Source organism: Oryza brachyantha, chromosome 3 (genome assembly GCF_000231095.2).
Source record: "Oryza brachyantha chromosome 3, ObraRS2, whole genome shotgun sequence".
Classification (NCBI taxonomy): domain Eukaryota; kingdom Viridiplantae; phylum Streptophyta; class Magnoliopsida; order Poales; family Poaceae; genus Oryza; species Oryza brachyantha.
The window spans coordinates 23,282,150-23,343,097 of record NC_023165.2 but is presented as its reverse complement, the minus strand read 5'-3'; the positions used below and the strand labels follow the sequence as shown (position 1 = coordinate 23,343,097).

Sequence of the window (60,948 nt, the reverse complement as noted above, 5' to 3'; positions counted from 1 at the left end):
AATTGGGGAGATTTATATGTACATTAAAAAGAAGTCCACGTATAGAACGATATTGTCAGGTTTGACTGTGGTACTTCTGCGTCACGTAGTTCACAGCCTCACAGGTAATTTATAGAAACTTCTCCAGTTTACGGTAAACAAGGCTTGCATGATCAGTCAAATTAATCTATAATTAGCCTATGTGATGCTATAATAAATATGCACTAATTATGGATTATTAGGCTTAAAAAATTTATCACACGAATTAGCTCTTATTTCTGTAATTAGTTTATAATTAGTCTACGTTTAATATTTATAATAAGTGTCTAAACATTTAACGTGACATAAAGCTAAAAGTTTAGCCGCATCTAACCCCTCAGATAAATGCATGGGATCCATGCGCATAAGGCCATGTTTCTTTCAGTTTGGGGTTATTATAATCTAGATTATTAGAAGTAAGCTGAAAGAAACAAATATGAAATAGCTTATTATAATCTAGAGCTCAACTTATTATAATCTGATAAACTTATTTAGGTGAGCTTTTTCTAGCTTATTGGGTGAAAAATTACGCACAGAAACACGGCCTAAGAGCATCCTCAACCGCTCATCCACCCCATACTCCATCCTAGAAATGGAGGATGAAGAGTAAAAGTTAAGCTCCAACAGAACATCTATCTTATTATCTATTTTTGGATGTCATCCATATTAGAAGAGAGAAACTTTATATTTAGATATTCTCTCTCCAATCCTCCAAATAGATACGGAGGATGTTATATATAAATGATCAGCTGTAGTACAAAGGGATATAAATGATGAAAGTGTTTTAGATAATCATCCAAATAAAGATATAGATGACTAAATTTAGATAAGCGGTTGAGTATGCTCTAAGAGATCGTACATGTGCAGCAAAAGAAAAAGAAAAAAAAAGAGATAGGAAAAATCGGTGCCGGCGATGAATCCTAGGAAACCCACGTATATGGGCCCATTCACGGCCCAAATATAGATCACAGCCCAGACTCACTAGGTCGGTGCCGCCTCGACGACGGCCCAAGTCGACAAGCCATTCGGTGCCCCGGGGCCGGGCTGCGTCCCCTTCCCTAGAACGATCTGTTCGGCCATTCCGTCCGCCACGCAAACCCTCCCCTCCTCCACGAATCCCGCCGCCGCCGCCGCCGCCGCCGCCGCCATGAAGCGCTCGGTGGACGGCATGGAGAAGCCCAAGTTCCTCACGCGGGAGGAGCGGGAGAAGCTGGCCCTTGAGCGCCGCCAGGCCGCCGTCACCGACCAGCGCCGCTCGGCGCTCGACCTGCTCCAGTCGCTCCCCCGGCCCCCTCCGCCGCCGCCGCCTCCCCCGTCCAACCCCCCTCGCGACTCCTCCTCTTCGTCCCACCACCGGGACTCCTCAGACCGGGACCGGGACCGGGATAAGGAGAGGGAGAGGGATAGGGATAGGGACAGGGACAGGGAGCGTCGCCGCGACGACGACTCACGCCGCGACCGAGATCGGGATCGGGACCGCGACCGCCGGGACAGGGAGCGCCGCCGGGATGACGACCACAGAGAGCGGGACAGGGACAGGGACAGAGACAGAGACAGGGAGCGCGGGGACAGGGAGAGAGATCGGCTGGAGAAGATGGCGGAGCGGGAGCGGGAGAAGGAGCTGGATGCGATCAAGGAGCAGTACCTGGGTTCCAAAAAGCCCAAGAAGCGGGTCATCAAGCCCTCAGAGAAGTTCCGCTTCTCGTTCGACTGGGAGAACACGGAGGACACCAGCCGCGACATGAACTCGCTCTACCAGTCGCCGCACGAGGCCCGGCTGCTCTATGGCCGCGGTTTCCTGGCTGGCATTGACCGCCGTGAGCAGAAGAAGGCGGCTGCTGCGCATGAGAAGGAGACCCGCGCCGAGCAGCGGCGCAAGGCCGGTCTTGATGACCGCCCGGAGGACGATGCGGTTGATAAGAAGGAGGCAGATGCTGCAGCGAAGTATGATGCTTTTGACATGCGTGTGGACAGGCACTGGACTCAAAAGTCCCTTGATGAGATGACTGAGCGTGATTGGCGTATTTTTCGTGAGGATTTCAATATATCTTATAAGGGTTCTAAGGTACCCCGTCCCATGCGAAAGTGGTCTGAGAGCAAGCTTGGTACTGAGCTGCTTCGTGCTGTTGAGAAAGCTGGGTACAAGGAACCTTCGCCGATCCAGATGGCGTCCATTCCACTTGGTCTCCAGCAGCGTGATGTTATTGGTATTGCTGAGACGGGCTCTGGCAAGACTGCTGCTTTTGTTCTTCCTATGCTTTCGTACATTACCCGCCTCCCGCCTATAAGTGAGGAAAATGAGGCTGAGGGTCCTTATGCTGTTGTCATGGCACCTACTCGTGAGCTTGCTCAACAGATTGAGGAAGAGACTGTGAAATTTGCAACTTATCTTGGCATTAAGGTTGTATCCATTGTTGGTGGTCAATCGATTGAAGAGCAGGGTTTTAAGATTAGGCAGGGCTGTGAGGTTGTTATTGCAACACCTGGTCGGCTTCTTGATTGCTTGGAGAGGAGGTATGCTGTGCTCAACCAGTGCAACTATGTTGTTTTGGATGAGGCTGATAGGATGATTGATATGGGATTTGAGCCACAGGTTGTTGGAGTCCTTGATGCAATGCCATCAAGCAACTTGAAACCTGAGAATGAGGACGAGGAGCTTGATGCGAAAACGATCTATAGGACTACCTATATGTTCAGTGCCACTATGCCACCTGCTGTGGAGCGGCTCGCTAGGAAGTACCTGCGGAACCCAGTCGTTGTCACAATTGGTACAGCTGGCAAGGCCACAGATCTCATCACACAGAATGTGATCATGATGAAGGAGTCAGAGAAGATGTCAAGGCTCCAGAAGATACTCACGGATCTTGGGGATAAGCCAGCCATTGTGTTCTGCAACACAAAGAAATCAGCAGATGCCCGTGCGAAGGATCTAGACAAGGCAGGCTTCCGCGTCACAACCCTACATGGAGGGAAGTCACAGGAGCAGAGAGAGACAAGCCTTGATGGATTTAGAAACCGCCGGTTCACTGTTCTTGTGGCAACTGATGTTGCTGGACGTGGTATTGACATTCCTGATGTTGCTCATGTTATCAACTATGAGATGCCTGGCTCAATCGATACATACACACATCGTATTGGAAGAACTGGACGTGCAGGAAAGAAGGGACTGGCAACCTCATTTTTAACTCTGGAAAACACAGACATTTTCTTTGATCTGAAACAGATGCTTATACAGAGCAACAGTCCTGTGCCACCTGAACTTGCAAGGCATGAAGCGTCCAAATTTAAGCCAGGCTCAGTTCCTGATAGACCTCCAAGACGAAATGACACTGTATATGCAACTCACTGAACTATCTACTGCAGAGTGGGAAAAAGATCCTCCAGTACTAAGGAATCTTTTGGAAACAGAAGGATCTAGCATTCTAGATTAGTACTTCGAGGTACAAACATTATGATGATTACTCGTTTTTTATTTTATATCTGAAAACCACGTCCTATATTGTCATAAATTTAGGATATGTTCATGATGGTTTAGCTCTGGACTTATGTATCTTTCCTTATTGTTGTTGATAAATGCAAACTCTGTCATGTCCTAACATAGACTCATACATTTGGGGGCTGTTTGGATCCAGGGACTTTTTTGTAGTCTCTTGTCACATCGGATGTTTGGACGTCAATTAGGAGTATTAAATTTAGACTGATAACAAAACTAATTGCATAAATAAAGACTATTTCGTTAGACAAAATTTTTAAGCCTAATTAATCCACGATTAGCAAATGTTTACTGTAGCATCATATTCGCTAATTATGGACTAATTAGGCTCAATAGATTTGTCTCATGAAATAGTCCAGAATATGAGGTGGGTTTTATTAATAGTCTATATTTAATACTTCTAATTAGTGTCCAAAGATTCGATGTGACTGGGACTTAAAAAAAGCTAGGAGTATCCAAACACCCCCTTAGTTCATTACTTACCGCCTAAAACATGCATCCCACATTTGTTGTGTTTATTGTTTACAGTAGCGTATTGCTTCAGATTATTCTTCTATCATTTTTGCAGATGGCATATACTGTATCTGATTGTGGAGATTTTATGTGGTTCTAGCAGCTTTGAGTATTTGAGTCCAAAGAGGTGCTAATTTTCTTTCTTCCTTTATATGTACTTGTTACATGCTTTAATATTCTAAAAGGGGAAGTCTATTTCACCTCCACCTCCTAGATTATTAAACTTTTAAAATAACTCTCTGAACTATCTAAAATCGTCCCTGAACTATCTAAAACCGTCTCAATAACACAATAGGTAGTTTTGAAGGCTTGTTTTGTATGTGGAATGATGATAGTTACATGATTCACTTGGTTTCTTATCCAAAATATATCCTAATTAATATTCCGTATAACATATGAGAACAAACAAAAGGGCAGGTCTTAGACTCTTAGCTCTATTTTATACCTGAATGCTTGTCAATTGTGCATCAGAATCCACTAAGTGGATATAATAATTGTAGAAAGCTGATGAGGATCGAGTTCTAAGCTGATGAGGACCCTGACCATCCAAGTACTGGTCCTGTATCCCTCTGATTTGTGTTATCATCATTGTCTTAATACTTTTTACTGTTTGTGCCTGGTGTTAGATCTAATTTGTGTTATAATCATTCTCTTAGTACTTTTAACTTTTTGTACCTCCTACTAGATAGTCCTTGAGTTGGTCAAGTTTATAAATTAAAATTCGAACTATTACTTTGTTTTAACCTATCATAGTGGGTTACTCCTACATATCGGCTCTCATCATTTCGCTTTTTAGATGAACTTTTCGAAAACGCGTTTTTGCAAGCAAAAAATAATTTGTAGGTAAAATTTTTATATATGTGTCATAGCGATTCAAAAGCGAAATCCGTAAAACAAGCCACGATGAAAAACCACAAAATCAAGTCCAAAATTTATTTTTAAAATTTAAATTTTGGCTTATAAGCAGTTGTAACTGCGAAAAGATGAGGCCTATCGTTTTTTGCTATCCATAGTAAAATGTCAGTTAGAAGCATGTTCTGTTTGTACACAAATTTTGAAGGTCAGGATACTGCATTGGCATAAGTTTTGGGTGACAATACACGACCAGTTTTCAGATTGTAGTAGAAGCTCATCCATTTACACTGCTGCCGTAAATGCATCCTGTGTTATGCTGTTGTGTCCCCCCCCCCCCCCCCCCCCCTCTCTTTTTTTCTTTTTTCTTTTTTTGCTGTTGTGTGTTGATTGGCGATTCCTCTCCGTTTGAAGCTCAGTCTGGTCAACTGTATGTTAAGTTCTCTTTTTAATTTTAATATCAATTGTCTTCAAAGCTATACGTACTGATTTGACTTTTATCAGCTATTGAAATCTAGAACGCTGTTATTAAAAACTTAGTCAGCGGGACCGTGCTTGTTTAATAGTCCATCATTTCGCTTACGTGTATGCTTACAAGTCAATTTAAAATTCCAACCTTACATTTGAAGTAGATTTTAGGGTTTTTTCATTGTAATTTATTTTTTAGCTTTGGTTTTGAATCACTAAGAATGTGTATATAAAAGTTTTTTTCGTTTTTTTTTCATTTTCAAATATGGCTTATGGCGTTTGGCTTTTTCCATGCAAAGTCAAACAATCACCACCTAAGATGCTGGAAGATGACAATGGTAAGTTTATGAAGCTATTATTCATTCTCGTAGCCATCCTTTGCATTTACAAGTCACTGCACACGAATGGTTTATGAACTTGGTCGATGGAAATACCACAATACTCCGTCCACACTATACCCCAGATTATTAGACGGCGTGATGTGTGCCTGTGTGATATTTTACGAAACCACTTTAGTGGCGGTTTGCAACTGGAGCATCGTCCTTCCATGGCGAGCAGCGACGTCGTCTTGATCTTTTTGTAGGACTTGAAAAGATAATCTCCTAAGAGTTTTGAAACTCTATCGGCTGACGGTCGCTCGCCTTACCTCGCGCAATTTGTTACCGTCGCGACCTTGGGTTTATGGTATCCTTATGATCACGTATCATCAAGGAAAAAGTCCACTAGAGATCTCTAGACTTGAAGGCGGGTTTACTTTTCGTCACTTAACCGTGTACTCCTAAACTTATAAAATCCGTTCACAAAAGGTCTCTTGGTAGTACTAATCCATTTTTTTATTAGTTTTTTTGCTGACGTAGCGTCCTGTAGATCCCACGTGTCTTTTTTTTTTAATTTTTTACTCTCTCCTCTCCCTTCCTCTCCCCTCTCTCTCTCTTCTTCCTCTCTTCTCTGTTTCTCCGTAGCGCTGCCGACGGGGGTGGGGGCGAGCGGCAGCAGGAGCGGGCGAGCGCGTGCAGCGGTGGCCGGCGCGGGCGAGCACGGGCGGCGGTGGCGAGCGCGTGCAGCGTGCAGCGGTGGCACGAGCGAGTGGCGGCCGGCTCAGGCGAACGCGGTGGCGCGGGCAAGCGCGTGCAGCGGTGGCCGGCGCGGGCGAGCACGGGCGGCGGTGGCGAGCGCGTGCAGCGTGCAGCGGTGGCGCGAGCGAGTGGCGGCCGGCTTAGGCGAACGCGGTGGCGCGGGCAAGCGCGTGCAGCGGTGGCCGGCGCGGGCGAGCACGGGCGGCGGTGGCGAGCGCGTGCAGCGTGCAGCGGTGGCGCGAGCGAGTGGCGGCCGGCTCAGGCGAGCGCGGTGGCGCGGGCAAGCTCGTGCGGCAGGCAACCTCCAGAGGCCTTTCCAGCCAGGCTTGACGACGCATGACGCTGCATGTGCCATCACAAAATGCTTGGAACATTTGCATCATCAAGACAATGGCAAAGTATCGCGTGCGAGCAGTAACGTCCGCGAGTGGCCGGCCAGCCCTAATTGCTCTACGCCCATACCATACACATCCTAATTAACCACACGGTCGTACGATCGATGTCGACAATTCTCCCTCCCAGTGGCCATTAGCCCCGTGAAAAAAACTAAGATCAATTAAAGTAATGCCACCACCAGCAAGCTAACCCAGACAAAACCCTAACCCCGAACGTGCATGTATCATGTATGGTAGCTAGCTGCCATTAGTGCGCACTACTAAACATTTTATGCTAGCTATTAGCAATTAGCTTGCTAGTGATCAAGAAGAAGCAAGAAAACACCATGAATGGAGTAGCTAGCCAAGGTCGGTAGAGAGAGATCGATCGAGTCGCACTTGTCGCACTTCCACTTCTTCTCACCGTGTTTGCGGCAGCGTAGCGCTTGGAGTACTTGTCGCACTTCCACTTCTTCTCACCGTGCTTGCGGCAGAAGTGCTTCTTGATGCCGTTGAGGTCGCCGAGGGCGCGGGAGGGGTCATGGTGGACGCACGTCGGCTCCGGGCACATGTACACGTGGCGGCGCTGCGCCTGCGCCGGGTTCTTCTGCTTCAGCTTCCACGGCAGGTTGTGCCCGCGCCGGTGCAGCTGCAGATTCTGCGCCAGCTGGAAACCCTTGTTGCACACCTTGCACACGAACCGGTTCGTCGCCAGCAGCGTCTTCGGCGACAGCGCGATCACCTCCGCATCCGGGTCTGCATGCATGGATGACCACAGCTAGCATAGTTAAACTAATATGCACAGCGCCTGCTGCCGCTCGCCACCGCCGCCCGCGCTCGCCTGCGCCGGCCGCCGCTCGCTCGCGCCACTGCTGCACGCGCTCGCCCGCGCCGGCCGCCGCTCTCCCGCGCCTGCTGCTGCTCGCCCGTGCCTGTTGTCGCTCGCCCCCACCCCCGCCGGCAACGCTCTAGAGAAACAGGGAAGAGAGAGAGGGGGAGAGGAAGGGAGAGGCTAGAGTAAAAAATTAAAAAAACATGACATGTGGGACCCACCGGACGCCACGTCGGTAAAACCGATCAAAAAATAAGTCAACACTGCCGAGGGACCTCTTGTGAACAGATTCTATAAGTTTAGGGGTAAACATTTCTGGTATTACAGTTAAGGGACGAAAAACAAACTCGTCTTCAAGTTTAGGGACCTCTGGTAGACTTTTTTCTACCATCGATGACGGGAGCCGTCAGATGGGCTATCGGGCCTAGGCCTTCTCTTGCGTTTGGCTAGTGGTTACTGGAGTCATTGTCGTTTCCTGACCGATATGGATGCACATATTTACCCTCGCCTCGGGAAATACCACCAATAGAGTCTGCGGAAGGTGTCGTTCAGGAGAGATGCTGGGCTCTAGATATGCGAAAATTAGAGAAGTTACCCTATGGGATTACTGCGATAATTGTGAAGTAATAATAAGGCTCATTTGGAACAAAGTAATTTTAGAGGAATCCTGTAGGGTATGAATACTTTAGAAAAATTCCCTATATCAAAGAATGAACCCATCGTAATTCGTATGGAATAACCTAAAACATAGAAATTTTAGAGTAAATCTACCATTAGCTTGAACCTATTAAAAAAATTTCTCTGTGTCACTCTTTCTTTATCTTTGTATGATTTTTTGTGTGTGTGAAGCGACCGTAAGCAAACAAGAGCCATTTTTATGTTTTACTATTCCGTAACATACTAACATTCAACGAGCAGATAACGAAGAACAGATAAGCCTCGTGTCGCTTGTGTGGACACATTTCGCTCCAACAGGTGCAGCAGCAAAACGACGCCAAAAAAGCGAGAAAAATCACAAGAAAATGTTCGTCACATTAGATTAGCCTGCTCGCTCACTCATACTCACGACGCCAAGAACACGCCGTGCCACCGCCACAGCCATGGCAACCTTCCTGGGGAGCTCCCCGGCCTTCCTCGCCCGCCCCGTCGCCAAGCCGCACCTCTCCTGCGCGCAGTCGTCGCGCCCGCCCAGCGCCCAGCAGCCGCCGGAGCAGCAGCCGCCTCCGCAGGTGCAGCCACAGCAGCAGCCGCAGCAGCCCATGCAAGCCCAGTCGCAGCCTCCACCGCAGGCGAAGCCGAGGCGCGCGCCGGCGGCGGACTCGACGGACTGGGTCGCGTCGTCGCTGACGCGGCGGTTTGGCATCGGGGCCGGGCTCGCGTGGGTCGGCTTCCTGGCCTTCGGCGTCGTCTCCGAGCAGCTCAAGACCCGCTTCGAGGTCGCGCAGCAGCTGGCCAACACCAAGTCGGTCTCCTCCATTTTGATTCATCAGCTCAGCCCGCCTCCATTGATTCACCTTTGACCTCGCGCTTACACCCCTCGCCATGGCTTCCTCTTCTTCTCGTAGGGACGTGGAGCAAGAGCAGGAGGTCATTCTTCCTAACGGAATAAGGTGAGCAGAGCACGCATCGTGTCAGCTCGATCTCCGAGCGCTTTGATCGATGGAGCCCTGACATAAGATGGTGCTCGTGCAGGTACTACGAGATGCGAGTGGGCGGTGGCGACGTGCCGCGGCCGGGGGACCTGGTGGTGATCGACCTGCAGGGGCGGGTGGCCGGCGGCGAGACGTTCGTGGACACGTTCGGCGACGGCAAGCGGCCGCTGGCGCTGGTGATGGGGTCGAGGCCGTACACGAGGGGGATGTGCGAGGGCGTGGAGTACGTGCTGCGGTCCATGAGGGCCGGCGGCAAGCGGCGGGTGGTCGTCCCGCCGGCGCTCGGCTTCGGCGAGGACGGCGCCGACTTCGGCGCCGGCGCGCAGGTCCCGACCGGGGCGACGCTCGAGTACGTCGTGGAGGTGGACAAGGTGTCCATCGCGCCGGCGTGATCAACGACGCGGCGCGAGCGAATCGAACTCGCGTTGTCGGCGGCTCGGTGGTGCCGTCAGCCATAGCTTCTGTAGCTGCCTGGAGACAACTTTGCAACATAAATTTCACGAGCGTTTCGTATAAAAAGAGACTTCGTATTGTTTACTCGATTTGTTCGGATATAAACGAGAACATTTTGGTTTTGGCACTATTTTAAAACTTCAAATTCCATTCTCTTCATCTATTCAATTTGGCTGTGGTGTATCAAGTGATAGGTAGGATGACCAGTTTGCTCCATATTCAGTTATAGTTACACAAATATTTGTCAAAATCTGTAACTGAGCTGAGTGTTGTGGCCCACTGTCAGCATGTCAACATTGGGCTCTCAAGTGAAGTTCTTTACTTGCTTTAATCAGACAATATAATGACAGTCAATGGCTGTTAATATCCTGGAAATTTAAAACACGATCAAGAATATATATAACTTAGAAACTGCGCTGAGGAGAACGAAAAGTTCACATCCTGGGAGACGTGGATACATTTCACTGCCCTAAGGCCTAAGCTAAGAACCAAACGGGAAAAGAATGACTTATCCACAATAACACAGTATTTTAGACTCTACATATCGTACACAACAATAACTTGTGATAGGAGATCATCAGCTGATGGGATCACGTTGCGGTGCACGATTGTAGAGTGGGAGCTCGAAGAGGAAACCCATCTTGAACCATGCAGGCAGAGCTCCATATACAGCTGGTGGTAGCGGGATGAGAGGGCTGCAGACAAAAATCAATGCACAAGCTAGTCACCTTCTGCTGTTGCGACTTGCAGAGCATTGCTTGGATCCTTGGAGAGGGCTATGAAAAATGACATGTCCAAGGATGCTTCCTTACCTTGTGGTGTTCTTGTACATGCGGTATTCTTCGTTCTGTCCAAAACGCTTATCAGCAGAGACCTTCAAAACGGGACATAAAGAGTGTGACGTGTCAGCATTTTGCAGGTAAGAAAGAACAATGGGTTTTGGATGCACAAGGGTAGCTGTGATATCCCAACCTCAAGAAGTGGGATTCCACTAACGAAGAGAAGCAAGAGTGTCAGGAATATAGGTCCGAGGATTACGAGCCATTCAGCTCCTGAGAGAATAGGAGTAGATGCTACAAATATTCCCCACCAAAGGAATATCTGTCAAATTAAATTTCAAACAATATCAGTATTTGTTCAAAACTCTGTAGACAGTAGAAATATTAGTATATCATAAAGTGTATGCAAAATATGATGTATTGTGCTTGGAATTCATAATGAATTAGGATATAACCAGAAATACTGCATTTATACTTGATTTCTGATATCGGCAAGGTATTAGTTGTTGATAAAAAAAAATAGTAATAATCAACGCCTGTTCATGCAAAGTGAACTGACTAACCTCACCAAAGTAATTTGGATGGCGGGAATAACTCCAAAGACCCACGTCACACCACTTTCCGCGATTGCTCAGAGAATTCTTGAACGTAAGCTTCTGCTGATCAGCTATTGCTTCTGCACCTGCTCCGATCAGCCACATTATCCAACCAATGATGTCACGGGCTTCAATTGAGGGATTTCTGTCACTTGCATTCACAACTGTAACGGGCAAGCTGACAGTCCAAACCCAAACAGCCTGTCCAAATCAGGAGAGAAGGCCTTATTATAGGGTGTCTCAAGACAAGATCAGGTTAAGCAGATCTAGTTGCAGAACAAATGTTGCAAAAGCTACCTGGAAAATCCAGAATACTGCTAATTTTCCCAAGTTATTGCGCATATCATCAAACCGTTTGTCCTCACCCCATTGCAGGATTCTAGACATAATTAGGCAAAACAAGCATTAGTGACTCATTTTGGATACCATTAGATGTTCTGGCTCAAGTTAAAGATCATCAGTCTAGCATGGAAGGTACATTCAGTATATATATAATATCCATGTAACAACTACAAGTGCAACATCATAGTCATGAACAACATCCAAAAAAAGTCACTCCTTGAAAAATCAGGTTTGTTTCCTGATAAATGAGAAACTGCTAAAGTTCTTAACACACCAAAATCAGTCCTGGATTCAACTAGTAGATTGTTCAACTAGGAATAAGCATATTTCTAAATTAAAAGTAAGCAATTAGAAACTCAGCTGAAGCTATATCTTTCTTTTCAATGAAAAACTCCTCTTCAAAATACCCATCTGCAACCGTGCGATGGTGGTTGAATATTCTACATGCTTATTGTTCAAATTCATTAACCAGTTTGCAAAGTGAATTAAATTATGTGATGGGAGCAGGAGAGCAGAGATAGCACCACAGTGAAATCCCATAATGAAACTAAACACAAACCTTTGGTTGTTCATTAAAATTAGAACAAACAACCTACATGTCAGACCAACTACACAAAATGTACACATGAAGGCATGAAGAATTTAAGATGGAAGAATGTTTAGTGATGCATTTCATATTTGAACAAAGTTTGCTGTTTTAGGATAAAATACCTCATTAATAAAAACAGTCCTAAGCGAAGGCCCCAGATCACAACGAGCACAGTCAATACAATCTGATAAAGGGATGGAAGTTAAGAAATCCACAAAATTAAAGAGAAGGATATATTGGTACAATTAGAAAAGAATATACAAACAGATGAATTATAGAGTTAGTAACACAGACTAATATCACTATCCTTCATAGATTACCTCGTAAAATGAAACAAGGTTATCCTTAACTCTTCAATGTAACATCGCTCGATAAAAATCACTTCAAAGGGTTTTTTGTAGGTTACTTTGCAGTATCTTTCAGACTCACAACTGGGGAATTTTAGATTTTATCCAAACACATGCCATATATTTTCCTACTAATCTACTCATCTTCCTGTCATCCTTTCTTTTATAGGCATGCTACCATTTGCAGGATTCTAACTTTGATGTAAGTGGAGTATTCAACAATAGACACTGAAGAGATGTGCAGGTACTACAATGCTGCAACTGATACAGTATCTGCCACAAATTTTATACCCACTCCCAAGCTAATTGAACTGCATACTAGTAATATGATGTCATATCTGAACTAACCATGCAATGAAAATATAAAATCATGGCATGTCAGTCCAAATATCAAATAAACCGAGGCATAATGAAAGTTAATTTTCAAATGAACTTCCTGGCATTCTGCGGTGACTGAGAAGACATCGACCATGTTTACAACAAGAGAGTGGCAACGAGAGCATGTTTTACTCCATATAATTATTTACCTGACGGAAATGCCATGCTCCCTTCAACGCAAGTGTTAGGATCGCGAGGATGATAAAATTCGTACTCCCTGCAAGAAAGAGCACAATAAAATAAAAGGTTCGGTAATAATACTACCACACAAAGCTATTTCCTGGTTGAAACATTATCCAAGAAATCAAGAATAATACATGCTCGTATACACAGAAGTGAGCAATCCTTACTGTGAACAATTTATCAACGAAAACTTGACAAGTACATACAGCAACAATATATTCTAACCACACAGCGGATTATCAAGATTCTGGAAGAAACAACCGAAGCCTATTACCTGCGAAATCCGTCACCTTATCGAACCGCAGGAGCGCAGTGACGATGAAGAACACCAGCTGGTACCCCACCTACCACCACCACAACAAGAGGAACAAGAAATTAAACAAAAATCCCAGTTAACAATCGCATCTCCCTCAAACAATCCATCCAAGAGGGAGCCAGGGAAGCAGTGGAAGAAGGGAAGGTCCGGGGGTGGGTCGATGGGGGCTTACGGTGACGACGGCGGTGAGCGCCAGGAAGTGGGAGTCCAGCACGGTTCCCATCGCGCGCCCGCCTTCTGCTGCTGCTGCCGCCGCCGTGCCGCGGCCAAAATGGGGCTTCTCCTGTGTTGTCAAACACGCACCAGGAGTCTAGGACGAAGGAGATTTTAACGGGGTGGATTGGATTCGGTCGGCGGCGGCGTCAACCCGACGATCCGGGCGAGCGCGGCCCAAGCAAAAGCTAGCGGCTGGAGTTCGGCCAGCGAGGCGAGGGGGCGGGGGCACAGCGCACCTGCTTCTGCTTGCATGGGCGACCGAGCGAGGCGAGTCCTGCGTCCGCGAGTGTGCTTGCGGCGCGCGCGGGTCGCGAACCAATCCTTGGCCCCAAGGGGAAGGAAGCGAGGCAGGATAGTAGTGGACCAGCGCGCCACCACCAGCACCAGGCTGGGCCTTCTCAGCTCAACCGTGCACCACACACAGCAGCGCACATGAAGTTGGATGGATCACGCAAAACGACTATTCTGATCTGATTCGGGTTGTCAGCGTGATTGTCAGGTGATGTTTAGTTGCCAAAATTTTTTAGCAAAAACATCACATCAAACGTTTGATCGGATGTCGGAAGGGGTTTTGGACACGAATAAAAAAACGAATTTCACAGTAAACCTAGAAACCGCGAGACGAATTTTTGAGCCTAATTAATCCGTCGTTAGCACATATTGGTTACTATAGCATTTATAGCTAATCATGAACTAATTAGGCTTAAAAGATTCATCACAAGATTTCTTTCGTAACTGTATAATTAGTTTTTTGGTTCATATATGTTTAATGCTTTATTTATGTGTCTAAAAATTTAATGCGATGTTTTTGAAAAAAAAATTTAGGAACTAAAAATGGCTCAATCGGAACATCGACGGCTCGTGTAGAAAAAGGCGAGCAGCACCATTTCAGCGGTGAATCTAGAATTTAAAGGCTGAGCGCTGGTTACCTCTTTCCTCTCCTCTGATCTTCTTCCTCCCCTCCTCTATGGAAATTTTTCATAGGGGATAACGTGTCCCTGCGTAAGTTTGAATACTGTAGCTGAGAACACTGGAGGGCTGGACATGCATGAAGTTAAGAATGCATGAGAGAAATAATTATCTAGGGGTCGTTGTATGATATATTTATAAATAAAATTTTTATACACATATCCTTAGCAATATAAAACTTAAAGTTAAAAGATAAACTATAAAAGAAAAGAACTTAAAATATTCTCTAAATTTTAGATTGAAAAAGTTAAATTTAGCTTATACAGGCACGAGCACGACAAGGAACTGCTAGTCTCATGTTCAGGCTTGAAAGTGGTACCGTACCGGTTCCTACCGCAGCACGATCACCGTCGTCGAACCAATGCATGGGTGACTGGTCACGGTGGTGTGTAGACCGGCGCGAACCAAAAGCAGGGCGGCTTGTACCCATCCGTCCTGGGGATCGACTCGACGACCTCGATCCTCTTGTGCTTGTCCACCGCCGCGAGCCTGTAAGCGCACGGCGAGGTCGACGGCGAAGTACACGGTGCTGGGCCTCAGCCCGTGGCACTCCCGCGTGGACGCCGCCACCGCGCCGGTCGCGTCCACGAGCACTGCCACGTCGCCGATGTCGTCCGCCTCCTCCCACGTCTCGCCGCACTCGTCCAGCACGCGCACCACGAACCCCTCCTCGCCCCCGGCCGCGGCCACGGACCGGAGCAGCTCGACCTGCATTAGCCCGCGGCGGTCGCCGCTGGAGCCGGGTGGGGACTCCACCAGGAAGCTGCGCTCCACGTACGCGTTCGGCCGCCGCGTCACGGAGGGGATGATCTCCGGCGAGGCGGAGCCCAGCCCGCGCAGCTCGGGGAACGCGTACACCATCCCGTACCGCGTGTTGGCGTAGAGCTGGCCGCGGTGGATGGCCACGTCGACCACGTCGGGGATGCTGGTCGGCTTCACGGACTTCCACACGCGATCGCCGGGGCGCGCTGTCACCCACTGGTTGCGGTGGTGGACCTACCGGTATATGACGACCACCAGGAGCCCTCCGTTCGGTGTGGACGCCGGCACGGCCTTGTGGATCAGGCCGTCGATGCGGGAGATGGTGCTGCCATGGTGGACGTGCAGCCCCGCTGGACCCCCTTCGACGCCTTCGACGAGCGGGAGCGAGGGGACGGGGGGAAGCGCCCTGCGCTTACCAGTGACAACGTCCAACAGGTGCATCTCGCCGAGATCGTCGGCGGCCACGATCACGCCACAGGAGGACCCAAGGGGCACGAACCCTCGCCCCCCATCGCGGCCGAGCCGCGCGGGGAGGGCGACGACGGGGACCTCCCGGTCGCGGGAGACGACGAAGCGGCACCCATCACCTGGATCGGCCGCTTCCGTGGGAAGCAGGAGCCAGGGGCGGTCCGCGCGCGGGCGGCCGCGGCCGCCGACGAAGTTGGCGGCGGCGGCGCGCCAGGAGGCGCAGACGGCGCGGAAGTGGAGGAGGTCGAGGGCCGGGAGGCAGCCGACGACGAGGAGGAGCATGTCGTCGTGGATCCCCGACCAGTCCGACATGGCTGCGTCACTGGGGCGGGACGGGAGGGGTTTCGCCGGCGACGGCGGGAGGAATCAATGAGAAACGATCGGCCGCGTCGGAACATGTCGTCTCACGCGCGTCGTTTTTGGGTGAGCGTAGCATTTTCTTAAGCGCATCGTGATCTGTTGCTAGGCCGCATGGTCTGGGCCGCCAAATAAAAGCCCAACACGACGCAACTACTATAATCCGCTTTCCTAGTAATAAAGCGTGAAGCTAGGAGGCTCAAATAGAAACCCGCTTTTGCAGAAACAAAACGTAAAGTTGTGTGGCGATCGGTTCCCTGTAGTATTCCTGTAGTCCACTCGTGCGTTCCATCCGTCGCCTGTTCCGGTCAAACTTCTCGTCTCCCCTCCGCCGCCGCCGCCCACCGCCATGCCGCCGGCCGGTAGCCTCACCGACGAGCAGCTCCGCTTCTTCGACACCAATGGTAAGCGCGAAGCACCGCTGGTTCTCCTTCCCTCCTCCGCACCATCTGGTCCGTCGCTACCAGCAATCGGTGGCAGCGAATCGCGGGAGCTAGAGCTGTGTACGAGGAAACCTAAATCCTTGTGGCGCGTGGGGCCTTTTTGGTCGCAGGGTACCTCGTGTTGGAATCGTTCTCGAGCGCGGAGGATGTGAAGGGGATGCGGGACCGCATGGCCGAACTCGTCGACGGCTTCGACGGCGCCAGCGCCAACGTATTCTCCACCAAGGATCATGTAAGTCTCTGTGGGGAGAGATATTCTCATTGTTCCCTTTACTGAATCCTGTGTGCTTGTCGTATGTACAGTTATCCGGAGCACTAGTTTCTAGTAGTCTCATTGCTAGATTTGATTGCCAGTGCGACGGTGCCTCATGCATCACAGTTTGAATTTAGTGTTACATTGTTTCCCAATGCAGCGGCAGGTGAAGAATGAATTTTTCTTTAAGAGTGCGGAGAATATCTCCTTCTTCTTTGAGGGTAAGTGATTTTTCTCCTATCGGAAACGTGGAATTCAGTGACATTCATCAATTATCCTATTAGAACAAGGAACGGGTAGGTAGTTTGTTAAAAAAGAAGATAAAGTATAGTTACAGAGCTATTATTTTCGAACTGCTCTTCTTATGTCTTTTAGCATGTGGAGGTTTGCTTGGATTTGGATAATGATTTATATTTTATATCATGTTTCTATTACTTACAGAAAAGGCATTTGGAGATGATGGATGCTTGAAACAGGCAAAGGAACTTTCAATAAATAAAGTTGGGCATGGTCAGTATGGCAAATAGAAATCGTGTTTGTTATTCGCACCTTGATTAAATCTTCAAAGATTATTCTGCTGCTTCTGTTTCATGGGTTGGAACCTGATGCTTGTTATACAAGTTGTAAACTGTCTAGTAAAATGGGTTCTTGTGAGAAACAGACAGGACCTTTCCTACTTAACTATAGAACGAGAAAAGTGTATTCAACTTCTTTGATTGGTCAGACAGATATTTACATTACATCTAATCCAAAAGATATCAAAGTTACATCCTAAACAAGACTGCAGTCGATCCTGAGGTGCTGGTGCAATAGTCTTATAACTTATTGTGTGGCATTTCTATCGGTGATGGTGCTCTTGTTCTGAATATAAAATTTCTGGTTCAACCTTTCTATTTATTTCTGCCTTTTGCATTTCCATTAATCTGGGGTTAAGTCAAATTTTCTTGAAGTTTAGTTTGTTGTGAACTTGCCTGTTAGGTTTCTATTTTCTAGTTAACATTACTTAGTATTTTCCGTGCTGTAAATAGCTTATATACTTATATATTTATAGCAAGATATTTTGAGATATTGCTATTCACTGCTCTTTATTTATGCAGCATTACATGAACTTGACCCTGTGTTCAAAAAGTTCGCTTTCGGTGCGAATGTTTCCAGCGTGTTCTCTTCTTTATGCTACAAGAGACCTGCAGTTATTCAATCTATGTACATCTTTAAGGTACCTTGTGCAGTTTCTAGCTTCTTGTTAGCGACGAATACAACTTCTGTTCCTTATTGGATTAGTTTCTTCACAATTCAGCAACCAGGCATTGGTGGCGAGGTGGTGCCACACCAGGATAATACATTCCTATATACAGAGCCTCCATCATGCACAGGGTTGTGGCTTGCACTCGAAGATGCAACAAAAGTGAATGGTTGCCTTTGGGCAATTCCTGGATCACATAAAAGTAGATTTTCCCACCAAATTATTTTACGACAAGAATCTTCTTGTGGTTATTTGAGGTTCTGTTTTTTTGATCATTTGCAATGCTTTGCTCCAGATGGTCTGAAAAGGCGAATGATCAGAGATGAACATGATACTCATTTTGATCATCCTTCACCAAACTATGATCCGAAAGAATTTGTGCCATTAGAAGTAAAGTCGGGTGATTTGGTGGTTATTCATGGAGATCTTATACACCAGAGGTGAAGTTGCCCTGTTATATGGTGTATGCTTGCAATCAATAGCTTCATTTTTACTAATGTGTTTTAGCTTCTCTTTGATAGCTTTGAGAATCTTTCACCGGTGTCAAGACATGCATTGAGCTTACATGTAATTGATACCGAAGGATGTGAATGGTCCAAGCAAAATTGGTTAGTTTATATTGACACTTGTGGAGAACTGTAAAGTTAAATTTTATCTTACTTTTGTATTTGCTCTTGGTAGTTTTTGCATAATTTAGTGTCCACACTTCACACTAGAAGTCTAGAATTGCCTACAAACAAGCTATTCTACTTCCAAGCTTGTACTGAACTGCTCAAACCAAGCTAATCGTTTTAGACTGCATAAACTATACTTGATACTGTTTGATAGTTTTGCTGTAAGCCTTTAACACAAGCCACATATTGGTTACCTGTAAAAAACGTAACAAGGTACCATATGAATGCTATTGTTTGTTTTTTTTTACTTTTTTATGATGTGAATGATGTTTATTTTATCTTCCCATTTACAAACACTGAAAACAGAAATTTGTTAGTGTTATTTAAGTCACAGTTACCAGTGAAGGTACCATATGAAGGGAGTAGCTGTGAGCTATCGACGTTTCATAAACATTTGTGCTCTTTTATTTTATTTTGCTAACATGCTTTTATATGCTTATTTTCTCAGGTTACAAAGGAAAACCCCACCTCAGCCACTTTATGGAAATTAGTTACATCAGTTACCTATATGTCAAATAAACGAGAGGGTGAGGTCTTCTACAAGCAATCGTGATGGTGCTGATTGCCTATCCTCATCGCAATAAATTTGTAGCACGGTACTACGATGTGGAGTAGCTATGCTTCTTTCCCGCCTTTAGACAATATAAATACATTGCTATTCTGTTTTGTCATGGATGATATTTTTCCCTGTAATTTATCTCTAGTTCTTATGCTGTGTTCCGGAAAGAGGGTTATTAGAACTTTTCCCCGGAATGGAAAATAGAGCGGCAGATTAGGGCAGGATTAATTATGTATTGACTTAAGAAAACTTGAAAAATTATTATGCGTTGCCAGCAATGAGCTTATAGGATACATATGAGCGATGGCTGGGCGAGGCTTCGGTAGTTTGGCCGGCTGTTGACGGGCGACCCGTGACGTTCCAAAGGGCTAACTGTTTAGCTGTTTGCATACGTCAAATAGACAATTATCTATACCGTTATACATGCTCTTAAAAGTTAGAAAAATGGTGAAAAGTATACATCGCAAATGTTATGTTCATGTGTTGAGTTCAGTTAATTCTGCGTGCACGAAATGGCTAGAGCAATGTTCATCATATTTTCAACCTGATTGATTAGCCCACTGTTTGGAAGCGAAGCAGCTTTTCTTTAGATTTGCTTCAACTGTTGTTGTCCTTGAAAATTCTTCATTGAAAGAATCCATGGAGGGAGAGAAAGAATATGAGAATAGACTATAGCAAAAGAAAAAAAAGGGAAAAGTAAAAAACCAGTGCCTGATTTTTACCAATTTTTACCATGTCGTCAGTGCCTGTTCCTAGGCGCAGCGGTCGAATATATGCCGTGTGGTTTTGATACAGTTTAGTGGGAGTAATAAACAATACTGCAAATGAGGCTGTTAACTAACCACATGCTAATGACACGTAATATTGCGTTTCCTTAAAAAAAAACTCTCGACGACTGTATAAGAACATGGTTGCATCATGTATACTTTAATGTTTCGTACGTTTCATGTTACAAGATATAAGATTTATTTATATGTTAATAAATCTAGACATATATATAAAACATATACATGGATGAATCTAGATAAACTCAGAAAGTCTTCCAATATTATAAATGGTAAGAAACACTGTTCAGTTCTTATAGGCTGTGTTTGTACGTTATTATCGATTACTAATTTCTGCAGGTACACCTTTTAAACCTCTAGATGGTAATTTCTTGTAAAAAATTTATATATAAAAGGTCCTCGTCACATATTATTAAAGCAAGATTTTTCTGCTTTTTATTAATTAATTCGGAGTTTAGTTAATTGAGTTGTTTATACCCTTAAATAGATGTCACAAAAATCATCTTATCTAAAAAATCTAAAATCTTTGTCACTTTCAAACAGGTCCATAGTTAAGCAGATAATTTTAGCCCGTCATGAAGATGGATTCGCCCGCTGGAATTTTGATATTTTGATCATTTTTTAAAACTTATTTTATAAATAGATTCTTGAAAAAACTTATTGTATGAATAAACTTTTTTTTGACCATGCCAATGTCATTGGCGCTGTCATTGAAGAAGACGGCGCCAAGTTATTGTTATGCTAATATGGTTGGAGGAAGACGCCAATAACGTTAGCGCAGTTAAAAAGATCCATTCGTCAATAAATTTTTTATGTATCTATTTATAAAATAATAAAAGGACCAAAGTGTCAAAATTACCGGATTCGCCAGCCGTCAAGTAGAAAATTTAGAAAGACCCATCACAAGAAAAATGAAAAGCTTACAAAGAGTCTGCCATGACATAATCCAAACCCGCAGACGGTCAGGTCAGTCTTGTCCTGTGCACGATATCTTTATTAAGCGTATACATTTATTCATCTTGTATTAACACTCTATAATCTATATAACCCATTACCACACGACATGCACCATAAAATAAGAAGCAATCAGCACAAAACCAAAGTCCAAAACCATGTAAATGTAATATTGTAATCTGCATATATTTGTCGTAAGTCTGCAGGGCCCTGAGAGAGCCCATGTGAAGCCGACGCATGCAGCCGGTGCTAGCTAGCTAAGCTGCACTGTGCAGCACACACCAAGCAAGCAAAACATGTACCACCCACCTAACGCACAAGTAAGTTGTTGCTCGTCCTGTCGCGCCGCCGGCCCACGCTGTCCGGCCGTTCGCCGCCGGTGCGCGGCTGGGGCTAGCTATATAAGCTTTAGTTAAGGCTTGTGCAGCAGCCTGCCGGCGACGACGGCGGCCTCGATGACGAGCGAGATCACGTCGATGACCTCGTCGATCATGCACTTGTTCCCCTCGAACGTCGACGAGCCCTGCCGCAGCCTCGCCAGGCACTCCAGTAGCTGCTCGTTGCACGCCGTGCTCAGGTAGTCATCTGAGCAAGGAAGATACAGAAAATTAATTAGAAAAGCAGCACGTACGCACGCTAGAGCTTGGTAATAATCAAAATTGATTAGTTCTGTAGATTGTGATTAGCCAAGAACAGGGTGGTGAGTGAGCGAGAGATGATTAGTAGCGAAGACGACGTACTCTTCGCCTGGACGCAGTTGTCGTGGTGCATGCAGCAGGCGTCGAGGGGGTCGCACGGCGGCTCGCCGGGGCAGCCGCTGTACAGGATGCCGCAGTACTTTCCGTATCGCAGCAACGGGGGCGCTGCACGCACGCGATTAAAATTAATCACGGTGTGAGAGTTTGAGCAGCTAGCGAGATCACATTGGGATTAGCAACAAAACGACGAGATGAAGAACAAGAATATGAAGTTTATAGGTAAGCTGCTAGCCACACTTACTCGTGCAGTGGTCGGATTCGCACGTTCGGCTGCACAGCTGCGCGCTCTGCACTCGCCGCCATTGATCCCAACACACGCAGCAGCAATACGTACGTACAATAAAACAATTTAATTAGCCAAAGCACGATAGGAGAGAGGTGCATACATTGTAGCTAGTCTACTTGTGCTTGTGCGTGTGCGTGCGTACGTACCACGCCGTCGCCGGCGGACTGGAGGCCGATGTTGAGCGCCGCGGCGGGCGGCGCGACAGCGGCGGCGCAGAGGAGAAAGACGCCGATCCCCACGAGCAGCCGCGAGCACCCGCCGCGCGCCATCCTCTCCAGATCCTCACGTGACCACCGGCCGCTGGCACCGGCAACGACTAGCTATATAGCAGTAGGGTACGAGCCGCGCCTGCGCCGCCGCCGGCGAGATCCGGGAGACGATTGTGCAGGGAGGCACGGCGAGGCGAGGCGAGGCGATGCGGCAAACTGATCTGCAGCTAGCGACGCGATGAGCTGTAGCTGGCACGCACTGATTGATTTCGGGGGGGGGGGGGGGGGGGGGCAGAGATGATGTCGTGGACCGGAGGCCGGGCGGCGTTTTGGTTTTATTCGGCTCGTGAGCGCGCGGGGTCTTGTTGGCTAGCTAGCTCGCCCGCTCGCGTCACGGGCTCCCACAGCGTCCAGTTGACAGAGCGGCGGGAGAAAGATAGTAGTAAGATACACGGAGATGCCCGATGCCGTGCGTGCGTGCACCAGCGTCGGCCAGCAAAGCAATGTGAGCAGGCGCCTTTCGGTGGCGGAGCCGAAACGAAAATCTACTTATGGCAAACTTAATATTACTAAAGGGGTGTTTAGTTGGCAAAAAAAAATTGAATGACACATCAAACGTTTGACCAGATGTCGGAATGTTTTTTCGGACACGAATAAAAAAACGAATTTCACGGCTTGACTAGAAACCGCGAGATGAATCTTTTGAGGCTAATTAATCTGTCGTTAGCGCGCGTGGGTCACTGTAACACTTATAGCTAATTATAGCCTAATTAGGCTCAAAAGATTCGTCTTATGATTTCTCACATAAGTGTGCAATTAGTTTTTCATTCTATCTATGTTTAATGCTCTATTTAGGTGTCCAAAGATTCGACATGATGTTTTGGGAGAAAATTTTTTGAAACTAAACAAGGCCTAAGTTCTAATTTGTATATAAGAACCACATATGTAAAATAAAATGAAGCTATAATACATTAACTTATAAACCAACATGCAATGGTACTCCATATAAATCATAGTACTTATAAAACATCTTGTGCGTGACATCTAACATTGAGTATGGCGAGGGGGTCTGCCGGCGGCCAAGTATGATGGCCGTCGTACCTCGTCATACTGGTGGCTCCGCCACTGGCGCCTTTAGGCTTTAGATTGTGAGTACCCTGCTCCCTCGTCAGAATATATATATTTTTTGAGATCCTACCATTGGACGGGTATATCATCTGTCACAAAAATCACAAAGTCATCTCAAGTGCTACTACGACCTTGGTAATCGCCAGGCTATATGTCCTTTCATCCATCGTTAGATTATATTGGATAAGTCTAATCTTAATTATGTTTCTGGTACAACTAATTTCTTAGTACAATTTGTAGGTTTGCCGAGCAATTATTTTCAAAGCTGTAATTAAAAGGTACTGTCTTTCGTTTTGACTTTGTCAAAGTCAAATTGTTCTCAGTTTAACCAAATGTATATACAAATATAGTAACATATACAACACCAAATTAATTTTATTAAATCTATAATTAAATATATTTTCATAATATGTGTGTTTTAGGTGGTAAATGTTACTACTTTTTATATAAACTTAGTTAAGCTTAGAACAATTTGATTTTGACCAAAGTTAAAATGACTTATAACTAAAACGGAGGGAGTAATAATTTTTAACCCATCGAGAGGTTATTCACTCGTTTTTTATATGCCACTTAAATATTTACGAAAAATATAAAAAATAATACTCCCCCATATTTTTTTATATGACGACGTTGATTTTTAGGTCCACGTTTGACTATCATCTTATTCCAAAATGCTATATAACTATTAATTATTTTTTATAATATGATTTATTATTATAGAAGATTTAATTATGCATTATAATTTTATATATTTAGATATAAATTTAAAAAATACGAATAATCAAATATGATTCTAAAAATTAATAGCGTCATACATAAAAATAAAAATACGGAGAGAGTAAGAACAGAATCTATGTCTGGTATATCACTGACCGGGTTTGTGTTATCGTGGACGCTCCGAAACCGCTGCCCGGAGCACGATGACCAAGTGCCCCCCGAACCGCGCGAAATAGTCGTAACAGTGGCGGTGGTTTGGCCAGCTTTGGCAACCCTGATCACTACACAAATACAATTGGTCAAATTTAGCTCCTACAAAGTTAAAAAAAACAAATATGACTCTAATGTATGTATAGTTAATAAGAGTTAATTTGTTTTTTCAACTTATTGTTATTAAATTTAGATATGCATGTTTCTGAAGTAATATATCATATCTTAATTATCTCGATATTTTTATCTTGATTATTCGAATGACATGCAAAAATAAAATGGCATCTCTCAATGGATTAGAATCCGCTTTGTATTTATAAACAGAATTGAATTTGGTATATAACACTCCTAACTCTTCTCCATTGTTTTTCCAATAATGGAAATTGATCCAGCCTGATTCATCTGGCCACTTCAATTTTATAGGGCCTGATTCATCTTTGATTTTACTATATTCTGTCCCTACAAATCAAATAGCTGGGCATGATGATAGTTCCGTGATAGCCATCGTAGGAGTAACTGTGAACCCGCTCTAAGTACAGTGGATTGACACTCTTATCTTTCTGTCTATGTTTATACTTATAAACTATAAATTAAATTTTTTACCTTAAATTTAGAGAAATTTATAGTTGATTTTGAGAGTTTTCTTTACCAAAGTTTATTTTTTAACCTTGGCTTTCAAAAAGCTAAGAATACGTATATAAAAATTGTATTTATAAATTATTTTTATTTATAAATATACCGTTTGTCTTTTTCTATAAACATATCAAACAATCATCCCCTTACCTCGTAGGAGTAAGACATGTTTAGTTCGCAAACTTTTGGATATCATGTCGGACGTTTGGCCGGATGTCGAAAGAGTTTTTGACACGAATGAAAAAATAAATTTCCCAGCTCGCCTGGAAACCTCAGGAAAAATCTTTTGAGCCTAAATAATCCGGCGTCAGCACATGTGAGTTACTATAGCATAGGGCAAATCGTGGACTAATTATGTTCAAAAGATTCGTCTCATGATTTTCCCTTAACTATGCAATTAGTTTTTTATCTATGTCTAATGATTTATTTATATGTCCAAAGATTCGATGTGATGTTTTTGAAAAAAAATTAAAAGCTAAACGGGCCCTAATTGTGGCTTCAGTGCACACACAAATTAAAGGGACTCAAAATACTTAGGGCCTGTTTAGTTTCCAAAAACTTTTTTAAAAACATCACATCGAATATTTGGACACCTAAATAAAACATTAAATATATATGAACATTAAAACTAATTATATAGTTATGGAGAAAATCGCGAGACGAATCTTTTGAGCTTAATTAGTACATGATTAGTCATAAGTGCTACAGTAACCAACATGTGCTAATGATGAATTAATTAGACTCAAAAGATTCATCTCGTGGTTTTCAGACGTAATCTAAAATTTATTTTGTAATTAGATTATGTTTAATACTTTAAATATGTAACCGTCCGCATCGACGTGACGTCCCTCCCAAAACTTTAGGAGACCGAACGCGGCCTTAACTCATCTACGAAAATAGTTCACGGATTTGATGTAACGGGGCGCGATGACAATTCGGTGATACCCATCGATCGTCGGTCGAGCGCTCGTGTGCCATGTCGTTTTTCGCCAGTTCTCCATGTGCCGTGTTAATTAGCTGCCGCCGTTCGATCAGTTCCCTCCAAGACATGACAGTGATCGGTGATAGTCACCAACATGATTGGTACTGCTAGCTCGCTCTCGATCGGTTGGATCACTGGCTCGTTGCTGAGATATCGAATGGCGTACCTGTCTGATCGCTAAAAGCCTAATTAGGTTTGCTGAAAGACGTACGCACGCGAGATTTGTATTGCAGTTTGGATGGAAACCATATCGAGCAACGCAGCTGGCTGTAGCGTTTAATTAAACGTACGTCCGTTCGTGACTTCATGTGATCTAGCAGATTCACTAGCTTGACAGTTCATAGCCTGGCCAGCCGTTCATTTACTTCCTTTGGTCGTGAATATTTTACGGTTAGGATGAAATTTGGTTAAATTTTGAAATTTTCACCATTTGTCTTGTGGTTATAAAATCCGATGAGCTAATGATTGTGGTTGTGATTTCCGAAACAAATGTGTACGTACATATTTAATTCAGCGCTTGCGGTAATCATAGTTTCAGAACTTTGATTTAGTCTTTTACTAGACGTCAAATATTTGTGACTAGAGTGAGCATGTTTATGAAACAAAAAAAATGATGCATGTAGTGTTGTTGATTTTTCTTGAAAGTAATATCATAGTATTTGTAAATTAAGGGTCTGATTGTCAAACACCATATTTGCAAAACTAAAAATAATTTATGAATGAAACTTTTATATACGTATTCTTGGCGATTTAAAAGCCAAGGCTAGAAAATAAACACGACGCAAAAAACCTTTAAATTTAAGATTAAAAATTTAAATTTGGCTTCTAAGCATAAGCAGAAGATGTGAGTGTCAATTTTTTGATCGGATCTTCTGCTAAAGTTATCAAATATTTATTGCCAGAGTGTGTATAAAATATATTATGAGTAAATTACGATTATGGTACGACCACTTATCGTGTGTGTGTGTGTGATATTGGTGAAATTATTTTTAGTCGTTGTACTTACTAATGATGTCCTTTGATATCCAAATCCATGATCATATGGATAATCTTTACAAACTTTTTGGCGAAAGGACACTCCGGACGTACTGACCTCGCTACTAAATGGGGAAAAAAACGAAAATCGAAGAGTAAACAATTTAAGCGATGGTATCAGCTCATTTGATGATAGAGAGAGACGTACAGTACATATGTTTAATTTGGCCTCAAACTGTAATGATGAAGATGAAAACTTGGTGATCACGCCGGTGAACTATTGGTGCAGATAAAGGGAAAAAATCATTTGAATTAGCTAGAAGATTACCAAAATAGTGACGCTAGGCTACTAGGCTAGTGCATCATGACACAACTTTTGTACGAAAAGTTGTCCTAGTATTATTTTCGATGTTATGATTTTTTTCCATTTACATTTTAGGAATAAACACAGGATGATTGTTTGGCTTTTCGATCAACATATTTACAAATAAAAAATAATTTATAAATAAAACTTATATATAAATTCTTAGTGATATAAAAGCAACGCTGTAAAATAATCTTTAGAAAAACCTCTAAATCAAATTTAAATTTAAAGTTAAAAGTTTAAATTTTAGTTTATAAGGATAAATAGAAGCAAAAAGATATGGACAATGATATCTCACCGACGTAAATGTTAGCCTAAAGAGACCTGCTAAGAGATCAGCAGTGTGTATGACATAAATAGGTCATACCATGGGTTCTAGGTGGGCCCTACTAAAATATAGTATTGGTTTATTTAGAAAAAAAATCAAACAACATATTTATAAATGAAAAATAATTTTTGCGGGTCCGACTCGGCTCGTGGCCGGTCCGCACAATCGGTCAGTGTCGCTTGCTCAGTGTCTGCTAGCCCTTTTTTCAGTAACCGCTAATGCCTACTCCAGCGCCTGCTAGCGTTAGAGGACGTCGATTCATCTCGTCTGTCCTGACAATGAATAAAATGGTATGCATGTGTCCTTAGTAATTAAAAAGCTAATACTAAAAAATAAATTACGATGAAAAAGACTTATAATCTATTATAAATTTAAGATTATAAATTAAAATTTTAGGCAGTAATTAGAAACATAAGCGAGAAAATGATATTAGTATACAACAACAAGGGGTATTAAGCAGATACTAACATTTCTATACAATACTATTTACCGTCCCAACCACCATTTTCCTGAACCTCGTGTCCAGCTTGTTTTTCCCCCACAGGCCACATCACCGAACAAGGCGGCGCCCCTCTCGGATGCACACGGATTGGACAGCGGAGGCAACGGCCCTTGCGGGAGGAGGAGGCCGCGACGACAGCGCCTTGCTGAGGGCACCAATAGCTTGGCTGCCAGAGTTATGTCATATTAACATTTGGAATGTATACAACAAATGTCAAAAATACATAATCAGAATGTTTTAGCCTGATCTCAAACAATGCTAAATCTATGGCCACAGTCATATACTACGGAGTTCTACTTTAATCTCTTCCTATCCTCACAAAGTCATCATATAATTATAAGCCCAATCTTAATGGGAGTTTCATAAACGATAAATATGGTGTCATGTAGATGTTTTTTATGATGTGGCAATGTATTAATAAAGTGAGAGATGAAATGAGTTTCATGGAGATGAAACTGTTACCTGGATAACTTGTGTCTTGTATGTAATTAAAAAACAATAATAGATAAAACTATGCATTGCGAGAGGGAGTGTTTTATTCTAGTTTAAATTTTATAGATGACATGTCACTCTAAATAATCGTGTCTATAAAATTTACATTAAGGATGGCCTAACAAATGGCCACCGTTACACACGCGAGTGCACTAGGGGCAGTTTGTGCCCAACTTTCCCTTTTCAGTCATGCTTGTAGAACAAAATTCGTGTCATAATCATATCAATTTTCAGTTAGCTGAACTAAAAACTAGACAATCCCTTTAAAAATAGTTAGCCCACTCATCATAGGCATATATATTTTCTTGCCAAATAACTTATGGCGAAGTGACATCCCACAACTTAAGGCCTATTTAGTTAAAAACATCACATTAAATCTTTGGACACCTAAATAAATCATTAAATATACATGAACATTAAAAAGTAATTATACAGTTATGGGGAAAATCGTGAGACGAATCTTTTAAGCCTAATTAGTATATGATTAGTCATAAGTACTACAGTAACCAGCATGTGCTAATGATAGATTAATTAGACTTAAAAGATTCGTCCTATGGTTTATAGGCGGAATCTAAAATTTATTTTACAATTAGACTACGTTTAATATTTAAAATATGTGACCGTACATATTGACGTGACATCTCCAAAAATTTTTAGGATAAACACAGCCTTACTGTCGTGCAGTTTGTGTTTTCGTGTAACAGTGAAAAAAGCAGAACGGATTTACTGAAGTCCGTACCTACACCTAATCCAAACATACAAATGCCACCCATATAAGGCTTTTTCCAAAACCTTTTCCTAACCACGTCACATCAAATCTTTAAACACCTAAATAAAATATTAAATATACATGAATATTAAAACTAATTACATAGTTATAGTTATGGAGAAAATCGTGAGATGAATCTTTTGAGCCTAGTTAGTACATGATTAGCCATAATTACTAACGTAACCAACATGTGCTAATGATGGATTAATTAGACTCAAAAGATCCGTCTCGCAGTTTTCAAGCGGAATCTGAAATTTATTTTGTAATTAGACTGCGTGTAATACTTCAAATACGTGATCGTACGCGTCGACGTGACCTTTTTTCTAAATTTTTTTGCGAACTGAACGCAGCCTAAGTATACCGTGTATCAGTAACATCTTGAGATTGACAAATGCGAGTATCATGTCAAATATAGGATTTAAATTTGGGGAACTAGTTCCTTCACTAAGAGACCTATCCGTTGAGCTAAGGGCATGAACAATATACAAAGACCATGTAATCTATATAAATGAGACTCACTATAGATAACATTAGTTGTGTCAAACCTCATGATATTTATGGATAGAGTAAAAAATAAGGTGATTCCAAAAAAAATGTGAGAGCATTTACACTCATAGGCAACCCATATGACTTTATACTACTTTAGTTATTAATATTATAATGATCGCCTCCATAATGTATAAAACTAACTCATATAAGAGCATTTATTGTATAATGATATTTTTTAAGTACATTATAGATGCTCTAAGTTCACTTCTCACTTTTGTACAAACGAATTACCCCTTTCTTCTATGTCTAAGTTCCAGATACATACGTATAGATGCTTTTAGAATTCAAAACAAGCGTGAGGAAACAACAATTAGATAACAAATCTGTATTACGTGCAGTTTGATTTCCTAAATGTGACGATCAAACATGATTTTCTTTCTCAACTTCAAAAGATGCAACGTTACCATTAACGCTCTAGAAGAGGTACCGTTCTTGCCATTTATTTCTCGTTCGTCCTATTTCCGCTTTACTTGATTATATTTCTCTACATTTAGAGGTAACGAGTCAGATCAGCTCAACTTTTTCGACATTAACAGACTAAAAGTCTGGCTTGGCTCACCACACATGGAGAAAATTGTATATCTATCACTGCAAAGACGTGGTTTCACTGAAATACCACACTTAAGTTGGGCTTCAATAAAATAACACTATTAACTTGAGCAAGCAGCAATTATACCATTTTGCTTCATTTTTTTCATTTTGCTCTTTCTTTTTGTCCTTGTCAGCAATTTAGGGACGAAAATACCCCTGGCTACACCTTTTGCAATCCGGCCGGCTCTCTCTCTTTCTTCTTTGTTTCTTCTTGTTTATTTGGAGAGAGGCTAGTGTTCAGGCCGCCGGCGCTCACCTCCTCGGCGTCCTCTCCTTGGCGCCCCCCGAGCCTCTCCCCGCGGTCCGCAGTGCGCATCCCCTCCGGACGGCCGCGCGCTGGCTCCTTTCCTCCCCGTCGGCCCGCCGCGTGCCGTCTCCGCGCCGCCTGCAGCTACCCGCCGCACGCCGGCACTGTAGCTCCCCGCCTCCCCGTTGTGTGCCTCCCCTCCGGTCGGGCCAGCGCCTCCCCACCGCCCATCCGCGCGACAGCACCGTCGCCTCCGCGGCTGCCCGCAGGCCCCCCACGCGCCGGCGCCGTGGTTCCCTGCCTCCCCTCCGAGCCCGTCCACTCCGTCAGGTCACCGCGTGCCTCCCTGTCGGCCACATGCGCCCATCCACTGGGAAATACCGCACCCTCGAGTACGGCTGCTGCTGCCATGAGATGCTGCCCGCCATGCCGACGCCTCCCACCACGTACGCCTCGTCACCCGCGGCCCGTCCATTCCAGCCCGTGCTCGTCGGTGTAATTGCTGGAGCCCCTGCAATTGATGCTCTGGATAAACATTCATGCATACACATCCCTTTGTGTAACAGAGAAAGAGAGAGATCCAACGTGAGAGCTACAACTAACGTGGAGGAGAGCCAACCTGAGAGAAAAACAGAGAAAGAGATACAACCGACACTGGATGGTAGAAGAAACAGAGAAGAAAGAGAAAGAGCTGGCCGGATGGTAAAAATTGTAGCCAGGGGTATTTTCGTCTCTAAATTGCTGACAAGGACAAAAAGAAAGAGCAAAATGAAAAAATGAAGCAAAATGGTATAATTGCTGCTTGCCCAAGTTAAGAGTGTTATTTTATTGAAGCCCAACTTAAATATTGTATTTTAGCGAAACCATATCTTAGGAGCAAACTGTGCCTCGTTTATATCAGCTTTATACTTTTAAATTTACCATTTTATCATCTATTAACACAGTAACAAACAAATAATAATAAAGAACCCACTAGGCATTAACTAACCCAAATTCCCTTAGTTTTTCGCACGCACGTTTCCTAAACTGCTATGTGTTTTTGCAAAAGAAATTATATAGGAAAGTTCATTTAAAAATCATATCAGTTGTTTTTTAAGTTCCTATAATTCGCTGCTACGTTTTACGCGTCGATTACTAAACCAAATAAAAACACGACCGTAGTTTGGATACAATTAAATGGGTAAGTACTAACTAAAAAACATCGAGCATATAATGATGTGATAATCTTACTATCGAACTTCACGAGTTGCTTGGGAGCAAGCTAGCTTAACTCACGAGATAAAAATGCTAGTTCATGTCAACTCATTATGACCGTGGGATTGTGGGTCAAAGCGAACACAAAAAGCATTTTTTCCATCATAAGAAGGTATCAGAAAGTATCATTGTTTTCTATATAAAATTTGGTACCCCTTAGTATCTTAGATACTAGAAAATACCAAATTTTTTATAGAAAATAGTGGTATCTTATGGTACCTCTTTAAGGATGATAAAATTACTCGGTACAAAATGTTTGAGCATTTTTTTTCACCCCCAAAGATATATGGATCCAAGTTTACCGTGGTTCTGTGTATCAATGATAAAATCACATGACTTTACTGCAAAGGATGGTACTCCTTAATTCACCTTGGGACAAATCTTTTCTGAAAGTTCTTACTATAAATTGCTCCTTTTAGATGATTGCCAGCTACTTTAGGCTAGAAGATAGATGTGTATTGGATGAAAGATTTTCTAGACTTTACTTAGGAGAAATTTGCTTGGTGTCGTTGTAAAAATCTTGGAGTTATAGAATGCCATCATATGTGTTATTCTCACGTACACTAGTATTTTGTAACTTGTATCTCCTATGATGGTATTTCTCAAAATTATCTTTTATAAAACAGTAAAAACTGTTGTGGTCCAAGAACGGTTTTAGCCGTGGTGCCTAGACCACCATCGATTTGGCTCAGAAGGACTCGATCGCTAAATTTGGTCTAAATTCACTCAAAGCATAGTTCATTAAATTATGAGTGAATTGCACTTTATACCATATTTTATTTCCTCAGTTTCACTTTAGATTACTCTTAAATCAATCTTGTTTTTAGTTTGGACTAGGTAAATAAGCAATTGTTATGATTCGAAACACTAAACAATTTTTTCAATATTTTCATTACAGATCAACAGCGTCAAAACACGAGGTGCATATGATATATTTGTTGACATAGAAATTACATGGCTAGAAAAGTTGTTTAGAATAGTTCAAACTATAACAACACAAAATTTATCCGGTCAAAATTAAAAATATAGGTTTAACGGTAGCCCAATAGGAAACTTAGGTAATAAAAGATGGCCTACTGTGCAATTTACTTTTATATTATATTTTTCTTTTTTAACTTTTGGAAATGCTTTAGTGGATTTTTTTAATTTTATGAGATATTATTGTTACATTTGTCACAATAAGACCACAATTTCGCTTCATGGTGTTGTGAAATTTTAGAGCGTGGAATATCATCCTATATGTGACAATTTCACGAGGTAAGTTTTTAGTGTATGATTAATTAAATTTTAATTATTTTAGACAGAAAAAATAAGTTTGTTTGTATTTTTAAAGTAACTTTTATTTAAAAAAATATATCTATTAGCTTGGAAAACATGCTAATGAAAAACGAGTAGATTGCTCGAGTAGATTGCTCAACGATTTGTTGAATTAAACTCGCCCCGAATCATTGCTCATTCTCTCTAGCGGTTTTCTTGTCCTGAAAGGTTACGTAGAGTTCGTTTTGTTTAATCATCATTTGTTTTTTCAATTAAACTTTAATCATCTCTTATTTCTCCTTTGACGAAAACCCATCGCCATAGGAGAAAAAGGTTGTCAAAAGGCATGATTTCGTGTATGGGCCAGGGCAAGGTTTTTACGATATTACTTGCAACACGTGTAAGCTATAGAAAAAAAACTATACAGTATCGTTAAGTTTTCAGCTTGTACCAACTGACAAATTATGTTTGCCCTGCAAAAAAAGATCGAGACAAATTTCGCTTGATAAATTTGATAAAGTTAGTTCCCTTTAATTTGCCCCACCTTCTTTTACACCTACGTATTTAGGTCCTCGAAGCCAGCAGCAAACCCCCCGGTATTATCCAATCCATCCGCCACGCCGCCGCCTCCGCCACCGCCTCCGCCTCCGCCTCCACGCCTCGCCGTCCGCCGCCCTCCCCGCGCAATCCCGGGCGCGAAACCCTAACCCTCGGACACCCACTCGCCCACGCGCGGGGCAGAGGCGAGAGGGCCCTCTCTCTCCCCTAACCCAAACCCCCATGGCGTCCTCCACGGCGACCAACCTGTGGGTGCTGCTCGGCCTCGGCATCGCCGGGGTCCTATTGGCGGCGAAGCGGCTGCGGCGGCCCGCACGGCCCGACAGCGGCGCGTTTATCACCCGCCTCGAGCTGCTCCCCCCGCCGCAGCCGCCGCCGCCCCAGGCGCGACACCCCCTCACGGGGCTCTGCTTCGCCATCGCCGACGCGTAAGCTCTCGCGCTCTTCCTGCATCGCTCGCCCGTGTGTTTGTGTGGTTTTGAGCCGTAGGCCCTGATTGGATTGGTTGGAGCGTGCTAGCACCGCTTGAGTGGTAATTTGATCGCTTTGATCATACTATCTGTCGTTGGTGTTCAGCGATGCATGTTGGTATCGGTGAGGTTGGCACATTGGATTTGCTGAATTATATCGTGCTTTTGTTTTGCCTATATGGCAAGCTTTCAAAGTGGGAGTAATTTGTAGTCAGGCGTGTTTGCATCACCCTGTTTTGACCCAAAACGTGCAGCGTGGAGATGGTCTTACAATTCATTATAACACCTTACATGAGATATATTCGTGCATCACTTGCCAAATATTATTGGCTGACACTGGGTAACAATTCCATGTAATGTTTATTTGATTACTTAATGATCTACCATACTGTTAGATTAGATGGCTCATTAAGCGTACCATTGTTCGGGATGAGGTGAATTTAGTAGGGAAGGTGAGGCTCGGTATTCTGTGGTTGGCCATGTACCATGCATGCATCTAAAGTTACATGGATGAATCATAATTAGATATTGATACCTTTTATTCATGAAATTTACCACTTTAGGTTTTGCATTCCAAAGGGCTGTTTCCTAGAATTTAGCTTTGAAGCTGAGATTGAGGTTAAGGGAATGTCACAATTTTGTTAGCATGTGGACTATAATTTACTCCAAGGCGCTGATTGCTGGTATTCAAATAATACTAGGAATATTTTTTCTTTCTTGCAAAGTATTTTGAACTATTATTGGGAGATTTTCAAACCATCCATCTGAAGTATTCACATATTTATGAATAGATACTGTTGCGCTTAGAGGTTACGTGGTCCTACAAATCTGAAACAAGATGCTCTATGCTAGTATTTACATGATGATGTGCATTTCCTATAATAGTATGTAAATAAGAAGGGGAAACACATAATCATATTGTTTTCTTACACAGCACCTTGTTTAATTTGTGCTTAACCTACTTTCAACTAGATAGAATTAGTACATTGCCGTGTTTTGTGTAAAATTCTATATGCTGGTACATGGAATGGCAATCTACCCTAAGTAGTAGGTTTTGTACAAAAGGGTAGTATCTGAAATAGCTATTTTTATTGTGAAAATATTTCAAAGAAAACAAAAAAAAATTGAACTTCACCATTTATCTTTATTTCTCCATCTGTCTCAAAATATAGAGACTCATTCCTTTTTTTGGACTGATTACGGTTGAAGTGAGAAATGGTCGCGATTGGTTGAAATGGGAAAGTAGGTGAAGAAATTAAATATGAGAAGGTTGTGATTGGTTGAGATGAGGTGGAGAAGTAGCTGTATTTTGAGGCAAAATTGAATCCTAGAAGTAGCTTTATTTTGAGACGAAGGGCGCATATTACAAGGTTATTTGTTTTAGCCAAATTTGAGTTGCTGTCTGAATCTGGACCTGTTGGAGAGTTGCAATTCTGTTTCTGATATGTAGATCTTGTAAAAATCTAGCAAAAGGGTTAAGGAGGGATGTATGGTGGACCTATATGAAAAGGATATACTCGAATGACAAAACAGTCATGAAGTTCTGGTGCAAATTTGTAGAAACTATACCACCTCCGTCTCAAAATACTCTCGTTGTAGTGAACTACAACAATAGAAACATTTTGAGACGTAGGTAGTAATTAATTAGGTTGTTCTGATAATACCATTTAATATCGTATTTTTAAACTTTAATGGGCATGCTCTTGTCTGGCTCAACTCAAAGCCAGACATTTCCTTAGTTTTTAACCTACTTAAGGTGTGTTTTTCATGGTTCAGCACATATTCTAACAACTAAACTTATAAGGTACTTGCTCTGGATCAAAATGCTGCTACTTCACATCTCTGATATCCTTCTAATTCATTAGACATTTGCTAATAGATGCCAAACTGAGCTTCCTGATAACTGTGTTGTGGCCTTGTGGGCATATTACGTTTCACGGAGAAAATACTATTTCCTGCAACCCAACTATTGATCAAGCACAACTGTTAGGTTAGTTTATCCAAATGGACATATTATCCTTAACAGTTATATTGTGTATGCATTTATCTAAAACAAATGCCCTGTTTATGTCTGCATAACAATTCTTTTACTGCTAGAAATATTGAACTGCATTTTTCTTAAATTTGCATGCTGCTGGCCATAAAATGTCGTTCCCTTTTCTTTTTGATGTCCAACTTGTTCCTGGCACTGTGAAGTGGCAAGCCAGTATATCAATTTGGTGTTGACGTTCTTCATTGTATTGATCCTTGAGCTCAAATATCACCTTGTTTTGATTATTTGCAGATTCCACGTAAGTGGTTATATAACAAGTTTTGGCAGCTTAGAATGGGCAAAGACACATGATGCAGAAACACAAACATCTCTAGTTGTTTCATCTCTTGTAGATGGTGGTGCAATGTGTGTTGGGAAGACTGTCATTGACGAGATGGCATTTAGGTAAAATCATTTTCCTTTCTGCATATGGGTTATGAAAAATGACATTAATTCACTAAACTTCTTTTCTGCGGTTCTATTTCATTTTATGAAGCACTACAAAAGCAAAAATGTTCTTACATCCTCTAAGATTACTTTTCCATATTTCACTTATTTAATGCATGCTTACTTATTGCACAATGCACATTACTTGGGCAGTATCCATGGTGAGAATAAACATTTTGGCATACCAACAAATCCTGCTGCTCCAGATCGAGTACCTGGAGGATGCTCAAGTGGGTCAGCTGTTGCTGTTGCTGCTGGCATGGTAGATTTTGCCTTAGGTGAGCTGACCTTTTTTAATCCGTTGTAGCGATTTATTTATGCAACATCCTGTCCTTATTTAAGCAACATCATAAGTTTCTATACTGCTTAATGCCACTTGCTCCTCATCGTTTTAGTATTGGAGCTTAGATGAATCTCAATTTCCTGTATATTTGAATTACTTCACTCAGTTGTTGGTGCAGAACTTACTCTGGTAGTGAGTATCCTGATTTCAGGATCAACAATTATGACCGATCAAAGTATTAATTTTTCAATGCATGTTCCTGGTTGATGTTATGTGCATCTCAAGAAAAAAAAAGTAACTGTTATGTGATTGCCTTCCTTTACATTGCATCATTCAAAGAGGGTGTATTCTTATAAGTCTGGAAACCAGTGAAATCAAGGACCGGAAAACAGTGATGGCTGTAGAATCTGCATGACAGTTTTGGAACCATAAGGTCCTGTGTGCCTGGGTCAGACAGACTTCAATAGACAAATAATGTGCTGAATGTGATGCTGCAGGGGTTGATGCCATTGGAGGAGTAAGGATACCAGGTAGTTATTGTGGTGTCTTGGCTTTCCGGCCTTCACATGCTGTTGTCCCCAACAGTGGTGTTATTCCTGTCGCTCCTAGCCTGGATGCCATAGGTACCCTTGAAAATATATTTCTTCTACACTTCGAAAAATGTATTGATTTGCAATCTCTTCCAGAATAAACCATTACTTCAAACATCTAAACTCATCATGTCCCACTATTTTAATTAACTGCCTATAGGTTGGTTTGCAAGGGATCCAAGTGTATTGCGTCGTGTTGGCCATCTCCTTTTGAGGCTACCTTATGCTGATATTCGACAACCCAGACTTTTTTACATAGCAGATGATTGCTTTGAAATGTCAAAGGTGCCTGCAAGAAGATTGACTCAGGTTATCACGAAATCTGTGGAAAAGGTCTTTGGGAGTATGTATCTCCTCTTTACACTTGCCATTCTTATTCCAAAATTCCCTTGGTTTTTGCTGGTAGCAATTCCTATTGTTGATTCTTTTCCCCCTGTATACTGCATTAGGACAAGTCCTGGGCCATGTTAATCTTGAAAATCATTTGGCTTCAAGAATACCCTGCCTGAGGAACTATTCAAATGGTCAGAAGCATGGTGACTCAAAGTTTTCTTCATTGCTAGCACTTTCTAGGGCCATGCAGTTTCTTCACAAGTATGTTCCTGCCTTAAATGATCATGTCATTAAATAAGTAACTAGCAGTTTCATATGAAGCATGGTATTAAATTTCCTCTGTGAGTTCTAGCCTGTTTAGTAATGCATGTGGCAGTAGACGTTCACAAATTTTTGAAACAATGATGTTAGTTGAACTACATTTTTTCATAAGGTCATCTATTTTCCTATGAATCTATTTTCAAATCATGACAATTTATGATTGTAATAGCTGTATTTTTTTTTCCCTTGGCTACTGCAAGCTCTGGTATTTGCAAACGAAGAACACATTTTATGCTGTTATGTGGTCTTTGGCTTGCTTGGGTTTAGAAATTTTAGAAGACGTCCTAGACAAACTCTATTGTTTATATAATCATCACTTGTTTTTTTCAATTAAACTGGTATTTTTCTTGTATCTGTTGTACTTGTCATATTCTATTTAATTAAACCAGTATTTTTCTTGTGTCTGCTCTATTTGGCATATTCTATTTAACTTGTCGTGGTAAAGCTTAATACTATTATTTTGTTATTCAATCCAGACATGAATTCAAAGATCAACATATGGAGTGGATAAACTCAGTTAAGCCTGCTGTTGATGCTTCCATAGTTGGTAATTTGTCTGATGATCTTGAGTCGACTATCAATAGTAGTCAAGATGCGAGGAAGGAAGTACGTGCAGCTCTCAGTGCTCTTCTTAAGGTTGGTAAATTTGAACTGGAATGTACTGGAATTTAGCGAGATTTCAGTAGTACCTACAATATGAGGATATACTTGTTTGATCTTCTGGCTGATCTCTTTAACACACTTATTTGGTCATCACTGATAGTTTTGCTTGTTTGATTGGATAAATGTTATTTAAAAATGTTGACATATTTATTAGGCCTCTAAATGATACATGGAAAGCATACCTAATGCTTTTTTATAGGTTTTATAAAAATGCCTTTCCTTGAAATTTATTTGTTGTGTTCAAAAAAGTGGACAAAATCTAGAATTAATCTTTCTAAGAAAATATAAAATCAATTGAATACACAGACAAATTTAAATACTTAAAATATTTCTGCTCAAATGCAAGTTAACGACTTTATGCGTATTATTTTCATACAGAGCTTAGTAAGTCTATTTTGCCTTCTGTTTTGCACAAAATTAGCTTACCTACAGTTATCAGCAACCCTGCGCGATATACTCTCTCCGTCCCAAGTGCTCTCTTCTAGTTTGAACTAGAAGAGAGCACTTATTTTGGGATGGAGGTAATATTATTTTCTGTGTGCAGAGTTCACTTGATGAAATAGCTTGTTCTCTGATAGCTCATAAATGTAGGATTTTATACTCAGCAGCATGCATACTAAAGTTGGTTCTAAACTTCTAAATACAATGTGTCTTATGAAACATCCTTACTGGGTATTGGAAATATGATCACTTCTTTCATTTTCAAACTATTTACTGCTCTTGTTTGCAACTGGATGTATTGGAACGAGCTTGCACAAATAACGTGCCAACTTTTCCTATTTGTTTGACAATCAATATATATCATTTATCTTTTTTTTCTAACTTTTCACCATTGATGTTTCATGTTGCTCTTATTTTCCTCACTACTGAGTTCCTTTTAAGCACTCAGCTAACAACTGTAATGCCCCAACCCATTGGTAGTGGTTCGGTCCATGTGTGTTCTTGTTCCGGTTCGGCCTGTTAGGCCAAATAGGCCCGTTAGACCCCAAGTGTTTGGTTGGTGGAATTAGTTCCACATGGAAAAATTAGATAGTTTTGGGCTGACTTATATATCTAGTTCACACTAAGCATAATGCCTCTGGATTTAACTTTTTTTACATGAAACGAGTACGAAATTGTAAGTGGGGTGCTATGTGAACGTGAGCCAACTCAACGTACAGAGTGGGCTATGCGGATTTAGGAGCCAGGGTGTTACAACAATGTTAGGGCCCAGTTACAAAGCTGCTTCTGCAGGAATGAAAATAGTTGCCGGTTTACTTTTAGCGCTGTACTTTTAGCCTGCAGTATACATTTGAGAACTGTCTTTGTGAAACAGAGAGCATAGAATAAAAGTTTGCCTACATCAGTATGTGTGTCATGTAATCCACTGATGGTCTTCATACACTGTTTTTGTATGTAATCCATAATTCTTGTTTAGTAATCTTTATATGCCATTGGATGTGTTGTGACAATCGTATTTAGTGATATTGCACAATTAATTTTTTAATGTGTTGTTTTGTTGACGTGCCATTGGATGTGGTGTGATAATTGGAACTGTACTACTACCTTTTAATATCATGATTTTTGTTAATCCACAGGATGATGGAATTCTGGTCATTCCAACTGTTCTGGGATGCCCCCCAAAACTACATGCCAGAGAACTTTCATCTCTGGACTACAATGTTCAGACATCATGTCTTACATCTTTAGCTAGCATGTCAGGGTGTTGCCAGGTACAATGTTAATAATATACAAATCATGTTATTTCTTTTCCTCTAATGAATGTTGTGCCTATTAACTTTGCATCTCTTTTTAGTCCATTCTGCATTTTGGTTTTCATGGAAATTAACAAGTGACAACATAAACTCTACAAAATACACACGCCTCTTAATGTCGAATACTATAGCTGTTCTGGGGCAACTCTAATTGCAATTGCTGTGTAGCTGCTGAGCGCCTCGAGTAGTGATTAGTCACCTCTCCATGTTACCAATACAATATAGTTTCTAAAGCTCTGCATGCAAGTTTCATAATTAGTACAAGGGAAGTTCCAGCATAGTCAGTGAGGTGACTAGACTTGCAAAAATAATTCCAAAATTGTTTCAACCTACCTCAATATTAACATGGATAAGACACATAAATAACACAGAATGGTAGCATATCAATACATTGATAGTTGAAAATTGCTAGCTTATATCTAAATTATTGGATCGATTGTGAGCTGAGATTTTTCTGCTAATCCTGGAGGAGCAAAGTCTCTGTTTATACTTTTGCCTGAGATGAATATAACTAAGTGTTTGGGAGGACATAACCCTTATTGCATCTTAACTAGTTAACTATTTTGATGACTTTTTTCAGGTGACGGTTCCTCTGGGTACACATGATAAGTGTCCTGTTTCAGTATCTTTGATTGCAAGGCATGGTGGTGATCGATTTTTATTGGACACCATTCAAACAATTTATGCTACCATCCAAGAGCAGGTTGATGTCCTAGCAAAGTCTAATGTCTCGAGTAAACAGGCGATGAGTGAAGAAGCTGCTGAAGCTGCTAAAGAGAAAGTCAGTTCCTTTCTTATTTTGGTGATTAGGAGCATATAGTTTTCATTTTTCTAACTTCTGCTCGAAGTAATTCAATCACTTCTTTCTGTAGCACCTAAAGATTGCCATTTAGATGGAAGTTTACTGTTTGAAGAAAAAATACACCTTATACTTTGACATGTCAAAGCCAAAAAAAGGGGTTGTCTGATAGTAATATACAAATCGTGTGTTAGTGTACACTCACTGGGACCTATCCTTTTATTAGTGCAGTAAACCTATTTGTCATGCTCGAAATTATTCTCAAGTTGATTTTTCGGGTGCTGATGTTGAAGTCAAAAACCACACCACCATTATGGATTTCTATTAGGGTTCACATCTTCCCTTTTTTGTGTCCTTAGTGGATTTTCGTTCTACTACTTGTTCCTTGACAGGGTAACATTGCATTTAAGGAGAAACAATGGCAGAAGGCAATAAATTGCTATACTGAAGCAATCAAATTAAATAATAAAGTGGCTACATACTACAGCAACAGAGCTGCTGCCTTTCTAGAGCTAGCTAGGTATGATCTTAACCGGCTTCTTTTTTTCCCAAAGTTTACATTGATCAGCTGGCTTCTCTCTTCTTTTTTTTTCAAGCATCAAATATTTTATGGTTCTTTTTTTGTCCCCTTTCAGTTTCCGCCAAGCTGAGGCAGATTGCACAAGTGCCATCGATATTGATCCGAAGGTTAGGATCTACTTTCTTGATTCTGACTTTTATACACATTCTGATTTACATATTTTATTCTACTGTTAAGATGTTATTATTGACAATAAAATAAAAGGGGAATTGCAATATATTTTTCCTATTCTTTTCAAGAAAGGTTTTGTATCCTACTTTTTGATGAATTGGTTTTGTCATTGAATCCATCCCAAGAGTTGGCTGTATTTATAATTAATCTTTATAAGCTTTTTAGTAGATACTTTTACATCTAGTTGAGATTCTGATAGGTGTGATCCTTTTCACAATTGATTAAGTAATGCTTGTTATACATTCTCACATTAATAATTTTATTCTTTTAGATTGTGAAAGCTTATTTGCGGAGAGGCACTGCAAGGGAGATGCTGGGTTACTATAAGGAGGCTGTTGATGGTTCGTCTTACCTCTTTCTTCCTTTTCATACCTAATAATAACCTGGCATAAGTATTTTACTGTATTAATCATTAACAGATTGCACTTGACATCAGTATAACTGTGTCCACTGTTTTATACAACAAGATCTTATTGTGGTGTACATTTTACAACATTTTGCAGATTTCAGCCACGCCCTTGTCCTAGAACCCATGAACAAGACAGCTGGTGTTGCCATCAATAGGTTAAAGAAGCTATTTCCGTAAATACTGCGCTGTTGGGATTTTTTTCTTCATAAAGATACTCAAGCTCTGCATGTCTGGGGGGTGAAATAGAAGGTACCTGAGTGCCGCTGGTCGATGCTGCTGCACATGCTAAGTTCGTAAGGTACTAGACCATCGTTGCTACTGGCGATAGAGCTGTCTATCGCCTGTGTTGTCCATTAGTTGTTACCCCCAAAGTTTTGAAAAGGTGGAATCAAGAAACAGATTTTTGGGACTTGGTATAATAGCGAACAATGCATTCAAATATTATCTACTGGTGTTCTTGGCCCACTTCCATGTATAATAATATCGGTTTTGGCGATTATTTCTTGAAACACCTTTTTGCCAAGCTCATCTGTGTGTTGTGCACATCTTTGCTACTCTGAACTGAAAGCTTTCAGGGCTCGTACTGGAATGGCTGCCCCTCGTGAGGTCACTCGCGGAGGGAGGCTGTTAGGCAGCCATGTGCTGACGCCCAATTGCTTAGCTGGCTAAACTAGTATATTTTCAGCCGAACCTTTCCGAGTTTTCTTTCGGTTTTGGTTGTTCGCCAGTTGCTATCACTGGAACTTCCTGTGTTTGAAGATGTCTGCGTCAGTGATGTGTGCCTAATCTATCGCCGGATTGCTTAAGCACGGGACCGTCCTGTGCATGGACGTGCCACTGGGCCTGGGGCTATTTTCCGGCTCTAATAAATGGGTGATACATTGATTGCTGAAGTTAGGCTCAGGTTTGTTGGGTCAGTTCTGGATCCAGTACAGGGGTGACTAGTTTTTAGGCTAGGGAGGTCATTGGCTATGTTTGTTCCGGTAGCAACCATATAGCACTAACCTGTTAGTTCAGAAAATTATACTACTATAAACCTAAGATTCTTCAATCTTCTCTGCAAACCTGGCCCTTTAGATGCCCTTGATCTGTTCATGTATTAGAGACGGCCCCAGACCCCAGTGCACCCTGCACGAATTCACCACCCAGATCTTTGTTCTCTCTGACTATAGTTTTTCAACAAACGAGTGGTCAGGTGCATAATAATTCCGGGGCCAAGTAATAAAATTAGCAATAAATGGCGAGGACAACAGCTCTGGCAAGGCTACACGGCATCGCCGGCGCCGGCGCCCAGCTCGCCTTGGCCGACCGGGGCGGCTGGCGCCGAGTGCGTTTCCCATCATTGCTGGTGAAAGGCGAGCCTAGCCGGCCCCCAGCTGCACGGAGGAGCTCTCCCTTGACCTGGCTTCCACTACGGCATTCGGTGCGAAGTGCGAACGTGCCACTCTCTAATCCAAACCGAATTTCGCACTGCTGGAGCTGGAAAGGGTCAGAATAAAAAGGTAAAACATTCATTCGTCATCCATTCGACCATCTCCTCTTGCGCACGAGCAGTTTAACGTTAAGAAAAACACAAATACTAGAAACCATTATCCAGTTGAAATAGAATAGATACCTATGTATCAAATCTGATCCATGTTTATATCAGGTATGATATTGATATTATCAGGACTATTCTGTTTTAAAAATGGATGTCGTTCCACAGTCTACTTTAGAAAAGTATATAAGCACACTCTTCACATACGGTACATACGCACCACGTACTAACTTATTAACCACTCGATAGCTTTGGTGTATTCTTTTTAGTAATGGACGATAGCAGTGGTGGATCCAGAATCCTAACGGTGGAGGAGACTCATTATCTTCTTCCTCCTCTCCCCTCTTCTTTCTCCCTCTCTCTTCCTTATTTTTTATGGGGACCCACAGCTCTATGTTGGATCTGCTTATGTTGGATCTGCTCCTGGACGATGTTTACCATGAGCTTGCTCTCTACTCCATTTAATTATTATTACATTATTATATGTTGTTTAGGATAGAAAATTTATTATATGGTGTTTAGGATAGAAAATATATACATAAGTCAATCTAATTGTCTTAGGCCCCCTTTGATTTGTAGGAAAAACATAGGAAATTTAGAGGATTTTATTCCTATGAAAAAAATTCCTATATTGAAACAAAGGATTACATCCTACCATTTTCTTTGAAATTCCTATGGATTAGGTAATCCTATAGATATTTTAAAGGAAAATAAACATGAGGTAGGACCTCATGTTTCTTCTTCTCATTACTCTAAGACACTCTCAAATTTATGTGTTTTTTTGTGGTCCAATCAAACGGCTATTTTTATATTTTTCTTGTGTTTTATAATTTTCTGTTCTACACGTATATTCATATCAGAATCTTATGTTTTTTCCATTTCTCCGTTTTTTTATTTGTGTGATTCAAAGTGGCCCTTGGATGTCTTATGCTCAACTTGAGAAGCCCGATACGACCGTGTCGTGGTCTCGTGGAGGCCGTAGCACGGCGCACGGGCGAGAGAGACCACGCAAGACGCCGCCCCGCCGCCGTCCCAGGTCGTTTCGTTGCCATGCATCATGACAATGCGAGACTAGAGCAGCAGCAGCAACAACAGATGCGTGTACCTACGATCGGCTCTCCGTCCCGTTGGGGTGGTGGTTAGGTCCGGCTAGCTCTTCTTTACGGCTAGCTCTTGCGAAACAGAATCGCGCCCTGGCCACTCACCACAGCTCAGACATGGGCGGAAGAACGACAAGCGCGTGACCCGCCCACCACCCGCTCGCAGCGCAGAGGCAAAAACAGCTGAAAAAAAATCACCAGCGTCATCAGAATTACATACCATAAAAAACATAGATTAAAATAGTGTTTTAGCAGAAATGAAATTCCGTCTACTAGCTCCGTGTGACACGAAAGCTTTCGTGCGTTTCACCCGGGCATCTGTAACAGCCGCCGCATCATTGGCAGTTTGGTTAGTAATATACGTTGCGCCATTTGACTAAACATTTGTTGTCGATTAGGTTAGAGGGAGGGGGGCACTGATAAGACGGGTAGCGATTGGGTAGATCTTTAATAATGCGAATCCCCCTCCTGCTAATCTCTCCATCGCTAGCTAACCATGTGATGCGTGGCTGTATTATTCATTCGTGTACCAATAGGCTCGTGGGTCTACCACCACGGGATGTATTATTTTCCGGGTCTACCACCTGCTGCATCCATCCATCCGGAGCCTCCATTATTATTATTCATGTGGCAGGCAAATGCAATCGGATCCATCCTGAGCTGAACAGAGCAAACTCAAATGACAACCGATCCTGAAAGAAAACCCACTTTCTTTGTGCATCAACTACTACTACTACTACTACTACTACTACACATCCTCTGCAACCTTTTGCCCCGGTGACCACCATCGATCGCCATTAAAACCTTGGAAGTTGCGTTGCAGCCTTACAGGAGAGGAGGAGGAGGAGGAGGAGGAGGACCATCGATCTCGCGACGACAAGGCTTCGCGTTGCTCGCTGCTGCGCTGCGTGCCTTTCTGCTGCTAGATCTAAACAGGCTCGTGTTTTTGGGGGCATCCATTGATCCGTCCGTCCGTCTCTGTGCATGCAATGCAACCAGTGTCAGTCACTCACACCAGCTGCATGCATGTGACGTTGGTTTTCTTTTCGTTTGCAGACCGGGGACCCCAGATCAAATTTGCATGGCTGCCTGCCTGCCTGCCTGCCACTCTTTTTGGGGAGAGACGAGTTGTGGGTCTGTGACGGTGGGACACGTACTACTACTACGGTCGCGTTCGCCCCTACTACGGTTGCGTTCGCCCGTCCTTCCAAGTTAGCTGGTGTTTAGATTGAGAAATTTTATTTGAGAAATGTCACGTCAAATATTTGATCGGATGTTGAAAAGAGATTTTCGGACAAGAACGAAAAAACAAATTTCACGGCTAGCCTAGAAACCGCGAGACAAATCTTTTTGAGCCTAATTAATCCGTTATTAGTACATGTTGATTACTGTAGCACTTATGACTAATCATGGACTAATTAGGCTCAAAAGATTCATCTCAAGATTTTTTCCATAACTGTGCAATTAGTTTTTTGGTTCATCTATGTTTAATGCTTTATTTATGTGTCCAAAAATTTGATGTGATGTTTTTAGAAAAAAAATTTAGGAACTAAACAAGACCTTAACTTATCCCTCTCGTTTTCCATGCGCACACTTTCTAAACTACTAGACGGTGTATTTTTATAAAAATTTTCTATATGAAAGTTGTTTTAAAAATTATATAAATCCATTTTATATTTTTTAATAATTAATTAATTATGTACTAATCTATTACTATGTTGGGTAAGTTAACTTATCCCCTTTCAAAAGAACGCAGCCTACGTTGCTTGGATTTGTAACGGGGTTTGATTAGTTGTCTCGCTGAAATTCCACATTTTCAGAGCATAGCTTGTTGCGCAATTCGATACCTCAGTCTCCGTAATAAATTTGACCATTATTTGTCTTATTTAAAAAATTAGTAGAAATATAAAAAATGATAAGTTATGAAAAAAAATATATTTTCATAATTTTTTATAAGATAAATGGTCAAACATTAAAAAAAAGTCAAATATCTTTCTAATGAAACGGAGGGAGTATATACTACCGGTGTACTGAGGTAATATTTAATTTTGTATGCATTAGTAGACCATCCATTATCAGATGGTTGACTGTGCTTATGAATTTATATTTTTCAAGAATACACCAATCAAGTCAAGTTGTCGACAAGTCAAGCTCACGTTATGTAAGAGACCTTCTAGATCAGCTCAAATGGATACTGATCGGCCTTCTCCACAATGCAGTTATCTTACCTTTTTTTAATGTTCCTACAAAATGTCTCTAGATTCTTATGTTTTAAAGTGAAGCTTTGAGGATGCTTTGTTCTTTCAAGAAAAAAAGGAAAAAGAATTGGTAATTAGATAGGGATTTGTTTGCTTATCAAATTTATATATTTTTGGTGTTTCTACTGTCTCACTTCAATTAACTGAAATAATATGAAAGTTCTAATAATTCAACTATAAAATATACAGTATATATATGATTGTATTTATGGAATTGCCATTTTTTTAGTTTGATTGGGGTGTGCTACAGTCCAAACATGCTCCTTAATCCTCCTGAGACTGCGGTTGCGTTTTTAGCCAGGTTATTTCTCAAAATTTTGGTCCATATTTTCCAAACTATTAAACATTTTTTTCAAAAATTTCATATATAAAATTTTATCATCTCACCTTTATAGAGTAAATTATTAACTCTATAGTAATTATTTTATTATTTATAGTATTAAATATCTATTAAAGATTAGATAAATTCTCATCTTCCAAAAGAACTAAGCATAGATCGACAAACAGGGCATCAGTGAAAACTTCTCCGTGCATATATAGTTAACCGTCCGTACCTAGTTGATCGGTTATTAGGAGATATTCTCTCGGGGCCTCACACTAGTAGATCGATACACTAGGCTGGTGGTCACCTCTCTGTCCTGCAGAGAGCAAAAGAAAACGAAAAACAATCGCATATAGCTACATGGCCGTCTCAATCAACGTTGCCTGCTACTGCTTCCTGCTCTCTCTCTCTCTCTCTCTCATTCATTCATTCCTATCAGTCAGATTCATATTACTGTATCACCTTATTTTTGCCCAGTTTATAACAAAATAAATCGGTGATACGCTTATGCCCTGTTCAGTTTCTAGGAATTTTTTTCTAAAAACATCACACCAAATTTTTAGACATTTAAATAGAGCATTAAACATAGATAAAAAGAAAAACTAATTGTATCATTATGTGAGAAATTGTGAGACGAATCTTTTAAATCTAATTAGTCTATGATTAGCCATAAGTGCTACAGTAACACATATGCGCTACTGCTGGATTAATTAGGTTCAAAAGATTCGTCTCGCGGTTTCTAGGCAAACCGTAAAATTCGTTTTTTCATTCGTGTCCAAAAACCCATTCCAACATCCGATCAAACATTTAATATAACACCTAAAAATTTTTATTTCCCCCCAACTAAACGCCCCAAAGTGAAACAATGCACAAAACAGCGTCGCGCTCTTCCGTCAGTGGCTAGGATCAAACAGTGCCTGAGTTATTGCGAAGTGGAGCCTCTCACGTCCAGATCCACAGTTTCGATTCCCTAACTAGCTAGCTGTAGCTTGGATAGACTACGCAATCAGATTAGACCTGTCTCAATATCGACTTATTATTAATTATCACAAGCATGGAAAAAAAAGCTTGTGGTTCTCATGTTTTGTGTTGGGATCTCAAAGCAGGAATAATTAATTGTATGTAACTTATACGTATATAAAACTGATTGATTTTGTATATATGAAGTTAGTGAGATTAAGCTTCCTACGTTCCAATTAGCCAATAGTTAACTGTTTGTTCGTTCTAGTCCCTGTAAAATTAAGCATGCCTGCAGCCCCACGCGTCCTTGGGCCGACAAAACCAAATGTTAATTAATTTACTCCGTACATAGATTGCTTTCTATGTGTGTTTTAATCTACTACAATTAGACCCTTCTTTACTACAATTGGACCCGTTAATTATCTTCAATTGCTTGCTAGCACTTGACCCCCACGTACGTGATCCATACAACCAGAAGATCTTATCTCCATCCAGAAAGACGTTGACATACGGTTAATTGCAAATGTGAATTCCAGTTTATAGCTAGCGTGAACGTGTGGTATAACTCCAATTTTCCAATTTACGCATGCACCTGCACATACTTCTTATAATGTACTACATCCGTTTCATATTATAAGTCTTTTTAGTCTTATTTAAATTTATTTATGAATGAATATATATAATTTATATATATGTCTAGATTTATTAGCATCTATATGAATCTAGACAATGTTAAAAAAACATACATTATAAAACGGAGTAAGTGCAGTAGAGTCAAAAGGACAGAACGGTGGTAAATTTCTCACCTCACTAAGGCCTTGTTTAGTTCCAAAATTTTTTTCCAAAAACATCACGTCGAATTTTTGGACACTTAAATAAATCATTAAGCATAGATGAACCAAAAAACTAATTGCACAGTTATAGAACAAATCTTGAGACGAATCTTTTGAGCCTAATTAGCCCATGATTAGGCATAAGTGCTACAGTAACAAATATGTACTAATGATGGATTAATTAGACTCAAAAGATTCGTCTCGCGGTTTCTAGGCTAGCCGTGAAATTCGTTTTTTCATTTGTGTCCGAAAACCCCTTCCGACATCTGGTCAGATATTTAACATGACACTTCTCCTAAAAATTTTCTCAATCTAAACACCACCTTAATCTGTGTCAGCACAATATTTATGGCACTCACAGTCATAGGGTTACAATAGTGTTAAATGGTCGAGCATAGCGAGACGTGGAAAACCAAGAATTTTGACTGTTTTCAACTGAATTTTCTGTTTCAATTTTAAAATTCTCGATAATCATTAAAAAATAACCCTTGATTCTGAGCCACGTTAGATTATTTTTTTTCGCAGGAACCAACTAATTTTATCATCATGATTATAAACTTTAAGTATCAGAATTTAAACACGGTGAACGAAGATATGTGTCCACGACTTCACAGAAGTACCATTAGTCCGTGCTGCTCCTCCTCAATCACGCAATTTTTTTATGTGTTTACTTTAGAAAATTCTCTAAAGTTGCACTCTTTTACACTGATTACTCTTAGCATTTTTTATGGACTTGGTACCTCCGTTTATTTAACTGTGCTTAATGTTAACCGCTAAATAATATGTTTTCCAAATGTTTCTATGTAGAAATTTAGCGCCTCATCCTTCTAAAACAGATTTTTAATTTTCTAGCAGTTAATTGTATCAATTATAATTAAATAAATATCATAAATTATATCTTTTTTCATCATTTAGCATGAAAAAGAACACAACCGCACGTTCTCAAGATTTGATCGAGCACCGGACCACCTAGGCACGAACGGCACACATGCATCAGAAACGATCTCCCCCTGTGGCGCAGGCGCACCGTGCGAGCGTACGCCCTGGCCGACCGGGCCGTGTGCCGCCTACAGCCTAGGGCGCGCACAGCACAGGGCAAGGCAGATAGATCGCCGTCAACCGCAACAGCTCACTACTACTACTACTACTACTACTACTACTCATCCCCCCGGCTCCATCTACGCCCCCGTGTAGTCTGCGTCCCGGTGCATTTGCCCTCGTCGCGATAGAGCGTGTGCCCGCCCGACCCTCGCACATGGCCTCGACAGCGAGGTTTTCACCGCTTTTTTAACCCACCCGCGCGCCGCCGGTGTCGTCACCCGACGGCGCGGCGCTCACGCGTGTCGCCTCCCGGCCCGCGCGCCCCCGCGTCAGCGTCGTCCGGATCGCGCACGGTCGTGAGGTGTTTTGATGATGATTACGAGTATTTGTGTTACCACCACGTCGAGTTTAGTGCGTTTTTCTTTTTTCTACAGCGGTCTCGGCGGCGACTCGGCGTGGTGAGTCTCACTGACTCACCCCCCACAGGAGCCAACGAAGCTGACGGGACCGCACGGATGATGTTTGCTGGCTGGGTGGTTACGCTGTTATGTGGAACCAACACTAAGCCCGACCGGACAGGACATCACTTGCTATCCTCTGATTCTGTCAAAACAAAAGGCTTTGGTATCGCCTCTCTTTGCTTTTAGGCATTTTTACTTGGCTCTTGGATGTGCTACGTTGCGCATATAACACCAAGCACATATTGACATATAACACCAAAGGGGAAAAAACTTTTTCACTTAGCTAGTAGAAATAGTAGCCTACTACACGGAGACCCACGGATTCCAAAGTGTCGTCCTTTTTTTTTTAATCTGTAGTCGTCTCTAATTCAACAAGAGATATCACCAAAACTCCTGTGTGATCTGGGCGATAAGCAAAGTTGTCTGAACCCGGCGTTGGATTGGATGCATGTAACGCTAGCTGCAGCCTGCAGCAACATGGCACAGGCTCGCACGCACACGCACACGCACTGGCAACAGAAGCAATTCTGTGCAAACTTTACCCGAACACGATGACGGGGGGGTTGCCCTCCCGTACAGGCGCCCTGCATACTTTTTGTAGCGTCTTTCACCTTGCATCGAATTGGGTAGTGGCCAGTACCAAGGTGGCAAACTGGATGCGAAAGCTAAAGGCAAAGCCCCCAATGGAATAGAAACAAGGAAAAAGGGTAGCAAAAGGGATGTACTCGTAAAAAAAAAAAAGGGGGCATCAAAAGTGTTTGCTTGTGATGATAGGGCTCCGATCTCCGTTTGGCAACAAGCAACGAGAAGAGAGGGTAGATGATGTCAAAGTGTGTAAAACGTGGTTTCTATACCGTGGAAGACGTTGTTAGTATACCTCGACGGTAACCACGGCAATCCGTGAAAAATCATATAAGTTTATTATAAATGAAGTTATTTTTTAAGTTCGTTTGAATTTAGTGTAGTCACCGTGATATTTGAACATTAACAGAAGATATTTCATCGTATGTTCCATCTTAAAACTAAGGTATGTAAAAAAAAGTTATTCAACAAATAATCTATGTCATCCTCCTAAAGTAGAGCATTCTCCAAGAGAGAGCGCAAAAACATTATAGAGAGAGCTTAAAAACATTATAAGAGGAGACAATTGTTATAAAATATTAATAATATATATATGATGTATATAAATGTTCTGTTGAAGCGATAGCTAATATGAGAATATAATATATTTTAAATGAGTATTTAAATAATAATATAAATAATAAAATTTGAATGAATCGTCCGATAGCTCTTATTGGTATCATACCCAACCGCAGGGGCGGATCCAACATGGAGGCGACGGGGGCTTCCCTACTACCCGTTAAAGCTATTGAAGCCCTCACGAAGACCCCTTAAAATTTTATGGCCAAGATTAATAGAAAGGAGACTAAAACTCTATTTAAAGTATTCAGACCCCCTAATCTTGTTGACTAGATCCGCCACTGCTCAGCCGCAAACACAGTTTTTACAGTAACAGTTATTTTTGTACTTATTTTCATATATCGATTCGTGTCATATATCGATTCGTGGCTTTCCAAATGGCGCTGCGAGAGCAGTGCATGGGCAGCCGATCATGATCAGAACAGAAACATTATATATTAGTCCTCTTAATCAATGGGCATTATTTCTTCTCTGATGGCAACCTGGCTTTGGAGAGACATGGATTGGCGAACCGATGAGACGACCAGCCCTGTCGCGCTCGTTGCCATTAGAAATTTAGAATTATGGTGTCACTTTACACACACAGAAATTAAAAGAAAACTCAGCCTCCCCGCAACTCTCCGAGACGGCCGGTCCAAAGCCCATTCCCTCGAAAACGACCGGACGAGCCAGAAGTTTTTCCTCTCGAACTTGGACGGACTCGATGGTCTGTACCGATCGGTTTTTTTTCTCACTCACGGTCACGCGATTTTACTACAAGATCGGCAATGTCCAAACGGACCTGCCAAAGAAGGACGTCACCTCACCGGCGCTGCTTGTGATCGATCCATTGATGTTTTCTGGTGAGTTTCTTCCCGGTGAAAGCTGCTTTCGTGTCTATCACAATTCACAAGGAGCAGTGGAGCAGCAGCTGGTAGTAAGTACTTCATTAACTATATATCTATGCGTGTCGATCGTGGATCAGAAACCGGCACACAGGGGGGGAAGTGAAAGTGATTTATTGTGAGAATAATATTGTTTTCGTTATGTTTTCCATTCCACCCAAGCCCGCAGAGAAAAAGGGCTGGCTACCACCCAACCAATGCGTCGTGCGTGCGTGGTCCCCTCGCCGATGCAGCGGCTACATTGCATTTGCATGTGTGTGTCTCGGGCTCAGACAGAAATGCTCCTATAGAGAGAGGGGAGGTGGATGTCACAAGGCACAAGCTGCGCTGCTGAGATCTCTGCAAATGCTCGATCGCCAGAAAGGGGTCGGGGCGTTCACGTGAGGGCCGTAGGGGGTATATATCCGTTTTTGTTTCGATGATAAGCTTAAATTTGAATTTTGATAATTGAATGTATAGTGTTTTGAGACATTTTTATTGTATTGTATTTTTTTTATCTTTTGCTTATATCGAAAAAATGTATAAATTGATTTCTAAATTATTAATAAGTCATTTCGTTTATGATTTTAATAAGCAAAATGCGAGACGATGCGAATCGCGGCTGTCTATAGTGGGCGCGCCACCATTCACTGGTGCACTGGTGGTGGTAGACTGGTAGTACCATCCAGCGCCGGTTTTTCTGATCCTTGCACACAAATCAATGGCCAAAGCGGGGATCAGATCAGGATCAGAGATTGCCAGCCATCGGGAGCCAAAAGAGCCTCGGATCCTCTACACCCAACTGGACATCAGCTACACAAAAGGTGTTTAAAACTGCTTGCTCATATCAAGGAACGGTGTTTGACAAGGGTACTTCAAGAAGCAATTGGACGTGCCATTGGGTGCCACTGCGATATAGTACGATGCCAAAACTTTCGGTATATAGGCAAACAATCTCCGATTGATTGGTCATTTGGTTGGGACGGGTAGGGGAGAATATCTGGTGCGTAGCTGCCGCGGTGGCATAGCGCGGGGCGAATGGCCTTTTCTCTCTTTGCTGGTGACGGTGAAGCTCCCACACTACTGATCCGACGGCAAATGGCAATATTCCTTCCACTTGGCAAATTGCCATCGATAGGAAAGGCAATGCACGAGCGAGCAAGAGCAAATGCCACGACGAGACGCAACGAGAAGGAGAAGAAAAAAAAAAGGGCGTTGCACGCGGACGATTCCCATTCTCTTGGCTCGCAACGTGAACGACAGGCGCACACTTGTTTGGAGAGTTTGGACGGAGGCGCCGTACAAGTAGTTCCGCTTGCCAATACTCGTATGTCAACTGCTCCCACTCTACACCACCCTTTGAATAGAATTTTTGGGTGTCATTTTGAAACAAGAAAAAAAATTAACAATCTGAAACAATTAGAGCAGGTATAATAGTAGGCTATAAGTCAGCTATAAATATATTTTAAAGAGATAAAATGAAAGAGAGAAGAGAGGTGGACTACTAATTTATAGCCAGCTAGCTGCACGCGGGCTCCAAGACAAAATGTGTGTATGACATGTGGGACCATATAGTGATGTTTTGTAGGTTAGTATTATATGAATTGATTATTAGATTGATTATAGATAAATTAGAGCTAGTAGTTAGCTGTACTATTGAACTTGATCTTAAACGGCAAAACAAAATATTTAGAACCTCTATTGAAGGACCACCGTTTACTCATTAAGTTCTGGCTATATTTGTTTGAAGGATTTTTTTCCGGTGCTCCGAGATCGTTTTGGCCATCCATTTTATGTCGATCCAACGCTTGATTGATATTGGTATTATCTCCTAGGTGGTAATAGATATTAAAAAGGAAATACATAATATGTTGTATTTTCTATTTGTCTCTTTCTAATTCAAATCACATTTAGCTGCTAAATTTCATTTTCAAAATCATATATACATCATAAATGAGTAGTTCAAAATTATAAGATCAAATCACATTCAAAAAATTAAATTAATCTGGTAGAGGTTTATAGAGGACTTAAGTGTATAAAGCAAGACTCGTTACACATGGAAAAAAATTCCTCTCTGAAATGGCGGGATTTTGCAAGAACATAGTCACTGAACTAATTCCTAAGAATATTTTGTAAAATTAATGTGAGCAAAAGAAGCGCTCAAACAAAATAGTAGCAGGGATTTATCGCACCTTAGTTTACAACTGTTTCTTCTTTTTTTCGAACAACAGTTTACAACTATTTTCACTGGCTATGGCTATAGCGCAGCATACAGCCCACAAACACTAAAAACTGAAACATAAATTTCAGAATTTTTATTTGGCCACAAACAGATGCTGAAGCAGAAGAAAGTAAGAAACAATGCAAGTATGCGACCGAATGCAAAAGACTCCAGCAGCGAAGAAATTAAGGCCTGTGCCAAGACATACACGTCGGTACGAATTGCCTCTTTTCCCCCTCGCGTTTGCAACCATTGGCCATAGAAAACCCCCCAAAGTGGCCATGCAAATGGAGACACTAGCGCCCGGACAATCACTCGCTCACTTTCCAAGGTGTACGTAGGCTCTGCTTAAACTACTTCGATCCCAGGCTCCAACTAATTGCAATCTTTAAGTAAGTTAAGAGTGAAGGGCACCAATGTCTCTAAACTTATATACATGTGTCATCTAGGTCACTAAACTCTCAAAATGTATTTTTTGGTCTCCGAACTTATCCGAGAGTGTCATATAGGTCCAAACGGGTTCCAACCGGCTCCATCCACTGACATGGCATACCACGGTGGCGCCTATGAGAAGAGAGAGAAAAGAATAAGGAGGAGAGAGAGAAACTGACATGGGGACCGACATGGCACTACCAACACGTAGGCGCCACCGTGGTATGCCACATCAGCGGATGAAGCCGGTTGAAGCCCGTTTGGACCTATATGATACCCCCGGACAAGTTCGGAGACCTAAAAATACATTTTGAGAGTTTAGGGATATAGATGACATATGCATACAAGTTTAGAGACCGTTGGTGCACTTCACTCTTAAGTTAATGTAAACCCAAGTTAATTATGCATCCCGAGGGGAAGAGAGAGGGAATCAAGGTATCCTCCCTTCTGACTTGTACTCTACTCTGAATAGTGAATATATACTGCAGAATTGATACATAACTAGGAATAGGAGTATTATGACTGTGCTTTTTATATAAATTAAAAAATAAAATATTATCTAATTTTAATGATACTTATTTTATATTATAAATGATGAAAATAACTACTGTAAGTTGAAAACCTATTTTAAAAATATAAGATGGTAAATTTACATATGTTTTTAATAAGAAAATAATTGTTTACAAAGTGTAAAATACAGCAAATAATCGTGTAAAATGAATCGCAGAATATGATCTTCGATTATTAAATGGTAAAAAGAAAAAAAAAGATAACCGCGAGTGGCCAGCCCCTCCTCTGCCAGGCCATGTGTTTGCAGGAATGAAACGAGATGTTTACGAATTACGAGTAGATTTGGACACGGCCGGTGTGGTTCTGACACCATGGTTACGAGCCGGAGGGGACCCCCTTGCAGTCACCGATCTAAAGATTCTGTGCGAGAACAAAAAAAAAACTAAACAACGCTGATCTGCACACGCTAACCACACACACATAGCATCTCATGATCTCAAGCAGCTGCACCATTATTAGATTAATAGTAGTACCAATATTATCGTTGGCGATGCGTTGCAGTAGTCCTCTTGCCTAGTCATAGCTCCCTCGTGCAACCACCGATCGATCGATCGTCTCGTCTCTTTGTTTAAGCAGCGAATAGCTCGTCGCGGGGATCTCGAGATGTTTTCTCACCGGACACGCGTAGCCGCTCCAGCGGCCGATCGATCGATCGATCGACACGGTAGGTCCAAATGCTGGAATGATTAGCCCAAAGCGTTGGAGGTGACACCGCAATACCGCTTGCAGTTTTTTTTAGTCGTTAGAGGCGTGAAGATAGTGGGGATATTGGAGCCAGAGACTGAGGTTTCATGAACCTACGCATACGAGGTATTGTACAGAAAGAGAAGGATGGTATCATGGTAGTATGCATGAGCTTCGGTTATGTTTCCATGTTGGCAACATGCAGTACACTTAGACAGGGGCAGAACCAAAAAACCGTGAAACATAGGGCTGAGCTAGTATGATCATATTCATTTTTAAAATTTATAAGACAATTTTATATATAATTTGAATGATATTTGGACCAGAGCCCTAGGCCTGGTTCCACCACTGTACTTAGGTTAAAAGTCATCTCCCACTGAAAGCACAAAGTCGTTAGAATCCTGAGAAATTCGCTCCAAAAAAATCGACCTCAAGTGTTATTAAGGCCTTATGTAACACTAGGCTACAAGCCCTTTCACAAATACATTTAAATTTTGGTAATGTTTGCAAGGTTATCTCGTACACATAGGTTAAAAAATCCATCCATATATACTCGTCAAACTACGAAAGTCGTTGGACAAAAAAAAGCTCAACGACCATCATTGGACCAAAATGCATCGTTTGCTAAGCCTAACATATATACAGCCTTGCCTTGAGAAACCGAACAGCTGCATCATATACCATATTTCTTCTTCAAAATGAATAAACACACCGTACACAGCATGTGCATCCAATTGTTGCGGTATGTACATGGAATGTTTACTGAAAACAAGTCATATCAGGTATTATATCACTACCACTTGATAAGGTAGGGTCCGATTTCAACTAAACCGGTCTAGAGTTTATGTTGTGGAGTACTAATTTAATATTTTCTGTTTCTTCCGAAAACAAAATGATACAAGGGCAAGACTTCAAACACGTGAAATTGTTGCTTTACGTGTCCTTAATTCTACCCCTTTTTTCTGCTCCATAAAAAATTATTTTTTTAAAAAAAAGATAACATTACCCCCTATCTTGTCAGCCTTATCCCACCATTACGAGTTGACGGGCACGGGCCCGTATTTCCCCCTCACGTTGGTTCGGCCACAGCTACCTGGCTTATCACCATCTCCCCCCCTTGACCCGCCACGACGCCGACCCTCCCCATCTCCGCATCGCGTGTGCACGCACCACGTCTCTCGTCGTCGAATCGAATCGACCCCGCCCCACCCACCACCCTCCCCCCCGCACGCACGAGATCGATCGTTCCACGCGAATCGGCCTAGCAGCCGCACGGGCGTGGGCGTGAGCGGGCGCCGCGGGGATGGGCGGGGGCGTGCAGCTGCATGCAGCTTGTGCTATTTACTGGATAGGGACGAGCGAGGCGCCGGCGCGCGGAGCGGGTCGCGAGCGCGAGGTCGCCGCGGGGGGAGGGGGAGGAATGGGTGTGGCGGTGAGGGTGTCCGTGCCATGGGAGGCGCATGTGGGGTGAGAGCCGCAAAAGAGGAGTGGAAAACGTCGTCGCGGCTGCGGCGGGCGCAACTGTTTTTCTGTACGGGGAGACATACTTTCCCTCCCTCCCTCCCGCGCGCGCTCTCTTTTTCTCCTCTGCGCGCGCGACGGGGGAGACGTGAGACAGGCGAGGGGGGAGGAACGAACGGAAAACGTTGCGTGGGACGGGACGGGACGGGACGGCGCCACGCCACGGCGGGCGGGCGATCGCGTCGTGGTCACACCCGAATTGACCCCCCTTCGCGCCACGTCCACCTCCACCAGTCCACCACCGGATCGGCCGGCGCCGGGGCCCCTCCCGTTCGGTTCGCCGAGAGTTTTTTTCTTTTCTTTTCCTCCTCCCCTTTTTCGGTTTTTTCTTTACCCGTGGTGGGCCCTCCCTGTCCCCGGCCCGAGCTAGTCAGGGCAGCGCTATCCTACTGCTATACTCCTAGCTGGAGTAGCTGCGTGACTCGGACCGGGGGAGGGGGTGTGAGAGAGAAGGGGGCCGACGTGTGGGCCCCACCACAACGCAGCGCCCCATCATCTCCTGACATGAGCCACCTGATCCCGATTGGACAGCTGTTGCTGCCGCCCTCTCCCCGTTCGTTCCCCCGTCTCAGCACAACTTCTACCGCTGCATCTCCAGTCTCAACCCCATTGGCTGCCCCCAACTCCTGCCGCGCGGTAGTATACGCAAATAAAAACCCGCGGAAAAAACAGGACATTTAATTTTTTGTCACTTTTAAAAATAATACCTAATATATTTATTATTTATGACACGTGGATCCTCATGTGTCTCTAACATGTGAGTCCAATAACAAATGCGTTGATAGCATTTCTAAATTTCTAAGAGTGACAAAAAATTAATTATTCCTTAAAAAAAAGCCCCTACTCTAGCGTTTACCTCCGGACTCGCCGTGAGATTTCGTCCGCCCCCACGGGCGTTTTTTACTGGTGAGCTACAGCGTTTTGTTGGGGCGGTGAAAGGCTAAAAAGGCGTGAAATGTTCTCTGTTCCGGGGCGCGCCGCGCGGTTAATTTCGAAAGCGAGCGGCCGGGGGAGGAGGCCACACTGCCGGGTGTGCCCCATGGGAGGACAAGACCTCAACAGAAGTGGCAATGTGCCGTACTGCACTGTGCAGCCAGCCAGTGCCCTCTCAGGTTGCCACTGCTCCTCTTCCCTTCCCTTTCTCTCTCTCTCTCCCGCTCTCTTCGCCAATCCAAGCACAGCGAGCAGTAAAAGTTCCTGTACCAGACGTAGGATTTTAAACGACGGTGGTTATGTGGGGGGGTTAATACGGGCATCACGCCGCGTAGAGGGGACTACCGAAGTAGCTGTCTCCATTTGGTAAATGGGAGTACCAAATGGTGCTATAGATGCTGCCCTGTGTGGTGTCCACGCTAGTGTGAGATCCAGAGTCCTTTCGCATGAACTTTGATTCTTTTGCTACTCCTGATTCGAAACCGTAATTTTCAGTTCTAGTGCACTAGTTCTAGTTCTTTAGTACTACCTTCTTTAGATAGATGTCTACTAGTTCTTTAACCTGATAACAGGGCTAGTAATTCACATGCTCTTGGCGGATCCTTTTCTAGTTTTATGGGTTGCCTACCATCTTTATCTGGAGAATGCGACACACTAATTAGAGGCTAATTAGAGAAAAGTGTAGTGATGAACACTAATTGTTTCAAACACTGAGGTGAAGAGGAGCTAAAGATTGGTTGTTAGGCAGCTCTCATATGGGAAAGCTCAAACTCGTATTTAGAGATCGGAAACTACCGGCGGAGCATGCCCACGCGGGCGAACGGGTACACTCGAGGAAACTTAACGAGATGTTTCCAATGCAGCAACCGCAAAGACGCATCACTGGGTTGCTTCTCCAAGATTGGGAAACCATTTATGGCAACGCACAAAAAATATGCAAGCTAGACTTGTGTGAATCCAAGGTATCCTAGGTCGGTAGATTTCACAAAGCAAAGCCGCCATTGTTGCAACAACGCGTTCACCATGTTCATAGGACACAATTGGTAGCAGCAAGCAAGGAGCAATGAAGGATTCTATAACTCATGAACATAGCTCAGTTTTAGATCGATGCCTTGTATACAAAATTCTCATTGGAGCTAATGAAATCCAGTCCGGTTCGTCCTTATTTAATATGAGCGATTGGAAAAATTACAGATAATAATTGACATTTAAACATAATAGAGGGCTACGAGGAGCAGGGGGTGGGGGGTAATTCGGAAAGGAGAACGAACAGGCCGGCGGTCTGGTCGGAGTCCAGTTGTCCATCTCTTCACGCCGGCGAGAACCGTAGCCCGATCGGTCGCTGCAATTGAGCGTTCGTTGACGTAAAGCTTCAACTGTGCCGCCGGTGAGCCGGGAGAAGGGGGG

At 42.4% G+C, this 60,948-nt stretch overlaps 8 protein-coding genes and 1 pseudogene across 8 annotated transcripts in view; 4 read left to right on the top strand and 5 right to left on the bottom strand.

Moving 5' to 3' along the window:
- The first annotated feature begins 1,091 nt into the window (after nucleotides 1-1,091).
- On the top strand, nucleotides 1,092-4,230 carry LOC102708602 (DEAD-box ATP-dependent RNA helicase 21). Its single transcript, XM_006650413.3, has 2 exons — nucleotides 1,092-3,458; nucleotides 4,080-4,230. Exon 1 carries the CDS (start codon nucleotides 1,166-1,168, stop codon nucleotides 3,365-3,367), a length of 2,202 nt encoding a protein of 733 aa, XP_006650476.3. The 5' UTR covers nucleotides 1,092-1,165; the 3' UTR covers nucleotides 3,368-3,458; nucleotides 4,080-4,230.
- A 2,448-nt stretch (nucleotides 4,231-6,678) lies between these two features.
- Nucleotides 6,679-7,560, bottom strand: LOC121053834 (protein indeterminate-domain 12-like). The gene is made up of 2 exons (XM_040521799.1): nucleotides 7,219-7,560; nucleotides 6,679-6,762 (listed from the first exon to the last, which is right to left on the bottom strand). The coding sequence occupies exons 1-2, from the start codon at nucleotides 7,558-7,560 to the stop codon at nucleotides 6,679-6,681; spliced, it is 426 nt and encodes a 141-aa protein (XP_040377733.1).
- Nucleotides 7,561-8,598: 1,038 nt separating this feature from the next.
- On the top strand, nucleotides 8,599-9,861 carry LOC102710683 (peptidyl-prolyl cis-trans isomerase FKBP17-2, chloroplastic). The gene is made up of 3 exons (XM_040522179.1): nucleotides 8,599-9,088; nucleotides 9,192-9,236; nucleotides 9,319-9,861. Exons 1-3 carry the CDS (start codon nucleotides 8,727-8,729, stop codon nucleotides 9,668-9,670), a joined length of 759 nt encoding a protein of 252 aa, XP_040378113.1. The 5' UTR covers nucleotides 8,599-8,726; the 3' UTR covers nucleotides 9,671-9,861.
- Nucleotides 9,862-10,153: 292 nt separating this feature from the next.
- LOC102708320 lies at nucleotides 10,154-13,640 on the bottom strand. The gene is made up of 9 exons (XM_006650412.3): nucleotides 13,434-13,640; nucleotides 13,220-13,289; nucleotides 12,912-12,979; nucleotides 12,160-12,221; nucleotides 11,404-11,485; nucleotides 11,074-11,307; nucleotides 10,704-10,832; nucleotides 10,544-10,605; nucleotides 10,154-10,426 (listed from the first exon to the last, which is right to left on the bottom strand). Exons 1-9 carry the CDS (start codon nucleotides 13,482-13,484, stop codon nucleotides 10,309-10,311), a joined length of 876 nt encoding a protein of 291 aa, XP_006650475.1. The 5' UTR covers nucleotides 13,485-13,640; the 3' UTR covers nucleotides 10,154-10,308.
- A 629-nt stretch (nucleotides 13,641-14,269) lies between these two features.
- On the bottom strand, nucleotides 14,270-16,119 carry LOC102710392 (annotated as a pseudogene).
- Nucleotides 16,120-16,259: 140 nt separating this feature from the next.
- Nucleotides 16,260-19,528, top strand: LOC102710110 (phytanoyl-CoA dioxygenase 1). The gene is made up of 9 exons (XM_006651670.3): nucleotides 16,260-16,437; nucleotides 16,587-16,708; nucleotides 16,890-16,950; nucleotides 17,171-17,239; nucleotides 17,827-17,945; nucleotides 18,027-18,174; nucleotides 18,268-18,412; nucleotides 18,494-18,580; nucleotides 19,095-19,528. Exons 1-9 carry the CDS (start codon nucleotides 16,383-16,385, stop codon nucleotides 19,135-19,137), a joined length of 849 nt encoding a protein of 282 aa, XP_006651733.1. The 5' UTR covers nucleotides 16,260-16,382; the 3' UTR covers nucleotides 19,138-19,528.
- A 1,318-nt stretch (nucleotides 19,529-20,846) lies between these two features.
- Nucleotides 20,847-22,464, bottom strand: LOC102709828 (phospholipase A2 homolog 3-like). The gene is made up of 4 exons (XM_006651669.2): nucleotides 22,135-22,464; nucleotides 21,944-21,989; nucleotides 21,685-21,807; nucleotides 20,847-21,529 (listed from the first exon to the last, which is right to left on the bottom strand). The coding sequence occupies exons 1-4, from the start codon at nucleotides 22,255-22,257 to the stop codon at nucleotides 21,357-21,359; spliced, it is 465 nt and encodes a 154-aa protein (XP_006651732.1). The 5' UTR covers nucleotides 22,258-22,464; the 3' UTR covers nucleotides 20,847-21,356.
- Nucleotides 22,465-33,792: 11,328 nt separating this feature from the next.
- Nucleotides 33,793-43,114, top strand: LOC102708042 (outer envelope protein 64, chloroplastic). Its single transcript, XM_006650411.3, has 13 exons — nucleotides 33,793-34,181; nucleotides 36,508-36,660; nucleotides 36,856-36,980; nucleotides 37,483-37,608; nucleotides 37,736-37,918; nucleotides 38,025-38,169; nucleotides 38,706-38,865; nucleotides 40,470-40,604; nucleotides 41,227-41,427; nucleotides 41,838-41,965; nucleotides 42,081-42,132; nucleotides 42,468-42,537; nucleotides 42,700-43,114. Exons 1-13 carry the CDS (start codon nucleotides 33,976-33,978, stop codon nucleotides 42,780-42,782), a joined length of 1,767 nt encoding a protein of 588 aa, XP_006650474.1. The 5' UTR covers nucleotides 33,793-33,975; the 3' UTR covers nucleotides 42,783-43,114.
- Nucleotides 43,115-60,611: 17,497 nt separating this feature from the next.
- Nucleotides 60,612-60,948, bottom strand: part of LOC102707756 (DELLA protein SLR1) — a 2,504-nt gene continuing 2,167 nt past the window's right edge. Inside the window, exon 1 of the mRNA XM_006650410.2 lies at nucleotides 60,612-60,948. This exon is cut by the window's right edge and continues 2,167 nt beyond it. The gene's annotated coding sequence lies outside the window, so the exon portion shown is untranslated.

Excerpts from the sequence above, each read along its gene's own strand:
- LOC102708320 (XM_006650412.3), bottom strand. The coding sequence starts at position 13,484 with ATGGGAACCGTGCTGGACTCCCACTTCCTGGCGCTCACCGCCGTCGTC. Across the intron at positions 11,486-12,159 it reads GGACTGTTTTTATTAATGAG|AATCCTGCAATGGGGTGAGG; the intron begins GTATTTTATCCT and ends AATTATGTCTAG. Across the intron at positions 11,308-11,403 it reads CAGTATTCTGGATTTTCCAG|GCTGTTTGGGTTTGGACTGT; the intron begins GTAGCTTTTGCA and ends TGATTTGGACAG.
- LOC102710110 (XM_006651670.3), top strand. The coding sequence starts at position 16,383 with ATGCCGCCGGCCGGTAGCCTCACCGACGAGCAGCTCCGCTTCTTCGAC. Across the intron at positions 16,438-16,586 it reads CCGCTTCTTCGACACCAATG|GGTACCTCGTGTTGGAATCG; the intron begins GTAAGCGCGAAG and ends TTTTGGTCGCAG. Across the intron at positions 18,581-19,094 it reads GAATGGTCCAAGCAAAATTG|GTTACAAAGGAAAACCCCAC; the intron begins GTTAGTTTATAT and ends TTATTTTCTCAG.
- LOC102709828 (XM_006651669.2), bottom strand. The coding sequence starts at position 22,257 with ATGGCGCGCGGCGGGTGCTCGCGGCTGCTCGTGGGGATCGGCGTCTTT. Across the intron at positions 21,990-22,134 it reads AGTCCGCCGGCGACGGCGTG|AGCGCGCAGCTGTGCAGCCG; the intron begins GTACGTACGCAC and ends CGGCGAGTGCAG. Across the intron at positions 21,530-21,684 it reads CAACTGCGTCCAGGCGAAGA|ATGACTACCTGAGCACGGCG; the intron begins GTACGTCGTCTT and ends TTCCTTGCTCAG.
- LOC102708042 (XM_006650411.3), top strand. The coding sequence starts at position 33,976 with ATGGCGTCCTCCACGGCGACCAACCTGTGGGTGCTGCTCGGCCTCGGC. Across the intron at positions 34,182-36,507 it reads TGCTTCGCCATCGCCGACGC|ATTCCACGTAAGTGGTTATA; the intron begins GTAAGCTCTCGC and ends GATTATTTGCAG. Across the intron at positions 38,866-40,469 it reads CTCTCAGTGCTCTTCTTAAG|GATGATGGAATTCTGGTCAT; the intron begins GTTGGTAAATTT and ends GTTAATCCACAG.
- LOC121053834 (XM_040521799.1), bottom strand. The coding sequence starts at position 7,560 with ATGCATGCAGACCCGGATGCGGAGGTGATCGCGCTGTCGCCGAAGACG. Across the intron at positions 6,763-7,218 it reads GCTACGCTGCCGCAAACACG|CGTCATGCGTCGTCAAGCCT; the intron begins GTGAGAAGAAGT and ends TGGCACATGCAG.
- LOC102710683 (XM_040522179.1), top strand. The coding sequence starts at position 8,727 with ATGGCAACCTTCCTGGGGAGCTCCCCGGCCTTCCTCGCCCGCCCCGTC. Across the intron at positions 9,089-9,191 it reads CAGCAGCTGGCCAACACCAA|GGACGTGGAGCAAGAGCAGG; the intron begins GTCGGTCTCCTC and ends TTCTTCTCGTAG. Across the intron at positions 9,237-9,318 it reads ATTCTTCCTAACGGAATAAG|GTACTACGAGATGCGAGTGG; the intron begins GTGAGCAGAGCA and ends GTGCTCGTGCAG.
- LOC102708602 (XM_006650413.3), top strand. The coding sequence starts at position 1,166 with ATGAAGCGCTCGGTGGACGGCATGGAGAAGCCCAAGTTCCTCACGCGG.